Below are 51,653 nucleotides of genomic sequence, written 5' to 3' on the forward strand. Positions count from 1 at the left end.
TGTAACGCGTATTGTTTCCAGTATTTGCTTAGTTATTTGCTATGAAATAGAAACACTATTTTTGAGTTAAAATGAAAAATGGAATGTAAAAGCATTAGGGCGGTGAGCGATCGACGCGTGTTACGTTGTCAGCGTTTCTATTTCCGCAGCGTCTATTTGTCACTCGCGTCTAATTTGTGTTCATGTTGAAGTGTAAGATTTATTGTTACAATTCTATAATAGGTTTGTTTTTTCTCATATTGCAAAATTTGTTTTGTTCCACCTTTATTTATTCATCTTGTTTAAACTATACGTGTGTATTAAACAATGTTTCTATTAACGGATCGATTGTAAAAAAAATACTATTTCGCATTGTTCTAAATATCATACACAAATAACATGCTAATTAGGTGTCTATTTAAATGGTATTTTTGTTAAAGAAAAACCTTTTTGAAAAGTAAAACGTGTCGTCATAAACAATAATTAAGAAAAAACTTTTTAAATATTGATTAATAATGTTATACTAAAAATTTTATAAGATAGCATTAAAAATTATAATAATCAATAAGATAATGAATAATGTGTATTAAAATATAATACGCGAAGATTAACATTTGTATTATAGATTCGTCGAAGAGAGTTTAGCGGCCACACGAATATTCAACGACAGTGAGAAAGAAATTAAAATAACGCGGCGTGGCACTCGGGTCCATATGTGCCATGTCTTGGCCTACCCTTTCTGGGGCCACTATTTTAGTAATGACAGTTCACAGGCGGTAACGCAGGAACGCTTCGCTTCGGGCAGCCAAATTCATGGAAACACCTAATTGTGCCACGCCGCTTCGGAAATCTGAATGGATTGTTATTAATATTGTTATGTTACGCAACACATACGATCTATTTCGGAATCTAGTTTGCGTCGAATTTGTTATTTGCTTTACGTCGGTACAAACTGATGCGCCAATTACGAAATTCATGTACGACTCGCTTTCGGTAGGACGCTAAATGACTATTCTGAACGACCTATAAATGTCTTATCGTAAAATATGCACTGTCCACTTCATGTTCAAAGATACCGTACGATTCAATTTGCTACTAAATGAATATACCTTACAAATTTCGAATACAGTAAAAATACTAAAAAAAAAACAGTGGTTTTTACAATTTGATAATAAAGACAAAATACTCTGAATAAATGTCAACAAAAAAGCAACGAAAAAGATTTTAATTGTAGTTTGGGATATATTATAACATAATAAAGATATTAAATACTAGAAGAAATAAAATAGAAAAACTTTTACAGAACAATTATTTAATGACATTAAATGCTATTAGATAAATCCATAGCATTCCAAATTTATATGTCGCCTTGAGATGTGAGTACGGCTTTCTAAGTTCTCTCGGTTATTTCAGTCCTTACATTTTACGAATAAAAAACACAAATTTTGTACACTTTTTCCTTAAACTATCGCTTATATATATACGCTCTTTAATACCGTAACATATTATTATATACAAATAATTTTTGAGCAATGGTTGAGTTTTTGACATATTCGTTTACACTCAACGCATTCGTCTGCATCTTATGTACAATTGTCCAATTAATTTTTTACGCTATGCAAGACGAGGAAAAGCAAAAATGATAACAGATAATAACCACCAAGTACACTTCGTTAAAATTTTTTGTGAAAGCAATTCAATTATACTTTTCTAAAAATATTAAATTGGCATAAGCAGTAGCTTTGAAATGTTGAAAGATAAAAATCATAAATTTAAAATTAATTATGTTAGGTAAATTTATTTACAAAATGTTACCCTTTTGATTAATTTATTTATCCACTTATTTGCTATATCTATTTCTCTACAAAACAGAATAAGTTTATGTTCTTGCATAATATCATTAGAAAGACTGAATTTTGCTACATATTTCGTTGTCGTTTCAATCCATAGAATCCACTGCAAAACGGTCTCTCCCAAAGATATCTGTGGGGAGATATAGCATAATCGCCACGCTTGGCAGGTGGGTTGGCAATCGCGGTGTGGTGTTATGGTACGCAGAGGATACTGCTTCCTATCCTCTGGAACGTTGAATGTGAGAAGTGGCAATCACATGCATGCATAAAATGTCAACTATATTAGATTGCATCCCGGGAATTGAAATCGCAACCTACGATCGCAAATCTCAGTCGTCCACCGCTGGGTTACCATCAGGTACATATATAGCCATTACATGTCATCTAAAACAAATCAAAATAACAACACGGTGAAAGAATAACTAATTATTTTAATAATAAAAGAAAATTAATTTTTTTGTTTTTTACAATCACGCTATAACTTATAATTAGTAAATATTAACAATAAAAAATATTAATAAAGTTACAAAAAATATATTTTTCTCATTGAAATTAAAAAGCAGTCAAATGTAATATATTAATAATATTTTACAATAATAGTAATTATTTAATAATAGTTGTATTATAATACAATAATCATTATTACAAGATACATGGATCTTGTACTGTTAAACAAAGATGGGTCGCATATTGACAGCTTGGATTTATCATGAACGAGATAAAAGACTTGTAATAATTTAGCTTTGTGTTTATTCATTGTAATATGTACATATATATATATATATATATATATATATATATATATATCTATTTATTTATTCATGCTAGTTTCTTATACTTTATTACATTCGTTCGCATTACTCACTTAGGATCGTTCAAAGTGACCACTTGTGTATGCCGCGAGACAAATGCGAGTAGGGCCCTGTTAACAGAAACTAGGACCAAATTGAACTTCACTATAAGGCATTATTAAATTTTAGGTTAAGAGGGTTCCAAAAGCGGCCAGCTCTAAGAAGAAAAAACGATATCGGACTGTTTTTTTGAGGTTACTTTTACAATATTTTCAATACAGTTATTGATTAACAATACAAAATAATTTCAAACAATTTGCCAGAAATTATATTATATGCAATCATTTCTTAACAATTAAAAACGAATAGGAAAAATGAATACTAAACTAAACGCATAGATTTAATGATAAATACCATACTCACTTATTTATTAAATATGTAAGATCTTAATTATTTTTGTATTTTTATACGTCTGTTTATCTTAATAAAATTTTTGAAACTATTATGAGTGCCTAAAATGAAAATGATAACTACACAAACTGATTTCAATACATCGGGTATTTGGTATGTATATGAATTTCGTCACACAAAAGTCTCACGGTAGCACATACTTTATTAAGTTAAGATTAGTTCTTATGTTTATTTTACAAGGCATCTATTTATTTACATTACAAGTGGTTAGTAATTTAAACGTAAACTAAAACTCATCCATGATGGTTGAGGGACCCACAACTTGACGCCTGCGGCATGGTCGGTTTAGTATCACAATAACAAAAAGATTTTTTTGAAAAAAAAATCGTATACAATTTTTATAGATGCATTGTTTCCTCTGTAGTTGGAATTATTTTTCCTGCTGAATAATTTAATCATAATTTTAAGTGTTATAAAGTATGAATTAATTTATTTTGAATTTTATATAATCTTTATAATTTATATTAACCAAGTTCTTTAGCTATTTGTTTTATTTTAAAAAGGACTTTTTAAAAAAATTTGTATTATACGAATTTATAGAATCATGCATAAAATGCACAATATGCATGTAAATGTTAATTGCGTAAAAATTCTCAAACGTTCATTTTGAGTTCATATTCTGTTTTATTTCCTCACCAAAACTCATCTCAAAGGACGGTATCCAGCGAACGGTGGCCAGTTCCATGCCAAATTAAACTCGATAGTGTAAATATTTACGTAAGTTTCAATATAAACGTAGGAGGTGAGATAGTCGTCAAATTGAATTGCTTTCGACTAGACTGCGGGTGGCTCTGCGTGTTCCGTTTTTCGTTTGTTTCCGACGCTCACTTTGTTAAACATTTAATATTTATTATAATTTTTTTTTGTTTATATGTTGAAATGTTTATCCTCATTTATAACAACTTCGAAATATGTTTATAGATATTTCTTTATATTTATTTTAGCGTTTTTTTGATCTTCATTCCGTTTGCAGTCGAATTACAAAGGTATTTAAAATATATAGTTACGTATGTAATGCCACTTAGGCCCAGTATGAAAAAGTACTTAACCATGCCGACATAGAATCCAAAATGTATTATCGTTAAAATTTGGTTTAGGAATTGACTTATTGCGTTTTTTGAATGTAGTGTGAAAATAAATCGATAAATGAATTAATTAGTTCTCACAAATTGTTTCAAAATCCATGTCTTGATTTTAAATTGATAAACTGCGATTAACGTTTTTAAAATTCGTGCACCTGAAAAGAAAAATCGAAGTAATGAATAGTATTTTTTTATTACATTAATGAAATGCGAAGTGAAAAGAGTCAAATAAAATTGTTATGTAAATTGTCTGTTTTTAATGTAAAATGTAGGTTTGTATCTATGACTTTTTATAACAAATTAAGATGGTTTATCTGGTTTTGTCTGTATTGAGCAACGAAATATTCTATCAGAAATAGCTATATTGTTGTGTTTTAATTATTATTTTATTGTGAAATTATTTATTTAATCGTCAATTATGTGAAATTAAAATGTGTCGATTCATGTAAAATTTTACAAACTTAAATGCTTATTTGCGTTTTTACAGTGTTTTTACTATTTTTTTTGCAAGATTTTCATCGGAGATGTTTAATCTTTTTGAAGTATATTACGAAAGTTTATATAAAATTTCTAATTAAGATTTTATTATAAAAGGTTACATAATTCATAAAAGAACAATACCTTAAAGAAAAACGGTTCGTCAACATTTATTTCGTTTTAATATTTTCAAGTCCATTTTTCCACATTTGCTTATATGATGAAAATCTGCAGTTATTGAGTAGCACTCACTGTTCACCACTTAATACATTTGAGTGACAGTTTGTCACACATTGGGGCGTTTTCGGGAGGGGAACAGAAGTCATAGGGCGTGACGCCATTTTGACTACGACGTGTTGGGGGTCTGTTTTTGACGTCAATCCCTTACACTATTTAAGCAAAAAATATTCAATGTTACAAATATTTCATAATTTTTTAAATTAAGGGAAAAAATCCACGGTACAATCATATAAATCAAAATTCTTTAGCATAAAATTATATTTATTGGTCAAACTAAATAATCATTTAAATTTTATTTTAATTAAAATTCACGATTGTTTAAGGTAACAACAATAAAAAGTAAAATATTTAAGATACCTATAAAATAAATAAACGTTGAACTTGTAAATAAATAAATGAGATGACTGAATAATCTCATTTATGAAAAATAAAAGTCTAAAATAATACAAAATAATTTTTTTAAGCTTTAAATTTTAGAGTGACGTAGATTTTCCACAACATTCATTATTTGTACAAAAGGCTCAACTGGTGACTCAATAACTGGAAATAATCAATTGCGTTTTAAATTGGAAACAATGTTACAACAGTCAAAAAGAATGAAGGAAATAATTGCTGATGAGAAAGTATTGCATAGTAAACAATAATGCACTTGCAGCGGTTCTTGTCATTGCAAATCGCAGGGTGTCAATAATAACTTTCTTTTTCAAATGGTTTTGGTCCTCCTTTTCTTTACAACAGTCCACGTCTCGGGATGAGTAATTGTTAATCTTGCATTAAGAATGTTGAATATTTATATTTTAATATATTTTATCGTCACTCTTTTTAAAAACGAGTATCATGCTTTAGAAAAGTAACGTTATTAGATATAAAATATATAGATAAAATGTAGCCAAAAAGATTATGAAAATAATTATATAAAAACATATAAAACTGATAAATTTGGTATTAAGATATTTAAAAAGTAATAATATTAAAGTTTACTTGTTATTTCAATAATATAGTGTTTTGTTTCGGCTTACATTATTGTAATGTTGTCGGGTAGTCACATTTTATCGATGTTATTAATATTTAACTGGTATGATTTATATCTTTATAGAGACTTTCCTTAAACATTGAGCCGTCGCTGCACCCTTGGTCGTAATTCAGGCAGATGGATTATTTTCTTATACGTATGATACATGACTGCGCTCAGATGCTTACCATTCTGGTGCGTCGAGACTATTAGAGGCATTGGATAAACATTGGATTAAATTATCGCGTTAAGACAGAGATAATCCGTACAGATGAGGTGGTTGTTGACCTTCGTTCCTTTCAAATGATCACCTCTGACTCACATTCGTTATTACCTTTCTTTACAAAATATACAAAGAAAGAATGACAAACTCCTAAATTAATAAACCGCTTTATTATTTAACTTTTTTTTTTACAAAGAAAAGAACAAAATCGTTAATTATTTTAAGTATCATTAAAATATCAATTTCTATATATAAACTATTGAAAATTTATCAATTGATTATGTGATAAATCTTACCCCGAAATTGTATACATAAAAGTACTTTCGTCTTATTTCTAAGACCGACAAATCTCTAGCTATAACACTATTCCAATTTAAACACGTGTTAAGATCTCGAAGCAAGACAATAAATCCGTTCTATAATAGCTATCTGAAGACAAACTGAACAAAAGATAAAAGCAACACAGTTGTAAATTATTTTTATGGTAATATATACTTTACCGATGTTTATATATTTATAAAAAAAGCTAGGTACGTTGCCTGACTCCCGAAATTCCCTTTGAGATAGCAGATGTGTCCACGATGACGCAAGCTCACCTGTTTGTACGAGACTTCCATTTTAAAACAAATACGCTTTGTGCCAATAACAACATGAGTATAGTTGAAAAACAATAAACAGCGGAGGTTCATTGACCGATACAGTGGACTCGTTGCCAAAATAAGCACCCCTTACCTTCCACAATGAAAACTGAAATGTGGGTGTATGTATGTATATCTATATAGCACGAATATTCGCAAATCGTTTTAATGGTAAGGAAATGAGGAATTGAATGTAATTGATAATAAAATGATAAAATTGCTAGTAGAACATTACATAATATTTATGATAAATACTAATACTATAATAAATTTAAATGCTATAAGAAAGTATTCTTAAAAAAATGTGTTTTATACGTACGTACGTGCGCCCATACATGACCATTCTTGTAGAAAATATATTTTTTTATTATTACTCACTTTATTGAAAAATATGATGGTTTTATACAAGATGATTGGTTGTAAATATAAAAGCTTTAAAGTTGGTGAATGTATACCTGATTTGTCTTCAAAAAGCTATAAAGCTTTTACAACTATTTCCAACCAACCAATATAAAGTGATCATTCTGAAATTGGTTACATTAATTCCTGGGTGTACCATACAGTGACATCAAATAAGCTATACGTTTGCCCCTTTAAATCTTTCACATTTCTCACTAATCACCCTGTATTCTTTTTTTAAATATTCATGTTTCTGGATCCCTATCGAAATAACACATCCGGTTTAACTTAATTTTTACGTAAATTCCATTTTCTTTCAATTGAGTTCCTCAAGAGATACTGAATAGATCCGATCTAGGACATTGGTATAACAAGTGGCATCAGCGTAATATGCGAGAAGGTTTAAGTAATATATTTCATCTGAATGCTAAACCAAACACGAGCTTTAGCTTGCCACACGGTAGTAACATTAACTACGTGTCAAATTACAATTAGCTAACCCATGGCACAGCAATGGAGTCATCCTAAAAATTATAACTGACGTAAACCAAAAAAAAAATTATGTTACCTTTAATTTTATGCATGTTTAATGTAAATAATTTAAGATGTTCGATCTTTCTCAAAGATTCATTAGTAAAAAAAAACTATTTATATGTGTACCATACGAAGACATTTTTACTTGTAAATCTTCTTTTCAGCTGATAAATGCCCACTGGCATAGGCCTCCTTCAAAGATTGCTACGATGACCGATCTTGTGCTGCCCGCATCCGTCGACGAAAATAAGTAAATAAAAATAAAATGACTTTTTAAATGTCTTATCGACCTTATTTGTTTTTTTTTTCTGTAAAAATTTTAAAGATCACCTTTTAAAAAAAAAATCAATAGTCTCCTCTAATGTAAGTTGTTTATTTTTTTTAAACTTCTTTTCGAAAGATCGTTTATAAACTATTTGTATTTCACTCCTATGGTAAGCTACTAATTATTTTTCTAACAACAACTAAAGATTTTGTAGGAAAGTCACAAAATATTTAAGCACAGAAATTTAGATAAAAAAATAAAACTTTATCAAAATAGTTAATTTCTTTATTATAAATCTGAAAAGTCAACTATGTGGTAGGTAGTGGTCGTCAAACTGAAGAATCCGCTACAAGTGACAGAGAGACCTCTCGACACGCATGCACGGCGTAAACCCACCACTGAATGTAGAGCCGTACCTTGAGTTCGGCAAACGAAATTCATCAACACAGAGGTTCACATCGAGCTCTTTATGGTTGGTCGACAATCACACATTGTTATGGACGGCATAGGCTCCTTGAATCGGTACTTGAATTTTTGAGTTAGCGACGGAATGCGAGCTCTAAATCAACCGTGGAGAGCCTCCGCTCGATGATAAATATGAATGATTGCGATGACGAATATCTTTTGAAGTGTTGAAACTGAGTTTATTACTTTTCTTGCCATTTAATTTATATTTTCATTTATAAAAAAAACTTTGTTAGTATATCTTGAAATTCGATAAAATGTTCAAGACGACTGGTGCAGGCCGCTTCTAGCCTATGAATTCAAAATCTATGGGAAGGCCTATGTCCATAAGTGGACGTCCAACGGCAAAAATAATAATGATGATATTTAGAAGTTAATAAATTTCGAAAACAGACAAAAAATCCTTGTAAATGAAACCTGAAAATGAGCATTGATTATGATTCTCGTGAAATTCATTATGAACTGTTTCGTAATTTGATCATTTTATCTTTGTATTATTGCTTAAAGCACATTCCATATATACTCTGTATGATAGAGTTGTTGGTTATACGTGTAAATAAGTCTAAAATAATAATAAAGGGGTGAAGTTATACTACATTTGTCAGCAAAAACCTTTGAAGGTTTTACATCTATTTTCATTTACCCTATATAGAGTAATCCCTCTGATGTGAAATGTTACATTATTTTTTGTTTTTTTTTTCTATTGTAAACGTCAGGCCAATAACTTCTGGCAGAACAAAAGGACTGATAGTAAAAATAATTATAACACGCTGCAACTCCGATTTTGAAACCGTTTTTTTCGCACCATGTCATCCTTACGTTTTTATAATTTATTGCACCATTGATTTTTGATCAGGTTGTTCCAATTATTAAATTGACACCAAATTAGCTACCTCTTAAAAGCTTTTACGTCTGTAACCTATCATCCTATATAATACTGTAAAAACTTTACACTGTAACACTGCAAAAAACAAGATATTATGAAGAATATGAAAATACTAATATGTTCTACTTTTGGTAATATTTCTCAATGTATATATTTAGGGCATGTCTATTTTTTGCATTTAGATTCTTTGGGTACAATGTTAAATGAGTTGTATATATGTAAAACTGATAAATTATTCGTGTGGGGAAAATCTTCCTGTTGATCAATTTCGCCTGGTTTTGACCGACGATGATAGGTTAAAATAAACAAAGCTTAATCGAATACCACACCTAGCATCAATTTCTTTATAATCATTTCAGCTGTAGGACCTAGACTACTGAACATAGGCCTTCATCCATGGAATTCAATTGGACTGGTTGGAAGGGGCCTGCGTCTGGCTTCTTCCGTCGTGTGCCCACGTGCAACGCTATTTGATTTAGATTGAAGACCACCTACCGATAAGTGCAGCATAGGACGTCCGTAAGTCGACGAAAAAAAGCACAAATGCTTAAAAAATGATTTATTTATGTTTTCATATTAATATGTCAAGGTACTTGTAAACAAACATGGATCTATACATAAATAGTGATAACTAATTGTTATTTTAATTTAAAATTATTTTAAAAGGTTCGTTATCCGTTAAGCTCTAGCTGCATACATTATAACAACAATTTTGCAAATACCGTGAAACATACCTATGCCGCACGGTATATGACACGAGTTTTTTTATTTAACTCAGGATTTACTAGCATTTCACGGAAATTTTTGTTTTCCGCAGTACCAATGATAAAATATCATTAAAAAGCTTTAAAAACACCGATTACACAAATAAATTTATGTTAGGATTTTTATATGAATAATGAATTTTTACAAAAATGGAAAACTACACAATCTATTTCAATAATGACATAAGAAATTATTAAATAGTTTTACCGCTGTCAATAAATATTCAGAGTGTAATAAAGAATACTATAACAAAATTATTTTTAAAAGGAACAGTACAAAAAAAGGTTTTTTTTAAAAAACAATTAATTTTTTTAATAATTTATTTATTAATATTACAGTTATTAACTACCCATGATTATTTATAATGGATAAGAGATACTTTGCGACATAAAATTGTAAAATTTTGCTTACATGATAAATGATTACGTCTTATTTTTCATATGTACTCGCGAATTTTGAGACTATTATCAGTACATAATCGTATTGAGTAATTGTTCTATTCTAAATGTACACGACATTATCAATAGTTATCTAAATATTTATACTTAAATTTAAACCGTGAGTATTATAATTTACGCAATATTGAGTAACCATTTCACAAAATTGTGTAGAACAACACTTCCTAAATACCTATTGTACATTACCGAATCGAAAGACTAGAACATAGGTTTATTAAATTAATTCGTAGTAATGATGTACTAACTTAAATTAAAATAGGAAATGAAATAACACATATTTACACAACTTTTGATACGTGCAATACGCTAATAAGCTAGTTACGCGGAACATTTCTCTATTTATATATAAATTCGAGTAGCATCGTAATCGTTTCGTCTACACATTGATTATTCACCGAACGATAATCGGACAGATACGTGTACGCCTGCACTCTGCACTATAACCATTATCTACAGTTCTCTAGAGACAAATCGTAGCGAGATTGCAACAATCAACCCACGTTCACATTTTATTGCAAGGTCCTACTATCACATGCATGAAGTATGCGGCTTGCTATTTACTTCTCCCTGCTCTCCACCTCCCGCTGTTATTTCTTCCGTCTTACCTGCGGCAATAAAAGATTAAGTGAGAAATATTAAATCTTATTTATTAACACCATAAATTAAAGCGTGACGATTCTTAAACACATCCCATAATAGTTCGCACCTTTCAAATCACTTAGGATCCGTGTTAAAATTATTCCTCATCATTTCAGCCATAGAACGTCCACGGCTGGAGATGGATCTCCAACATGGCTGGTTGAAAGCGGCTTGCATCCAGCGTTTGCCGACGACTTTAACAGTGGACACTTTAAATTATTAAGGTGTCTAAAAGTGTTGTGCTAAAATTGCTTAAAACGTAATTTTTTCTAAATGCCATTATTTGTAATGCATTTCAAATCTATATTATTATATCATCACGAGAAAGAAATCGTAGAATCTTATGTTTATTATGACAATTAGTCGCAACTCGTTCTCAAAGAGAAAATGAAAAGATTCCTGGATTTTTTTGTAGTAAGCTTAATTGACTTTCCGGTGTGTAAAAACATGAAAGTGTTACGAAAAATATTTTAGTAAAATTAAAACAATGTTATTAATTTATAAGGAAAAAAATTTCAAAATTAAAAGAATAATTATTGTAATATCGTATATAAATGATAATATAGTAAATATCTAATATATAGCTCATTTGTCAATCATCCCAAGTATACGGGTATATCTATTGGAATACGACAGGCCAGTCACTTTTGGCAGTACAATATTTGCATGGGCAGATGGTAAACAAATTATTAATTTTATTATATGGTAATCAGAATATTCAAAATGTTTTTTTCTATGCAATAATTTCTTAAGCTATTTAAGCTATTTTGGAAAGGATGTGATATAGGTTAATTCACAGTAAATGAGCTATTCACTGCTTTAAAGTTTCATATTTTTGTCAATAAAACTTTTAAATATATGTATATTATTACATTACATTGCTTCATAGTTCGGTTTAATATGAGATAGTTTAATGTCATATTCACCAGCGGCAGTTGTTGTAAGGTATTTTAAAATACGATAGTACAACACAAGAGTGTAATAAATTATAAAATAATATGATAGTTGGGCTAGTAAATTTTAGTACTTTCATAAGAAAATTGTTTGTGTTTTACAAGTGTAAACCATCGTGATTTTACGAGATCTTTAATGGACACGTGAGTGTTTGATGCATACAAAATTTAGGTCTACGGCGTGTGTTTAAACTTATGTCAATAAAGGTGCGATATAAACGTCGCGTGCACTTATGCCTATTTTAATTTTAATACCTATTTGTGTTAGTGTGGCCAGTATTTTTGAATGTTAGTTTTAAGTTTAAAATATCGTAGTTAAGATTTTAACTAGGGCATTTCGAATATGGTAATCAAATGCAATTTCTACCTGTAAATGATTAATGATAATCGCGTCGGTTCATTTTACTTTCCGTGTTTGTAAAAATAAATATTTTTCTATTAAATATTAGGGTAATAATTAAAATAATGTAATTATTTACTTGAATATTACGGTATTGTTGGTCGAAACACTAATTTTATTTATACATTTAAATTTGACCAGTTGACTGATAATAAAAATATACGAAATATCTTCTTGTTTAACACGCTTTGTGTATTATTATGAATTAAATAAAAATGAATGATCAATTGTTTTGTTAAGTTTTTTTTTGAAACAATTGACAAATTTGACATTTCTTTGCCTTTCTTCTTTGTTGTGGTTCTTGTAGAGGAAAGATAGCGAAAAAAATTAAATATATCATATAATATCATTTTCCTATACCTGCTGTCAAACATTTGTCTTCAATCAAAACTGAAAAATGTAAGGATGTGTAAACCTATATAAAACTCAGTGTATTTTAGAGCATTACAATGAAAATATTGTTATATCTCTTTTTATAAGTAATCATTGTTTATTTTTAAGACAATAAGTCAATTAATAAAGCGATGACTTCGAAACAAATCTTTTTTATTTTTGTGTTTCTATAGTATTGCGACATGGGCAATATGTTTCACATAACAGTCTTGGAGTAGCTAATTCTGTTAAATAAAATATCATTTAAACAGGCCGCAACGTTAGCCAACTGCGTTTACACTTAACATTCGAACTTGCATTTTACAATGCGAGATTGCAAAAAAATATACAAAAGACTTTTTTTTTCATTACACATTACCAACATTTGGTCACCAGATGGTCATCGCAGTGATTTGACAGATATATGCCAGAAATAAAATCTTAACTGCATAGGTATTTAACACACGCATTGGTGCAATAAAGAATATTGCTTTTGGGATACTTTATGAATAATTACTTTATGATAACGTGCCGGTTATTTTTAAATCTTTACGGTTATCATTTGCTGGAGAAATTTAAATAATTTGCTGTTGTGCTATATTATTAGCATAAAATAATCTCATATGTTTTACACAATTGTATTTAATGATTATGAATCACACTAACAAATCCTGTCGTTTATTTGAAGTCTTCATACTTACTACTAGTACGTTAGTGGCTATTAATTTTCAATTCGAGTAAGTTATCCAAGTAAATATGTATAGACGATCTTTGGATAATTTATCGAACCCGTATTAAAACAATGGTCTTTGCTTCCGTAGTCGGTCGGATTGCGCTAGAGTCGGTCGGCTAACGCACACCACCTCACGCACGCACACCCTGGCAACGGCAGCTCATTGTTACAGTAAGCTGTGAACACATGTTGAGTTTCGACATACCTATAGGTGTGAACGGAGCGGGAGGCGGCAGGGTCGGCCGCCGATCTGTAAACAGTGGTTATCGACGCGCCGGCACTTGCCTCCGCGGCATCTCCGGCTACTGCGCTATATTTATCCGACCTGGAACTGACGCGCGCGGCTAAATCCGTTCGGCGCCGTATGATGCCGGCCTCCTGCAACCACAACCACGTCACGAGGTGCCCCGGCGACCACCCCTCGCCCGGGGTTGAACGCGCGCAGCACGCACAGCTAAATTCGCCAACGCCGACACTAAATTAATTATAAATTTCGCAGTGCGCTAGCATAGAGAAAGTAAATAGACTCACCTGAGGGTAAAGTCTCAGTAGGACTTGTGTGCGGGGGCAGGCGCCGCCGCTACGCATGCCTGGTGATGGTAGTAGGAGGGAGCCGGCGTGCGGTAATGGTGATGGGGTGGCGGGGAGCCGCGGTATACGTCAGCAGTGGGCGAGCCGCCGCGGAAGCCCGCTAGCTGACAGCTCGGCGGCTCGAATAGGTCCCGGAAAGCGGGCGGCAGTTGTTCAGCTGGCGGTTCGGGTGCCGCGTACCAGCCCGATGTGGCGGCGCGGAACTCTTCTGCCGCCAAGGAGTAGGGCTGGGGGGAGCAGTAGACAGCTGAGGGCGGCAGCCGCGGCTCACTAAACTCGTCCATCGCGTCCGACGGTTTGTCGTAGCGCGCGCATTCCGCGCCCGGTTCTCGTTTCGGCCGGCACTCGAAGATGCGAGGTTTAACGTCGGGTTTGACGTCGCGCGGTTGTCCGAGCGTGTCGGCTGCACCGAGCGCCTCCTGTGCTGCAAACGCCTCTTGCGCCTGCTGTAACTGCTGCTGTCGCTTCAGCGCCTCCTCCTTCTCTTTCAAAGCGTCTTTTTTCTTAAAACGGCGCCGGCGCCGCAGATATGAGCCGTTATCGAACATGTTATAGGAGTCTGGATCTAAGGTCCAGTAACTACCTTTTCCAGGTTTTTTATCATCTCGCGCCACCTTCACGAAGCACTCGTTGAGACTTAGGTTATGTCTGATAGAATTTTGCCAGCCCTGTTTGTTCTCCCTGTAGTAAGGAAATCGTTCCATTATGAACTGGTATATACCATTGAGGGTGATGCGGCGGTCGGGAGCATTTTGAATGGCCATAGCTATAAGGGCAATGTAGGAGTAGGGCGGTTTGACCATGTCTTTGGGCGTGCCGACGTGTTGTTGGTGCGGATGAAGGTACGGGGCACCATATCCGTATCTGTACTGTTCATAGGCGTAGGGGGTGACTCCAGCCGAGTAGCCGCCGGCGGCGCCTCCGCGGTACGCATACGGGCTCTGTTCACCAAATAGCGCGTGCATCGTGCCGGGACACGTTCACTGCCGCGACATGATCCAACCGCGTTCGCGGCACCCTCCACGCGATGCTCTCACGGCAACAAAACGACGACTGACTGATTTTGTTTAGATTCACAACAAGGCCCGTTTACATAGCGGACGCTAAACGAGAGGCGAATGAGCGGGGTCGTATGCGACGTCGCCGGATATTCAGTGACGTATCTGCTCCGCCCTCTTACGCAGAGCTTCCATCTCGCTTTTACATTTAGATCGAGTCTATTTCTGTCCTGCTTGTAAAGCTTGAGCGTAGAGCAACGGGACTGGGCACGCCCATTGGTCGCCCACAGGCGGCGCCCAACCGACTCCACATCGCTTTCCGCTATAAACCCTCCCCAAGCCCTTTTACAATACCCTTTGTATCGCTCAACCGTTAATTTTCCATTGTGCCACAAAGAGAAGTACTTGATAAAAAATCCCATTTGATACAAAACATTATTAAAGCTTTCAATAATCTTCTGTAGAAGCAGTTTCATAATAAACTTACTGCAAGGCTATACGGTTAAATTAGGCACTACTATACGTAATAAACATAAAATTTATTTCTTTGAAGACAGTAATTAGTAAGTTTTGAATTTTAAAAGAACTTTAACTATTTTGTACATTTTGTATTTAAAACTAACCACAATAGACAGGAAAATTCTTAAAGAAGTGCTTATATTATTAATAATATAAGTTTAGTGTGAAGTGATATGGTTCCTGACACCGACTCATGTGCACTTATCGCTATGATGTCTGAGATATTTCATCTTATTAGTTTAGTAATATGACACTTAATAAATAATTTAAAACATTGTATACTCTCTTCGCGATAAAATTCAAATCTTATATACAAGGTGATCGGTTATAGATGAGAAGGTGCGAGAGACGGCACCGGCAAGTGTTCGGGCAACTCCTTGCCAATGGTTCACGATGCGAGTAAAGTTATAAAGCGAATATTAAAGCGAATCTAATTAAGAAATTAGGTCAAACATGTGAAAAATGGTTATACACGTAAAAGATTTAAAGGGTGAAAGTATAATTCATTTGCAGTCAGTTACTGTAAGGTATAGAAATTTAGAAAAGAAAAATAGAAATTAGAAATAGTAAATAATGTGTTGATAGTGAGAAAAAGCGTTTTAAAAATTCGAATTCATTTATATTAAAATTAACTATTGCTTACTATTGGTTCCAGCGAACTTTGTACTGCTAGAAGTTTTTGATTTCCAACATTTTTACAGCAACGGATTAGTGACACTGCCTTAAAAGTTGCAATTTAATATTAAAATTAAATTAAGATAAACAATTTCTAAACATATCTTGAATATATCTTTAAAATACTAAAGAATATATTAGTTTTACATTTTAAAAATGTAACAGTCCTACTAAATAACATATTTAATATTATAATTTGAATATTAATGTTAAGAAATTATGTAATCAATTTTATTGTTATTTATCAAAATAAACTTTAAATCAAAACGAAGAATATTAGAATTTCAAATATACTACATTTTACAGTTTAAAAGATATAGATACGCATTTTTGAAACTGATTTCGTACTATTTTGACGAACTCTGTGAAGGGTGTCCACACGTAAAGTGGACAAATGAATTTGTAAAAAACATCAGAAGATGCTAGCCTGCTTCCATTTTGGATCTGGCATTTTGGATGAAAGCGTTTTACCCTAACCCAACTTGCAACTACGTGATGGACGAGACTTTGACATGTGCGGGCCGACCAGGGCCGTTTCTAAGGTTTTAAGCTGGGTGAAGCAATATTTTTAGATAAACTTAATAATTGAATCGAATATATCGAATCGAAATGATCGAATATATTGCCGTGTTATTATAAAAAAAATTGTAAAATACGCAAAAAATCAAAATTCCGAAACAAAGAACAGAGTAATAAAATTTTCGTTTAGAATAATTCAGTAGTTATATACTTGACAAGCGATGCAACATAAGGAATATCTTAACATACGACGAAGGAGCGTGAACTTTGAAAAGTATGGCGCTAATACGCCATTCGTGTGGCGGTCGCCGAAATTTTTCTTTCCGGACAGTCGTCCGGCGTGCCCGCCCTTTTATCCAGCGCTAATGCCCACATCAGTTTAACATGCGCGTTAGTTGACTCCAACAAAGTATGCCAGTAAGGCCAGAAGATGGCATGTACTTGGGGAATTTCTGTACTTGTCACGCTGGCCTCTGGTTGATGGATTCGACATTTTGTGTAATCTAGGTCGTCGCGCTCATTGGTGTCAAGAGGCCTATAAATTATGTTCAAATAAATCCCGGACTATTATTTTTAACTAGAGAGAAGGAGACCCTTACGAGATATGTGCGGAAGTGGTTTGGTATCATATGGTTCAAAGACGATTAAAATTGTTGTATTCAGTCGGCGCAAGTTCGATTCAGTTTACGCCAGCTGTAATGCTAACGAAATCAATGTAGTACCAGGCCTTAGGAAAGCGTGTTGGCCACCGATGAATAAATAATAAGGGCACCGCCGCCAACGCTTCTTGTCGTCCCGCCGAACGCATACAGCGCCTCAATAACAGTGGTTTTGTTAGCACAATAATGGACATAAGGTCACTTCTCCCTTTTCGTTTATATAGAGGTGTTTAAAGTACGATGCATATTCTATATGAGAAATATTTAGAAGATTGAAGTGAAAAAAAATTACGGCTACCTTTTTATGACTGATTTGGATTCATACGAAAAACCTGATACAATCAGCAAACAAATAGTGCTGTAGAGAGAATCTGCGGACAGCGTAAAGGATTGCTCATATTTTTCTTAGTTGGAAAAACTGTTGCGAGAATATACATTGCTAACTTTTAACATTTACTTCGAGGATAGTTAATAACGGAATATACACCGTGGCTTTGCCAGTGCAGACCCTCACACATAAGTATCTGATATATGGTGGTTATTATGGATATACTTTAAAAGCTAATTACGGAGAATCGCTTCTAGAATGTTGCACTATAATTGATTATTAATCAAATGTTATTAATTTTTTTATCGTCAACATCATTTCCGCCATGGGGATGTGCGGAAGGTAAATGACATCTGATGTCCCTTCGTGAAACAATTACTTGAATGCCACCCAAGTTGTTTAAAATTCTAAGCCCATGTTTAGAACACACATACCTCAACGGTCCTGCCGGCGTCAAATTTGCGCGCGGGTAACCGATCCAGGCAGGGTCGCCATGTGAGGACGGTAGATCAGATAAACAAAACGATTGCGATACTAAGTATAAATTGCGCCCTTTACTGTTATTCGAGTGATTAAATACAAAATAACAAAAGTTTCGTAGACTGCATTATGTAGTTGGGGTACCACAGGGAAATGTCCTATAAATTCCAAATAATATATGGTACACCCTAGTCAAAAATAAATGGTTTCAGAAATAATAAATAACGTAATAATATTGTAAGAAAAAACGTTACCAAAATTAAATATATTTCCATAATTAAACATTTAAAAATTAATTATTGATAACTATCTTCGTATTCCATTTCAGACTGTTACGGAGATGATTGGAAATAGGCTTAAAACTTTATAGCTTTTAGCTGACAAATGTACTATACATTCACTTTTCTACAGCTTTTAAATCTAAATGAAAAGTTTAAAAATTCTTTTTAAATTTTAAGGATAAATTAAGTTTTTTTGAACTATTATTAGCCATATTAATAAACTTTTCTATTTGTAGACAGTAGGATAACTTTTATTTGTGTCAACGGAACTAGGCTAATCCTGTAATAAGATAAGATTCGTTCGTGCAGTCCCTGTGTAGTCATTTTTTGTCTGCCGCTTTACATATTTTGCTTCACACGTTGCTTATGTCAACACACCAACGACTTCCGAACTTAAGTAATTAGTTTGATAGACGGCACAATGTCAATAAGGTGGCACATTTAAATAGGTTTGTATAGTTTTTGAACGGAAGTCAAAGTTATATTATTAAAAACTTAAAAAAATATTAAATAAAGCCGTAATCAGATATTTTTATATAGTCAAACTCAAACAATTTTTTTTATAATATGTATTTGTATATTGATTAACATCGTATGTTTAAAGGATGAAATATGTTTATTGTGAAAAAGAGTAATAAAAAGGCATTTGTAATATAAAGGTATTTGCATGCAAAACCTACAACATTCATGTAATTATTTTAATTATAAGATTTTATTACAAAATTGACACGGCAATGCGGCAAAACGTAAATTTTTGGTAAACGTCTGTAACTTTTTTGCCTCTTTAAAATTTTGCTGTTTTTGTCGTATGTTTCAGTAAGCTGCATTATATTATATTTTAGCTGAATTTAATGAACGCTGCTTGAACCCAATGGCGACTGGAATTTTGTAAAATCAAAAATATATGTATAATTCTACGCCTTATGGCTTCTGAGATATCATGATAAGGGTGAACCTGAACGCCGGCTATCCCGCATTCGGAGGACTTCTGTTGGACTCCGAATGCCGGTTGGGTAAAAACATTAGTGAGGACAGCATCGCCTCATTAATTAACAATGATCAGGACAGGCCGTCGTTCCTCAAATGCTGCAGGACAATAGTTGAGGAAATATTTAATAAAAAAACAAAAACGATACACAAAACATGTCAGGTAAGTAAGTAAATAAAAGTAATAAAAACAAGAAATAAATAAAAAAGGAAATAAAATGTGAATCACAAACAATATAGTGAGATATAGATAAAACAGAAGTAATTTTAATTTAATAAAAGGTGATAATCTGTATTAAAAAAGTATAAGAAATAAGAATACAAAATAGTGTAGCATAAAAATAAAAATAAAAGCGACAAAATGTGATAATTACCTAAACCTGTTATATTTGAGGAACTAGGTGAAGTAAGAGAGGCGATGCATGAAATGAAATTTATATGTAGAGGAATGCTAGAGAATCAAAGAATGAAAGAAGAGTAACGATAGATCGTGCAATAATCGACCGCCGTCAGGATTTCTTAGGACGACCACGTTTTCGCTCTCCTTGGGGATGGATTCCAGACTAGGTATATGTTGGGTGTTTCTTCGGAACGTGAGGCATTACCAGTACTATTTCATGTTTAATCTGCTGGTTCATCGGAGTTTCAATAAAGTGACTTTGTCGAGAAATGTACTTGACGCATCATGTTAGATTGGAATATTCTGAGTATAACTCTCCGAGTCAACTTTTGTGATTACCGGAACTGCGCGAAGGTTCTCCAGTTTCCGATATGTCGCTTCCTAGGTACGTAAAGTTGTGTACGTTCTCCACAATCCCTATGCCGATGAGGATTGCCAAATGTTGTGCAGCATGATGCATGATGTTGCCCAGCACATCATCTCTGGGTCATCCGTGTGTTTATTTTCAAAACAGGCTTCGCCTCCTAACTAAAGTCTTCTAGTTTGGCTTGAATATCGAAAGCGTGTGGCTTAGCCAGCATAGGTCAACAGCACAGTCCAAATCCTGCAGGATGTTGAAAAGTCTCCACTCTATTCCGCGGCGCTTATCGCCCATTGTGTTGTGCACGGTACTCATGAAGAAAAAGAGATCAGACATGAGAAGACGCCCCTGTCGCACGCTAACACGTAATCCTAGATCCTCCGAGATAAGGAACTTGTGTTTTACCTTCAAAGACCCCGTCCTTATAAATTGCGCTAATTGCACCAATCTCACGCAGTCTGTCCCAGGTACAAATCCACATCAGCATGTCTAGGGCTTTTCGGAGTCCAGAAAGGTGAAATAAACTTCCCTCTGCCATTGTGAAGTCTGTTCTTCCGCAGAGTGTTGATCTGGTCAGTACGAGGTCGATTGGTTCGAAATGCAGCCTATTCCTCACGAAAAGATGCTCAACGGCTCTCGATAACCTCAATACAAGACGATCTTACAGAGCGTTTTGGATGACCGTAAGCAAAGGAATGTTTTTCCAATTGCTGCTCTCGCTGTGATCCCCCCTATTTTGCCATGGTGATAAGAAGGTTTTTATTCCAGTCATCTGGTAGCTCTTTGGCTATGATCTCCAGAAGTGGCGATAGCGTGCTTACAGGGCCAGAGTGGTCGGCTTCTAATATTTAGGCTACGACAATGTCGGCTCCTGGCACCCTGCCATTTTTGAGACTACAGCGGTAGAAGTCAAATGGTTTTACATTAACAAGGCAATGATACTCTTCCAGTAAATTAAATATCAATAGTGAATAATGTAATATTTTGATATAGTTTAGCGCTTTTACCATCTTCTTACAAAACTCTTTGTAATGTTTGACTCTTTTTAGTGTTTTTATTTGGTTTATTCAAAGTGGAGCGTTATCATGGGCAAAAGCTAATAATGTCTGCTTTAACAAGCTTTTTCCATTTATAATAATGGAAACTGTATATTATAATAAAAACTATTATTTCAGTGTCTACACTGATTACTAAAAACATTTGAACGGTGATTTTTTCACTGTTAAAAATAACGATGAAAAATCAAAAACACATGAAGTCTAATCAGAAATGACTGACAAAATTTAAAAAGGTGTGACAAGCAATTTTAGAACTAATCATAATTAAATTACTGCCATCTCTTGATAAAATTTAATAGATTGAACGAATCAGGTTCAGTTCTTAACTTGATATGTCTCGTAAATGTCTATAGTCTGAATTTTTAATTATTTTGTGTGATTAAGTTAATTGAAAAAGCTCTAAGAGGACTAAATATTTTTTTAATTAGCATTTTATATTTGTGCTAAAATCTATAATATTTTAAATCATAAGTAAGAAAAGAAAAATGATTACTGAGTTGTGTGTTGTGGCTGTATGATTATATTTCTAAGCCTCTATAAACATTTTAAATTAAAAAAAAAACTAACAAAACAATCAGTTAAGTTCATTTTAAAGTTAATTCTTTTTTTTCTTTGAAAATTTAGTTTTTCAAGCCTATTCCGTTAAAATTTCCAAAGCGTGAAGAATTTTTATTTGAAGTACAGTGTATTACTTTACTTTATATATGCTATTTAATTACACAACAATAACTTCCCTGTGAACCGTTTGTTTACATTTTTTGGGAAAGCGGTTGTCAACCACGAAAAATCGAATACGCATCAATTTAAAAGAAAGTAATATTAAAACATTACATCTAATTTGAATGTGAACACTTGGGTTAGCTAAAATTTTCAACAATGAGAACTGTTCCTAAATGGGTAAACAAAATTCACGAAGCTGATAAAATTGAATCATCTAGGTAATTTCTTAATTTCACAATATAAACTTAATTTCAAAATACAATAATTTACTTTAAATAAATAAATATGTATTTTGTATGTACACATACATAACATTTTAGAATTATACAGTTAATGAAAATCTGGGTTTAAATTGTCTGTTTAATGATAAAATTGGTTTGAGATAAAAAATATTTGAGTAAAAATTGTTGAGCAATATGAATTTATATGGTCCTGCTTATAGCTGTGTCATTCCTTCTGAGCTACTTGACTATTTTGTTTATGAAATAATGATTAAAAAGTTAAATAATTATTTCAGTGTTCATGCAATATGCTTTAATCCTGATGGCACACAACTGATTGTTGGAGCAGGAGAAAAGGTTATGGTCTATGATCCTCGGGATGGAGCTTTGGTACAGCTACTTCAAGCTCATAAGGCTGCGGTCCATGCTGTGGCTTACTGCGGTGATGGTAAAAAATTTGCAAGTGGAAGTGCTGACAAAAATGTTATTATTTGGACATCGAAAATGGAAGGAGTTCTTAAATATTCGTAAGCGCTTCTTAATTAAGTTTAACTATGTTATAAAGTAGTAATTTAAGAAAGCTTTTCAAACAGAAAAGGACAAAATATTTACATTGTCCAATTTAATTCAAAGATGAGAATTGGTAGTGTTATATAGTGGTAAGAGATTCATCATATTCAGATCAAAGCCTTACTATTCATGTTTTTGCAATATAAGAGCCTCTTAACTTCTATCATTGTAAGTATCTTGAGAGTTAACATGGTATTTCTTGATAGGGCAATAATTTTATGTGGTACTATGTATAATTCATTCAATAAATATTTTTATGTAACACTATAGATATCATCATACAGTTTTAATAAATTTATAGATAATTATAACTCCAATATACATAACAATACAATATGGATATAAAAAATATGAATTGAGGCTTAAAAAGAATATTTATTTTCTTTTTTTCAGGCATAATGAATCAATACAATGTCTTGCCTACAACCCTGTGTCCTTACATTTAGCTTCATGTGCATTATCAGACTTTGCATTCTGGTCTGCTGATGTAAAGGCTGTTCAAAAGTACCGAGTGTCAGGACGTATCACAAGTTGTGCTTGGTCACCAAATGGACAATTTTTAGCAATTGGCTTGGCAGTTGGGGCTGTATCTCTGCGTAGTAAGGTAAAAGCTGTAGAAGTTTTATATTTAGTCCCTTAGCTGAGCATATGTAAATAAATAAGAATTGACGTTACTTTTTGGGTTTAAAAAAACCCAATACATTCTTTAAATGTTTTGCCATAAATTGTTAAAAACATACAGCAAAGCGAATGTACACATTTTTAAGCGAGTATTTTATATGAATTTATTTGTAGAAGTTTGTGTAAACATTATGTACTTACATTAATAATAGAGTATTTGATACCTCATTTTCAGTTAGGAGATGAAGTACAAATAATACAGCGTGAAGCACCAGTTTGGGCTGTGGCATTCTCAAATAGCACACTTTTAGTCAGTGATTGGAATGACACATTGTCTTTTTACAATGTCCAGGGTCAACAAGTATTAAAGGATAGGAATATAGGTAAATTTTGTCAATATTTTAATATATTTATGTTCTTTAATAACTTTAATGAATGTAAATAAGTATGGATTTTAACAATCAAATAATATAATTGTCCCATAAAATATATGCTGGCAGCTTATTAAAAGAATTAATCGAAATATAGTGGCAACAAGTAACACATAACCTTGAACAAACTATTATGATTTGATTCTTACTTTACTTAAATTTTAAATAATTGGAGTTAATAAGAAATTTATAAGTGAAAGGTTACATACATACACTTACATATAATATTATATACATTTCAGGTTTATCTGCCTTATCTCTAACGACTTTTGATGCATTGGTACTCATTGGTGGAGTAGGAGGTTGGGCTATGCTCACAACGGAGGGAATAGTTATGCTGAACACACCTCAAGAGTGGGTTTGGGCTATTACACCATCACCCGCACAAAACATTTTGGTGAGTTTGGAAAAAAAAGAAATATTTCTAAGCTATAAAAATATATTGCATACTTATATTAGAATGAACAGTATTTATGAAATATTCAATTGTAATCATGCTTGACTTTCATTTAGGTTGAAATTTTGAACACTAAATGTTTATTTACTTGTTATATTTTTAAAATTTTTCAGGCAGTTGCATGCCAAGATGGTACGCTTTGGTGTTATCAGATAGTGTTTAGTACAGTCCATGGGTTATATCGCGAAAGATATGCATATAGAGAACACATAACTGATGTAATTATTCAACACCTCACTACAGGCAATAAGGTGCGGATTAAATGCCATGATAGAGTGCAAAAGATTGCCATATACAAACAACGATTAGCAGTGAGTAGACCTTAATCTCTTCCATCATTCCTTTATCATCATCATTATCATTGTAGCCGTAAAACATTCACTGCTAGACCCATGTCCGCAAGGAGCAGCAAGGCCTTCGTTTCACATAAATATTTTCAAAAGGACTGGTGGAAACTGGCCTGATTCCATCTTGTGATATTGTTAACTAGGTTATTAATCCATCATCATCTCTAACAATTTCCATCTTTAGGGTCATAGCTGCCATCCTTTCTGCGTGGTATGTGGCCTACCCACAGTCTCTTCAAGTTCCCTGGACTATGTTGGTTGCATTCAGTTATGTATGGATCTCCCCTTTCCTTTACAAAATATGATTTTTATAATGTAATACTCTCCTTTTCCTTTTTTATTTCTGGTTGTGCTGCTAGACAGTTTACAAAACCAATTTTGATTTTATTTTAATAATGAAAAAATTTCTAGGTGCAGCTACCAGAAAGAGTAGTGGTGTATGAACAAGGTGATGCTGATGGAATGCTTTACCGAGTGAAGGAGAAGCTTCCACAGAAGTCGGAATGCTCATTACTCATTGCAACTAGTGATGCGTTACTTATATGCCAGGTACAAGCAATATTTCACGATGTTTTTCACAGATCTCTGGTGATAGAAATTTTGAAAATAGCAATTCTAGTCTATGACTATATTATATGATCGTTAGAACTACTTATAAATTATGTTATAGGATAATAAGCTGTCCATGATTGGCAAGCGGGTTCCGAAGTCATGGTGTCTTCCAGCACCAATTCGCTATGTTAAAGTCACAACACTATACTTTATGGAGGTTCTTCTTTTAGGCCTTCTCAATGGTCAAGTAAGTTTAATAAATGTCTTTTATCTATATTTATAAACATGGGAATTCCTTTCTCAATAAGATGTAGTTAAGTTAATATGTCGTGTTGTTAGGCTCAGAACTAGGCAAAGGGGTCGACGATATATTTTAAATGTTTTAAAATCATGAAGGTTTTGAAGATTCAAATATAATATCTGTGTATATGTGTATGTAACTATTTGACGTCAATCAAAACCATCAAGAGGCATGTTAAGATGTAATCATATAAAAAATTTTGTGTACCGCAAAGCATTACATCACTGAAATTAAAATATAATTACAAGTCATGCAGTATGCGAAATAGAAAAGTGTTTTTGTACTGTTGTTATTTTTAAGATATTAAGTCAATAAAGTAATCACTATAACATATTAAGATTTATTCTTTTACTTGACTGTGACATGTCAACTTTGACAGTAGTCTAACAGGGCATTTAGTACTTTTTATACCGCACAATTAGCTTATATATATTATATATGTTTTCAATGAGTTATATTATTATTTTAGATTTGGCAAGTGGAACCCAATGAAGGTACTTCGAAGGTCATCATAACGACGCCTTGTGGTGTGAGATGCCTAGACGTAAGCGCATCACGAAATCGCCTCGCGGTGGTCGACGATTTGTCCGTTTGTCGCGTGTACTGTTTACCCACAGCGGAGCTCCTATATTCCGTAAGTAAGAGTATCTTTAAAAAAAAAACCTATAGATGAAAGATTCATCACCATGCATTATTTGAGCTATAGAACGTCTTCTGCTAAATATATACTCACATATTGGGTATTACACTAACACCAAATCTCAACTTTGGGTCGTTTATCGAGTCCAAAGCCAAAATAGCTGCCAAAAAGCTGGGTATTCTGGGGACAGTTCTTAAGTCTGTTTATAGCGCAAGTCCGGTCATGTGTAGAATGCTGTAGCCATCTGTAAGATAGATTAGCAAAATACCAGCTCAAAGTTTTTGACTCTTTACAGAGACGAGCCAAGAGTCTGATTGGTAATAATTCTTTGCTGAACGCTAAACTTCAAATTTTAGAGCATTGGCGAAAAGTTGACAGTTTATCGGTATTCTGAAGACTGTATTTTGGAGAGTTTGCAGCGGAATTATACCAAATAATTCCACCATCTCCTTTCTTCCTATGAATAACAACACGCACGGATTTACAACATCTTTACACGTTTGACATTCCTTTCGCCCTTTTTGTTAATACTTTTATAGAGCGAACAGCCAAGGACATCAATTTACCACCAACATTGTTTCCAGATAATTATAACTTTGTAGTCAAAACTTCGATAAGAGAGAGTTCAAGATAAGAGTAAATAGGTTTCTTCTAGGCAAGCATGTACCATTGTAAACCTCAACTTCGCTTAAGATCAGGCGAGACAGAGGTCAAATCATTCGTCTATAAAGGATAAAAAAATATCATTTCAGCTCTGCGCTGGACTAGGTGTATTAGGATGTCATAAATGACCTTATGATCATTTAAATTTTTATGCAGAATTTAACATTTAAAACAAAATTCTTAATTATTCTTGACTACTATATTTTTATTCTATTAAGTTAATCCATCAATTAAAAAGAAAACTAACAAAAGGAATGTTTTCAGGAGGAAAATATATCATCGGTGTCTTGGAACTCATTATGCGATGACTTACTATGTCTGTCAGGTGGTGGGTTGCTGTCTATAAAGGCAAGCAATTTCCCGGCAGCTACGCAACCTCTTGCTGGGTCAGTTGTGGGCTTCCAGGTAATATTTTATAATAAATAGTCTAACAATATCTAGATACATTACATTAAGGCACTGGTAGCCTGACGGTAGAATACAAAGAATTGTGATTGTAAGTCGCGAGTTCGATTCCCGGGATATAGGTTTCTATAATTGACATATTGTGCTTCAAATTATGTATAATTGCCATTGCTCATAAGCAAGTTTCCACAGTATGGGCAGCGGCGTCCTAAACGTATAATAATACCGCACTGCGATTGCCAACTCCCCGGCGAAACGTGGCGATTATGGTATGTCATACTCGTATATATGCCCCCATCGCTATCTTTGGGACCTTGTGGGCGCCTTTTGCCAGCTCTGAGATTTTTGATATTTAAATACTCTCTTTGTAATTGGTGCAATGGTGACTTAATTTCTTAATAAAATAGATGTTCTTTACTAGCTAGAGGTTCCAGTCTGGCAAAGCAGGTGTGTAAATGTACAAAAAAGTATAGGTGATAAACATTATATTTATTATCTAATTATTATTAAACACATACAGATTGGAGAAAGTGATATACGTAAATTATATAAATAAACATAACGGTTTGTTGACTCCCTAATTCCTAGGGAAAGGTTATTTCAAAAGAGCAGACACGTGATAGTATTCTCGAAGGATAACAACGAGTAGAATGTATAATTAGCAACTAATTTTTTAAAAAAAAAAACATTCCTTTTTAAAATTTTATTTTGTCAACGTGTTAATTTCAGGGCGGCCGTGTTTTTTGTTTACAATCAAGCGCGATGCAAACTATTAACGTGCCGCTTTCTCACGCCGTGCACCAGTATGTACAGAAGAAAATGTTCAAGTAAGCTTAATGCAACAATTATGTTATGTATACATGTTAAATATAATGAAAACAAGAGAAAACTCAAAATTTGCAATACCTCGTTTATATTTTAATATAATTGATAAAAAATTGGTATCTCTTCTCTGTAAGTAAATCATAGTCATATCAGCCGATAGAATCTCACTGCAAGGCCTCCCCCAAATTTTGCCACGATGACTGGTTTTGCACTGCCTGTTTCCAGATATTTTTAGCGACCTTGACTATGCCTTTGATCTATCTAATAGGGGGCTGCCTTCGCCGCGTCTATTAGCTTGTGAAACCTCCTCGAGAACATTTATGAATGAATAAGATGTGTGATAAGGAAGATAGTAACATTTTTTTTATAGGAACCGTTCATGATGAAATATGTCACATGATATTTAACTTTTTTAAATCCTCGTTGTAATGTGGTATACATTACTCTTTGAAAATTCACTGAAAATAATGTTTAATCATGAAAAAACATTATTATTTTCAATGGCACTTTTAATTAACATTATAGATAAAAAATCAGATGTCCAAAACTTTTCTTATACCCCTGTCCCTCTGGGTCACTCTGACAAACCAACTTTCAGAGCAAAAATGTATTTTGTTAATGTGTATTGGGTCTTCAGTTTCCTTATTTCACATCACAAAGCTGTTGTTATGATATTTACTGTGTTACTACAATCTAAACTTTCTATCAATTTTACCGTGGTACCAATTTTCAGTGATGCGTACGCGGCTGCTTGTTTAGGTGTGACTGCACTGGATTGGGAGAGACTTGGGTTGGCCGCCTTCGATGAGCTCTCCTTTGAGGTTGCACGAAAAGCATTGCAGCGGAGCGAGAATATCACATACCTGACTCTTATCGACCAGTTGCAGGTTTTGTCATTATAAAATTCAATAATATACAGCTAAAATAACATTATTTAGTACGTAATATTTTAACTAGTTCAAAACGATATAGGCATAAAGGCAACATTATCATTACCCTTTTTTTTAATGAAATAAATGTGTTTTTGCAATATTCGTTCCGGTTTTAGTGAGTAACAGATAAACTTAAGTTGGCTTTTGGCAATGATGTTGATGGTATTTATAATTCAAAACAAATAATCATAGTTAAACTTCCCCTTTTCAGTCTCTAATATTAGTTCACGTTTGCTTGAAAATATTAATAATTCTACATTTAACAAACAATAATTATTATTATTATAATAAGATACATACCTCGCTAGAATTCCAGCTAGAAAATATAAAAGATAGTTTACTGTTACGAAACTTAATAAAAACTAGTTTTTAAAAAAATAATTAGACTTTAATAAAACACTTCTAAAATTTAGGTAAAAAGAATGTTTGAATAACCAAAACGCACGCGTGTACTGAACTTACATTCGGGAAAGACTGCTTGCTGTATAATGACGTATTGCAGTGATAGACTAAACATTCCTGATTAAGGTCTTTATGTATAATAATAAATGGCGAAAAGGGTCAAGTAAGCATGTTGCCCAGGGGAGTCGAACTCGCGGCCCGCAATTAATATTTTAGAGGCCTAGTCCATATATCCGTTGCGTCAATTTTGAAATTATTTTCATACAAAAATATTTCCCTCGAAATAAAAAATCTTTTTTTTTCTATTAATTCTATTTTATGTCGCTGGGCTGTTTTTTACCCGTTAACTGAGCGCAGACAGTTGGGAGGGGGTTTTTTTAATTATCTTTCTTTTTACGGAATTTTCTCATAGGTAAATATAGCTAAAATTTATGCATATAAACAATATATTTTAAAACTTTTACTCATTCATACATTACTACAGATTGAAAATGCATGCTTTGATAGGGAATTGGAATATTTTCATGGCTGGAATGTTATTAAAAAAAGTTAGCAGGATCTACATATGGCTCGGATACTAAAGCAATGGAATACTCGACGGCCAGGAAGTAGCGAGTGAATTCCATGAGCGTTCCTTTACAGTGATCTAAATTGCACTAGATTGATTTGATGGAGGTGCGTTTATCAATAATCGATCTTGGAAGACACTCGTCTTTTTACGAAACTGTTGGACAGGATGAGGAAGAGGCATTATGTGCAATGTAGCCAGCGCTCTATGACTGTAGTTCTAACACTTGGGTGCGGTTTTTTTACGCGGGCACTCAGTCTCAGCATGTGTGCAGTCCGAGTCATGCCGACAGCGCTTCGCTCCACCTTAGCATTGAGCCAACTAACAACATAAACACTTTTTGCTTTCAGGAGAGATTTGATGCGGGTGAGAAAAGAGATGTAATTCTAGGCGATGTATTAGCCTACCGCGGGAAGTACACCGAGGCGGCTAACGCCTTCCAGGCGGCCGCTCGCGACGATCGCGCCCTCAACTTGTATTTGGATTTGAGGATGTTTAGCAAAGCACAGGTGATACACTATTTTGACCTTACCACCTTTTGTAAAGTTTCATTTACTTTTATTACAGGCGGGTCAAATGTAGTCTGGGGAAAGGACTTTAATACCAATCCATTTCATCACCATACATGTCGGGCAATTTACAATAGTTCGGCTGATATTTGAAAATTAGTTTTTTTCTTAAACATCTTATACCTTCAGAGAACTTGATTTGTAACTTGTGTTAAATGTCAACGATTGTTAATTTTAATCTCAAACTAGTTAAATATCATTATGTTTGAAATAACATTGTAATGTATATTTATTTACAGTACGTACGTAGTATAGTAGCACGCATGTAATGAATTATAAAATGATTGATAAGTAGTAAATTTCAATCTTTTACAAAAACATTGTGTTGTATACGTGTGAGTTATCGCTTTTACGAGAATTGACAGAAAATTTACTTTACTTTTACTTTTTCACCTTTAAAGTTTTTATGCCTTTTGTCTAGAAGTCTGTATAATCGAGAGCTGTTGTATATGCTGGGCGTTCGGGATTTTGTAGGAATTGGTGAGTGAGGGCGAAGGCCTAGCAGCGTTGGCAAGACGGCGAGCAGAGTGGGCGCGTCATGTGAGTGAGCCCCGTGCCGCCGCCGAGATGTACCTCGCGGTCGGAGATGTTCGGCGAGCCGCGCTACTTATGGCTGAGAATGGTCGCAGGGACATGTGAGCCCAGCCTGTTATTTATTAATTTACTCTTTTGAACTCTTTGAACGGGTTTTCAAAGACGCATTGGTAGTTTAAGAGAAGAGTTTGGTTGGTTAAGGTGAATGCTAATGTATTACAAGGAGGCCTTCTCTAATCTGCTATTTGTGTTGTCAGTTCCGAGACACTTACCCGACCCCGCTCCCTACAATACAGTGGACCGGTCTAAAAATAATTAATAATTTCATAAGGACACAGACTCAAACAGTAGACAAAAGAAGTAGTTGCTCCGGAAAAGACTAACACACGGAGATAAATAATAGAAGAAAGTGCCCAGTCATCTAGTGATGAAAGTTAGAACATTAAATATGTTCCGATCAGGCTAATGGTCCAATATCTTCGGAAATCCAATTTTCTACGTTTAATGTAGTTAACTTTCTCGAGTATACTTGAGAGGTGATGAATATACAAACAGTTAATGTTCGCCCGTAATAAAAGGAACAACGTTTTTGTAGGTTAATAGAGTTGGCTCGGAAGCTGGACAAGGGTTCCAGCGAGTCGTTGCGTCACGTTGCGGAAGCGCTCATCAGTGCGGGCGAGCCTGCCGCCGCAGCTGATGTCTACCAGCGTCTCGGTGACTATAGGTATTTTTTTTTTAATATTCCCTTTTTTCCTTTTTTTTCTAATGTAATTTGTGTCGCCAAAATGATTTTTTTTATAAATATTGAAACTCCAACAATTTCGAACTCACTTGTAGTAAAGGGAATAGGTTTCTTAATAGAATTTCTCGGAACATAAAAGTAAATTGAGGGAAATGGCTCATTATTCAATAAACTAATATTTAAATGTCAAGAATCTTTGCTAATGACGTCTTTGGATTATTTTGCTTTCAATTAAGCTATATTTGACACATATTGTATATATACATAAATCGGTATTGTTAAACTTTTATTAAAGAGGTGTTGTTGTGGAGTTTCTGCCTTTTTCTTACCCACAACTTTAAAACCTTGCGAAGCAGAGTTAAAAATAAAATAGATTAAAAAAAAGTTAGCGGTCAGTATTATCATTTTTTGTCTCACGTTTATTAAGCGCACGCATAATTGGGAGGAAGATCGCCGCCCTCAGATACGGAACCTTCTCCTAGCTGTGAGTCAAACAAAATCAAGTCAAGTCAACAAAATCCTTTTCTGGTGTAGAATAACTTTCTACTGTTTAGTTTGTCTTAAATTGCTTACCTAATTACAAGTAAAAACAAAATTTTAGTAAAAAGTTAGGCTATTTAACTATGACTAAATTTTATACAATATAAAATTCTTATGTTTTAAATAGAGTTACTGCCCATATGCTATAGTCTATTGAATGAGTCAAAATTTAAAAATGTGCCGAGCCAGTTCATCAAAATATTCAGCAATAGGTTCCCTCTTGAGCAGGTCCTGCAAATAAAATGGTATAATTGAGTTTTTGGAAAGAGTGACGTAGTTACGTTTATTCGAATCGGTAACAGTGCCTGAGTAAGTATTAAAAAGACTTGTTTTATTAGGATTCTTTTGCTAGTGGTCATAAGTTATAGTATTAAACAGCTGTATAGCGTATTAGGAAAACGTGGAGAGGTGAGGCCTTAGAATAAAGAGACAAAACGGAAGAAAAGGAAAGAAGACTGATGGCGGAATGAAAGAACGGAGCGGCCGATATTCCCACCGTTTCGCGGTGGATACTCAAGACATGGTATAGTGGTTTGGGTAGCGTTATAGTGTAGGGCTATAGTAACAAGATGACATATTATTAGTAATCTCTAATCTAGCGCTTACTGTTTATAATTAAAAAAAATTATGTACAGTATGTTTTATTTGAAACCTCTAAGCATGGAAACTGAAATAAGCATTCATTTACACTAGCAAGGTCTTAATAATTAAAGTTGAAATTTGTTTTATATTTTATTTTTTTATTACGTTGACACTTATTGTATAACACACAATTGTTACAAAATATTCACATAATATTAAATTTTAAGTAACCAATATTGATTTTGAGTGTAAATTTAAACGATTCAGTTTTTTGTTAATGATGAATTATGTTGTTTACATTTATTCCAGTAAAGTGGCCCAACTTGCAGTTGCGGCTGGCGAATGGTCGCGAGCGTTCGCTTTCGCCCGAGAGCATCCAGAGTGCAAGGGTGACGTTTATCTTCCCTACGCGCATCGCATGGCGCAAGAGAACAAGTTCATTGAAGCTCAGAAAGGTGATGATACTATTAAAAAATTATACGATAGAATATTATGTATAATTTAGGAAAGAGATTTATTAACACCTATTTATTATAAATCATTGCTAAATTTCATTACAAAGCATCTGTTGAGTTTCTGGCCTGCTTTTCTTAACAGGTCAGCTTTCCGAGCCGGTGGTGGCTTATTACTTATAATGTTAACATAATTGACGTGCGTGTAAATACCTACTGTAATAGAGATATTTTGAAATCGAACTAATTTTTATAAAAGTTAAAAGTAAATAGATGGTATCATTTATTTCTAGACATGAGAACATGTTTCGGTGTATAACATCACTTTGTTCTAGTATATTATCACCTCCCATACGAGTATAGGTCTTATATAGCCTAAACTTATTTCATATCTGAGCACCTTTTAGAAAGTTCTATTCGCGATAAAAAACAATGATTATGCCTAATTGTAGTCTGTTTTCTCCTGTCTTTGAGCAGTAGATTTCAAAATACATGTTCATCAATTTTAAATATATTATAAAGTATAACTAGGACTTCTACTATGGAATGATTGGCTATCATACACACTCAAATTTTGATTTTTTAAAGTGTTTTTAATGGTCATCAGATCTTAAAGTTTTTGGTGCTGCTCTGGGGCCCCCATGGGGACCCATGTTGCTTTCTATAGATTCTATGCTCAGCATGCAGCAGAGGGAGAGAGATTAAAATGGTTATCACCAATCCGATTTGGGGAAGGGCCTCACAGTGACGAAAGCGTTATTTACGGTAGGCATTTGGAGGCAATTCGTCGAATTCTTAATCAAAGCTTTTCAGGAAGACGAGTTTTTGGAAGCACCATAGGAAATACTTCAGTTTGTTGACTTTGTTTTTTTTGGTTTTTTTTTTTATATTTTCCTTGCTATCCTATTCCATTTTTATTCTTCCTTTTATGTGAAAAGATATTTCGTTGGTTTCAGCATACCATATGGCGGGTGAAACATCGACAGCTATGCGTGTTTTCAGCGTGCTAGTCAGCAATGTGATTGCAGAGGAGAGGTTCGCCGATGCCGGCTACCTGCATCATTTACTCGCTGTGCAGTGTCTTGAAACTGCCAACGAGGCCACGGGCAAGTTAGTGATGTTTAGTTATTTTATCATACGTTTTATAGATTCTAGTATTCGTGTTAATTATTTAGTAATGTTTTCGTTTATAATACAATGTGTTCTAAGCATTATTTAATCGATTTAAATGATTTAATTGTTTCATAAACTGCAAAGCAAAATAAATAAAATCCAGGATCGGCCATATGTTCCTTCGGGTGGATCCATGAGTCTGGTTATAACATGGAGCATCCACTTAGGCAATCTAAGAAGTTGGCAGCCTACCAATCCGGGAAAATAGTGATATGTAGAGACCCGAGCCGAGCTTCAGTACCTTACAACGGGTCTTAGTCTAGGCGCTCGCTGCGCCTTACCGCCTTTTCGGTAGCATTGAAACTGGTTGCAAAAAAAGGTCGGCCATGAAAAATACACTTTGAGAAGAACCAGGCAAGGAACTCGTTACATTTTTAATGATGAATCTGTAATCTTCACTTTAATTTTTTTTTCTGTTGCAAATCGTCTATTATATATATTTTTTTATTACAGTAATTTCAGGCACGTTAATTTCCTACATAATCTTTATAATCTTGCTTTAATTTGATTTTTTCGTGTATAAATTTAAAATTGTTACAGAGATTTTATTATAGAAGCGTGTATGTATACCTTGTCGTAAAAACAATGAAAAAAAAAACAACGATACCTTGGTGATTAATAAATTAAATGTCATACAATGTATTATTTGTTGTACGTAGAGATCGCGAGTCGGCCCTGTACAGTTACGCGCGCAACTCGCGCTTGTCTCTGATCTATCACGCGTACGAGGCAGCGCACCGCTGCGTGCACGAGCCCTTCTCGCTGACCCAACCCGACGCGCTGCTCAACGCAGCTCGGTTCGCTCTCGCGCACGTCGAATCGCAACCTCCGCCTGGCGTCTCCTTATTGTATCCTTTAATAATGTAAACACTGTTTTTGTACATTTAATTTAATTCAAAAATATCCCGACTGTCTAACGCTTTGGAGTTTTGGAAATTCTGGATTTGCTTTCAACGATAGGATACACAGCACATATATTTGTTATATATATACAAGATTTCTATCTATGTCAGTACATAAGAGGAAATTTCAAAAATCATTATCATTTTAGCCACAGGGCGCCCAATGCATACAGGCCCATAGATTTCAAATAAAATTCCAATCTCTTGTAATAATATTAATTTCACGAATATATTTATAGATCAAAACTTTCATGGTAAAAATAATACAATCTGTTTGAAAAATTTAATTTAATTTATCATACTGTATTGTTCGGCCTTATTTCATTTCAGTTTGTACTAAGCAGTTACTGGAGCACATACACACCTACGCATCCTAAAAAAGACTGTATGAATGTATGTATTATATCCTATTTGATAGATTTGATCTGTTCATGTGCACTTGTTTACCTGTCAAAAGCCTACACACCTGCTAAATTAAATTAAGACACTAGTAAATTATCTATAAACATACAAAACAGTGCGAGAAATCTCCTTGTCTAACATTTTTCATCGATATTATTTCATCTTATATTTAATTTAATTCTTCATACTGTAATATTTTAACGACCAAAATTTCGGCGGGGCTATGTCTTCAGAAATGTTTACGATTCCCCCATATCATCAGCCAGTATTTGGTAAGCATATTGGAGTTGAATCCACTTTAGTAAAACATACAAAACAAATAAAACGATACATTTCAACACATTTACGTGACATCGACTTGGACTCAAGTTCGCCTAATTAATTAAGTAAATATTAAGTGAAACGAATAATTTTATTTCACCGCACTTGTTTTTTTGACCAAGCTGATGGTGCAAGACGGTGTCTTCTTCGGCTTTGGCTTCGTTGCAATTTCGTCTACGGCACCCATAGTCAACACCTGTTTCGGCGCCGGTATAGGCATCGGAAAAGAATTGGTAGTCGGCGCCATCGTCCTCTATGGCGTCGTCATTTGCAACGATTTTGTATTGGCGTCCTGCATAGGTCGTGCCGGACTATTAAGCGGCGTATGTCGCCATCAACGCTGGGGAATGCGTCTGCGTCGGCGTCAGGTATAGCGTCGGCGTCAGCATTCGCATCGGCGTCTGATATTGCGTCGGCATCCAGTTAACGCGTCGGCGTCAGGTATAGCGCTGGAATCAGATCTCGCGTCGGCTTCAGATATCGCGTCGGCGTCAGATGTAGCATCGGCGTCAGGTAAACCGTCGGCGACGGATATAGCGTCGGCGTCAGATATCTCGTGGGCGTTATATATAGCGTTGTCGTCAGATATGGCGTCGGCGTCAGATGTAGCGTCGTTGTCTGAAATAGTGTCGGCGTCAGAAATAGCGTCTGCCTCGTGTTTAGTGTCGGCGCCAGATAGGGCATCGGCGTCAAAAATAGCGTTGGCGTCGTCTACAAAAATAGCCTCGGTGTCAGACATAGCGTCAGGGCTAAACGTATCGTCGACGTCTGGTATTGCGCCGTCGTCAGATATAACGTCGACGTCGGACGAAGCGTCGGCGTCAGACATGGCGTCGGCGTCAGATATCGCGTCGGCGTCAGCGTCTGCAACTACGTACGAATCAACGTCATTGTGTATGTGCGTGAGAGGATGTGAATGTTTTTGTGTTGTGGTGTGTATATGTACAAGCAGATCATGATCAATGGGACGGCGGATGTGCCGCGACGCGCTGGTCTTCCATAGGCTAAAATAAAATCTCTTAAGGAGCATGAACTTCCTGTGTTTTCTTCCAAGCTTAATCTATAGCACGTCAAAATGGTGTTGTATTAAATGACGGATCTCATACAGCCGCCGAAAATCAAGTTTATGACATAATCAATGAATAAACTAAATGTTTTCTTGGATTACATATTATCACAACAATGTTTATCACGTTCACGCCGGGGCCGATTTTATTTTGTTTTGCTATGAGGCGGCGCTTAAAAAAAATTAAATTAATATCGCGCTTCATCTGACGTCGCGGCTACAAACATGCAGTATAGATATATATGTATGTGCGTGCACGTAACTATACTGCATGTTTGTAATATTCCATATATACAAAGCTGTTATAGAAGCATACACATATCTACACCATACGCATCAGAATCCGCTCAAATATATGTTTTGAATAATAGTTTTCCTTAAATCTAGTTGCACAGTTGTTTGTACCTTTGCATCGCAAAACAAGCGAAAACACTAAACGCTAATGTACTTGCGAGACAAATGTTGGACAAGATTCTCAACCTTCAAATACCTCAAAAATTTCAGGTTAGTTTTTTGAAACAGTTTAATTTATTGATTACTTAATATATTAAAACATATGTAGCAAAAGGTTCATTTATCAAAATTTCCATAACTTTAGCTAACACAACCATTATTCTTGGTATTACAATATCATTTGTCTTTTACGAAAATTGCAGTTATTTTTTGTTAATCTGTATCCTAAATTTGTTCTTGAGGTATATAGTAAACTGCCTGCCTAAAAAGAAATAAAACATTACTTGTCAATAAGTAAACCGGCTTTACCACCGGGCTTAATTTCAATATATTATGCAAAAGACATCAGATACCAGTACCCCCAGTTTTAAATCCCATCAATTTTAGTATAAGATAAATATCTATATATATTGTAGATATAATGTTGGTAGGATATTTGACATGCGTTACAGTTAACCTACCGTTTGTGTTAGAACGCAGTAAATAATCTTCGCTTGAATCGTGACATGGGGCATCATTAAGCCGACAGAGATTGATAATTCATCATATTCCTTATAATTTCAGCCGTAGCACATCTATTGCTTGACATAGGCATCCACCATAGAACGATCGATCTAGAAATTTTTACTTGTTAATTTGTTGGGTTGTGCTACTTTGGTTTCCGGATCCTATCGTTGATTCAATCTCGTAATGATGTCCCGGGCATAGCCCCCTCCATGGATCTTTGAGTGCCTCACCGTGGATCTTGCTTGCCAGTGAGATCCGAAGTGACAGATACATTATTAACACGAATGTACTGTATGTTGGTTTACGCTTACAGGAAAGTGTTGATTTATTAATACTAAAGAGTCGTGCTGTCGCCTCAAGTAGTGATAACCAGGACGAGGAAATAGCTCCGCTGTGCTGGCGTTGTAGAAGACACACTCCACTACTGTGTGCCACACACTGTCCACACTGCGGTCATCGGCTTATGCACTCCCTGATTACACACGGTAGGTGATAATATGTTTAAAGTCAGGGAGGAGACAATACCCTCCCTGATCAGTGGCGAAAATAAAAAGACATTTTTATCCCTATGTCGAGAAATCGCAAAAAAAGCCATCGACAGAAACAAAACAAACATTGTGTAAAAAATATAAAACAAAATAAAAAGCTAGAAGAACAAAAATGTAAAATAATAGTATAAGATCAATGTTAAACAATGTTAAATAAAATTTAAATTATAAATGTATTAAGGAGAAAAAAGGGAAGAATGTCAGACGAATAGAGCGAATGAGAAAGAAAGACGAAATGTAACATGAAAGATAGACAAGACTGAAAGATTATGTGAAGAACGATAGAAGAGAAAGACAATAAAAATTCTGTGAAAAAATTATATTAAAAGATTAAGTCCCTGTCCCACTCAAGATAGGGGTACGAGAGGCCCCCAATAGCGGGGGTCATAAAAAAAAAATATGTTTAAAGTTCAGTGAAACTGCTTTGCCAAGGGCGTGTCGTGACTTACCACGAGGTAAATGACCATTGATTCTGTAGACGCTTGTTTAGAGCTTATAAAAAAGAAAACGAAGAGCAAAAAAACTTTTCTATTGGAGTAAAACACATTACTCCAAAACACGATAACAATCAAAATCATTTTAATACACGTGTAAACGCGTTTGGTGAGATTTATGAAGACTTTTAATTATTCATTTTTTTCAGACCCCTAAAACGCTGCAGTTGACAAGAAAATTTTCCATAATGCTTATTCATTTAAACTGCCATTTTTAAAATTAACGATGTAGACGTAAAGCACAGAAGTATTACCTTGTATTGATGTTTTCCTTGACTGCAAGAATGGCTTAAGCAACTAACACTTCGATGATACTCATGTATGGTGCATGTCAGGCAAAGAAGTCGCTCTTTTTGTTTAAAAAAATACTTATTGCCTTTGTGATTTTATTTTTGTTCTAAGAAAACATAATTCAATTTGGTCTTCTAGTAAACAACACAAAAGGCTCAATTTTTTGATTACAATTATGTATATAATTAACCAAAAAACCTATAAAATATAGGAAAAATTTTATAGGTTTTTTGGTTAGTCAAAGCCAAAATACGTTTTCTTATGTCAGTAATCTCCATCAATATTCTATTATTTTTGAATACATAGATTGGTAACTTTCAAATCACATTTGATTTTATTTATTACTAATTTCCTTTAATGTGAATATAATAACCGGTTCCTTTTTTTAAAATATAATGAAATGTTTGCTATACCCGAACAGAAGTCCTCCCGTTAGTGCAGTTTGAGCCAGCAGAAGGTATTACTTTGGAAGAAGCATTGGATTTGATAGAACGTACCACTCTACCAGCTGCTAAAGAAGAAACGATGGATGCTGAAATTCTGCGAATAGATCATGATATAGATTCTTCAGATCCCTTTCTTGACAAAGTTGAGGAGGTAAGTCTTTTGTTGAAGCTGTCTCTTACATTATATACTTTTTACCAATTAACAATAAATATTTGAATGTTTATTATTCTTTACAATAATATGGGGTGATTAGTTATAACTGTAATAGCTTTAAAGCATACACCCCTTATATATAGCTTATTTGTCAGCAAAAAATTAAAGGTTTTACACCTGTTTCCAATCACCCTGTGCAAAGTAATCAATCTGATTTTTTTTTCTATTGCAATCCAACAAGCCAGTAATTTCTGGCAGTACATAGTCTGAAGAGACAGTAAATTAATCTTGTGCTTGTGTGGGCATAGACTTAAGAACCTTATCGTCCCAGCGGCTATGTGCTGCGCTGTGTCGGTTATTTTCTTTCGTTTACGATATCCTATCCTCAATTTTGCTTCGATCTCTTAGAGAAATCCTGTGAGTCGCTTTCAATTAATCTAACTGTAAGTAAATTATAAGCGTATTTAATTGTTAATAGGACGATGAGACGGGCGTGGTGGTTTGCAGTCGCAACGCACTGCTACGTCTGAACCCTGCGTGTGTAGTGACGGTGTTGAGGCCCCCGCTGTCGCCGAGGTTCTACCGAAACATGCTTTCAGAACTGCCGATTGCCACCTGTCCGCACTGCCAAAATGTAAACTACGCCTTTATGTTATTGTAATTTATTTATTTTCATCGACTACATTTACTATATGATAGGTATTTAATGAGACAAAAATTTCTGTTGTAATTTTATTAATTGTAATACCTATGGAAATGAGCGAGGTATTACTACTAATTTTGTTAACTTAATATACCATAAGAATAACATATTTTTATAAATTTTGTTATAAAAATATTGTTTCTCTCAATTATATTAATAAAGTAAAATATAGAGGTCCAAGCGGACTCGCGGTCTCTCGAGCTTTGCTATTAAAAACGTAGTTTAGTTTAAGCGCCATCTGTATCCTGCTTCTTAAAACACGCGGAACATGTTAATGCCAATAGAGAAACAATGCTTATCAGTCGCAAAAATGTTTCTAATTCGCTAACTTGACACAAGATAGCGTTTGCTTATTATTATCGCACTTGAAAAAAAATCACTTTTATGAATCAATTGTTACAGCTATTTTATATGGAAGACTACGAAATACAGCTCGTTACTAAGAGACATTGTCCATTCTGTCGGCATCCAGTAGAAGAATCCACCGATGAAGACGGTGCGGAAGACTCGTTGCTTAACGGATCGAGTACTTCAACGCCCAACAGTCCCACCAGTGAACACGTCTCATGGCGATAGTTGTCGTTTCCTGAAATATATTATTTTATTAAATACCAATTTGACACATGCTCATCGAATAATCTTTATCCCGTAAGTATTTATTTATGTGGAAATAGTTATTTGTCTAACTAGATATAAAACAGAATTTAGTTTAGTAGAGAGACTAAGATAGTTTGAATTTATTTGAAAAAAAAATGTAAACGAAATGTTAAAGAAAACAAAAGGCAACTTTTATTTAACACAAAAACTTAATTACTAATGAAGTACAATTGAAGTTATTCTTTGAAAGCTCATTTGGCCGTATGGTGAAAGTTACATGGGAATAGTGATTTTTGCATTACATCATCACCATTATGTCACCTGATAGACGGCGTCTGCAAGGCATAGGCTTCTCTCAAAGACAGCCGAACCATACTACATCAACACCTTACATATATGTGACAATAAAGGTTGTTGTGCACATTATAGTAAAATTAGATAAGGCCTTCTTAATTAGGTAAATACTTGTTATAGTACATGTATCCATCGTTGGAATACTACCCTGCCGGCTCCTTGTTTACACTTCTGATTAATAATGAATAAATCATGTTACTCGTTGTTGCATTAAAATAAGGATATTGATAAAAATCGCACGTCCTTACACTGCGATATAGACCAAATTAAGTGCCTGCAGTAACGAACAAACAGCAGTTTTCAATGATAAAATAAATTCCCAAATTTATTTATTTGTTTCGATAAAACCGAGAAAATATTTGTAATAGTTTTTAAGCGAGGTAAGGTTAGGGCTGAGCATAGGGATGGGCATGTTTTTACATGAGCGCCGCCTCTAGCGTAGACGGTTGACCACCTGTACTCGCCAAGGCTATTTATAATATATTATAAGAAAGCGTTTCATTTATTTATACTTTACATACGTGTATGTAGGGCAAAAGTTTTACATTAAAGAAATATTAAAAAATTTTAATCTGTAGGACACCTAATAAATTACTTTATTTAGTCGTGTAGTTCCTTACTAAACTTGAATTACAAAAGTATATTGAAAATTCGAAACATTTCAGTATTTTGTGTTTCTTATTATATTAATTGGTGCTGATTTACTAAAATTTAAATATTTAAAAATAAAGGATTTTACGTTTTTTGCCTCACATCATAACAGGACAGGTGTTTCTTTTATAAAACCGATTTTAAGATGATCGTCGTTTTGTAACGAAAATCCTTGATTTACTGACTTATGTTTGTATATGTATATATATATATATATATATATATATATATGCGTTTACGCGTTTGCCCCGAGGTATTGATTTAAATCAATACCTCGGGGCAAACACGTAAACATAATTGTTCTAAAAGTAGGGCAATTATAAAATTGTCAATATTTAAAATTATCATGGTACGAGTCGCGGTTTCTTATTTTGGGCTTTATTGACAAGCCCACGGTCGCTCAACGAACAATGATACAGAAATTCAACAAATAATTATACAGAACTCAACAAATAATTATACAGAACCAGATATTAGAGATCGATTTAGAAATGAGGGGATCCGTACACGAACGAAAGTTACCGATATAGCCCAATGAATTGGTAAGTTAAGGAGGCAGTGGACAGGCCACACGCTGCGCAGTACAGGTGTCCATTGGAGCCTTAAGGTTTTGGAGCGGATATCATGGACCAGCGAGCGCAAAGTTGGATTTCTAGGTCGTTTGTCCACTTCCAGACCGTGCCGATAGGAAATTAATGGGGACGCCTATACCCTGCAGTGAACGTCGTACGAGTTATTTGATGATAGTGTTAATGAAGAATTTGTTCTTTATTAGTGGGTGCCATTAAAATCATTGGCATTATTAAAACGTGTTTCTGGTTTTATATGTAAGAAAAATGGCCTATGAAAACGCCCGTCCTACCGATTATTAGTAAACATTTTCAAAGAATACTACTAACAATACAAAAACAATGCAAATGTTTAAAACTTAAAACTTGTTGCCACATTACGTACGAAAATATGAAATGTTGGCCTCTAAACATTTCAAAAATTAAAATATCTGATAAAACCGGTCATAGTTGTTTCAAGTAAAATGAAATCCCTTTTATGGTAAAAGTAACGTCATTGAGCTGTGCTGAGCTTTGAGTAAGTACAGTCCTATGTTCCCAACAATGAGTACGTACATGTTTACACAGCTCTATTTTTTGATTTTCGTCGGCACCTATACCTCATGTAATTATAATGCCTTGTTCTGTTAAAACTGTAACATTTTTTTAATTGTATTGGAATATATAGGACATTTTGTACAACCATGAATATAACGTAAGTAATGTAATTGATAATTATTTTCACAGTTGTCCAATGTTAATGTTATGTTTATTAGATATGGCATTAAGTGTATAAGTTTGACGTAATATAAGTATTGTCACATAGAACATGATTTTTTGCAATGTATATACCCAAACTGTATTGTGATAAAAGCCACCGTCCATTGTAATAAAAATATATTATAAGTGCAATTACGTGTATTATTATAATTCCTCGAGACAGCCGCAAATATGGCGATTTCACCTGGTACATTTTATTACTGATGACTATTACCTGTCATTTCTTGATGAGCAGAGGCAATTTACAGCGATGTTATCTTAAACGTGTTTGTTTGATAAATACTTTCTTTCGCGATGACTTATAAATGGCGTGGAAATTAAAGTCCTCGATATGTACGGAATGTGATGCCATATGTTAATATCACAACATACAGCGCCTTCGTGATTTAGCCGCAGTTAATTATATGGCCTCAATGCCCTGCCAGATGCGACTAGAGGCATGTTTGCTACGGACAGGTGGTGTTTGTGGTCGTTTTCACGCCAACCTTAATGTACAAGTATTATATGTACATCTGTATTTGCAATTAATTTCACCTTTGACTGTAATAATGCTATTACATCATTATTATATCTAGTTTAACAACAATAATACGTGCAATTTACACATGTTCTCACTACAATTTAATACGTTATATTTTTTTTAAAGTTTAAATTCTTTTGATATAATATTACAATGAAGTTAGGCCTAATGAAATTTTGCGTTGTGCCTTGTGAATACATGTTGAATACATCAATCAATGAATTACAAGCAAAGTTCAGTGATTTAATTTATGTACGTAGTGAGTAAATCCGAGCTTTGCAGGGAATGTTCTAACAGTAGCCTCGGAGAATGGTTATTGATTAAGCAACCTGCAAAGCTCTCTTAATGCTCAGGACGTGCCGACACAAATGCATTGTGCATCCTGTGTAAATGTTGTAATTTGAATTAAAGACATAGGGTAATAGGTTGCGAAAGCTTTAAAGGCGTGAACGCATTTATCAGCAAGAAACTCTATTTTTATTCAATCCGTACATAGTGATCACTTTGAAACATTAAAATGCGGCAGATAGTAAAAAATAAGCGTTTTAATATAAACGCTTTTTTGGACTTTATATCGTTACGTTATTTATTATTTATTGCTGCAAAAATAAGCTCAGTGATCAATCGAAATGGCAGTGGTTGCTGAGCCTTACTTTTTTATTCCTTGCTAAAATTAGGTTCGGGACACTGAGACTGTTTCGTAGCCATCACACCAAGAGTCAATAATAATAAAGCTTCTAGACTCATTGCCAGAAGTAGAGGTTATGTATCGAATTTAAATAGGCGACAGGTTATTATAGGAATGGGCTTCTCTCTTAACAGATGTCTCTCTGAATTTGAAGTCTTCCTGACTGAGGTCAGTTTTACTTGTGGGAGACTTCAACGCTAAATCAATTCTACAGACTAAGTTGGAGAGTGCGCGTCGGAATTACGATAAATAATTCCTTCATCTCCTTTCTTCCAGCGGACAACAAGATGTACAGATTCACGATATCGTACCGTCGTCTCTCTCAGACGTCCTCAAAGGGTGATGGCTATCGGTGTGATAAGGAACTACCACACCATCTCTTATGAAGCAGAATATCCTCTAGTGAGATCCTCTCCATAGAATTTTGAGGATTGACTAAAAGCCTGGACTCAGAAGCTACGGACTGCGACTCCGCCAAGGAAACCAGAATTGCAGAAGTCTTTTACTCGACTTTTGCTGTTAGAATGGCGGAAAGAACGACTAAACAATCCAAGAGTAGTGAGCAGCACTTTCGAAACTGTTCATTCGGTCCTCGAGTACTGGATGAACATGCGGCATGGTACTCTAACCTTAAGGCTGGTGCAGCTGCTTTCAGGGCATCGATGCTTTGGTAAGCGCTCGTACTGCATAGGAAGGGAACCGTCAACCATGTGCCAACATCGTGGCCGTGAAGAGGATACGGTTCAGCATACGCTCTGCGGGGGTGCGAGCTGAATCTCACGTGTTTATGATATCGGGTGGGAAACTTCAGCTCTATCTTAGTCGAGTTGAGGCATTAGGCCACCGCCGTTAAAGCTACGGTAGTATGCGAAGGCGTTTCCATACTTTAAACAAAAGGCGTCGAAGAAAACCATAGGGTTTTTAGCAGGTAGGAGTCCGGCGTAACCCGCAGCGGAGGAGTATCTAATGCAAGATTTTCCTACGGGATAAAAATAGGTTTACTTAAGCTAACTAATTTAAAGTTATCCTAATGAGATTTTAACTAATAACGATGTAACTTATCACATTGAATACTTTCTGAAAATAGAGCAAGTAAGTAAAAAAAATAGAGTATTTTCATATAAGCCACTTGGCTCACCGGTGAGCCATCTCTCACTGAACCATTTAAACCATAAGAGTTACTCGTGAGTCGCATACATATCGTAGTAAACGGCCCCCGCAAGGACACATATTGCAACTATTAAACAAAGTGCATCTAAAAGTGAACCGTGGCCATGTTAATCTAACTGACGGCTTGGTTTTTAAATGTAATAAAAAGTTGTATAAAAACCGAAAAAGCTTAAACTACATCGTAAAATCTCTACATTTTACGTATTTGGAATGTAAACCTCATTTAATTGAAATAATTGATTTCACGATTTTGGCTTGACGGTCGTAAAGCTTACGTTAAGGTTAGATTATCTCGTTGTTCGCACCTTTATATACTCCGCGATAAGCAGAAGTAAACGTCTTGTTGCATACAAAGTGTTACAGTGACAAGTAAAGATGCCATGTATTTAAAATATTTTTACTGTCGCTACACTTAAATAGCGGATATTAAGCCTACAATATGATAATAACGTTTGTGGCACAAAAATTATGCATTAATCTAAAATATTAATTTATTTTCAACGCAGTATTAAGAAAACTTGTAATTTTGCCGTTTAGACACGCCTGAATGAAACCGCAAGCGAGAGAGTTTTACGAAGTTTTTAAGTAGTTTTGGTTTTTCTTTGCCTGCCCTGAGAAATTAACGAATAGAATTTATATTTATAAGCATTTAAATTTATAATACTTATAAACCGCAAATTCTAAGAAAAACTTTGAAATAACTTTAAGGCGGTCTTTTCGTTGTTTTGATGTTAATGTCTACACAAGTTAGGTCAAACTCGGGTGGGCGGCGTTCGGGAAGCTCCGAAACTTCTTTTTGTCCAAAATACCGCAAGGCCTAAAAAAGAAGCTTTTTAATCTGTGTGTATTACCGGTGATGACCTACAGGTCTAAGGTGTGATCGCTTACGGTGAGCTTTATAAGAAGGCTTACGGTCATCTAGAGAGCAACGGAGGGAGCTATGCTCAGAGCTTCACTTCGAGGTCGAAGCAGAAGTGAGAAGATCCGCAGAAGAACCAAGGTCACTGATGTAGCTTCAAGAATTACTAAAAATTGTACAAAACTATTCTCGATTTTTTAACATTTTTTTTCTGTAGAAGAATAGATTAGTGAATTTTATTAAATTATGGAGCAGGTCGTTTTCAACCGATCCTATTGTAAAGTCCAGCAGTGAAAACCTTAGCCGAAATGATGATGATGAGAATTAAAATTAAAAGCGCCAGTAAAAGTCAAATACGATATTTTGTTGTTTTTGTCCTCAATAAATACAAGTAGTGTAAAGTTTACATGACCTTTTACCTTTTACTAGACATGTTAGTGAGTATATTCCTTATGGTTTACTCGAGGAATACGTTACTATTTCACGTTAATTACATTTTTAGTTCTATAATGGTGTGCAGTGCAGGCTGCATTGATTCCTGTTAAAATGTGCTAGACATGCATGCACATGTGATTGGGACTTCCCGCTGGCTAATCCAAACAACGAATCCTAAGCTCTAGGGTATACGCTTCCACGTTGCTGAAGCAGGGTGCGCGACCGTTGTCGTCCATAAAAATCCATGAATTTTCATCATAGCGCTAAATGCTGGTTATACGTGTGCAAATAGAGCTTTCGTCATGAATCGATGTCGAGACTGCTATATAGTGTGCCGTTTTTGGAGAAGATTATGTACGATCCAATAAATTTACATGTACTCAAAAATTACTGAGCCCCTATCATAAGCTATGCTGTCTTCAAAACGAGTCTGCAAAGCGTTCACCATGTTGAGTCTATGAAACACAAATTCGAGCGAAACTAAGCCAGGCAATTCAGTGCTCATGATTTAATTGACTGCTGAGGGCGATGATTGCATATGCTGACTATAATTAGCCTGCATCTGACCGTCTATGGATTTATTTAGACATTATTTCTTCGACATTGATCTTACATCCTAAATTTTGCGATATCCCTAATTTAAAATTCATAAATTGTTTATTCAATGTGGGATAAATTACATATTTTATTGACATCAAGACAAATCTATCACCTATTCGAATGCATAATGCTTCAGATCAAGGATGAATTGGCGAAAGAAGCTTAGGGGGATACGTATTTTTATAATAAAATGAAATTATATAAATAAATATAAAATGAATGTTTGTCCTTTATAGAAACGTAAACTATGCATTTGTTTATGTCTTTAGCATTTTCAATTTTTATTAAAACTGTTTTACCTTCAAATTTATTTTAGTTGGTGGCGTAGCACCACGCGCAGAGTACAGCTATTATTTAATAATCGTTGAATTTATCCGAAGACGAACAGATCATCCCTAAATTTCAAATTGTAGTTGTCCTTAGCTCACAAACGTTTTTTGACATTTATAAAAAATCTAGCAGAAAGATATTTTTGAACATTATCTGGGAAAAGTTTGAGTCTTAATTTTTTTTTTAAATATTTGCAAATGGTCGGATATAAAAAAAAAGTATCTTCCATGTTGTAGACCACTAAATAACAATAACAATACTTTAAAAGGTTAAAAAAAATCAGTAAAATTGTGTAATTATTTATTCGTTAATATTCCTTCGGGATTTCGTGTAAGAAAATATAGTAAAATGAATTTCCTCTGAAAACTTACCGCAAAATAAAAATAATTCAAGAGGGCCTTTTTTTTATAAACCGTGGCATTTTTGTAACGGGCCAGTTCACATGTTTAAAACTTTTTCCTATTGTATTTTCTGGCAGGTAAGAAATCAAAATCGCCCATATAAAAAAGAGTTTGTCTTTATTGTTTAAACGGAGTATATTTAGTTTTGACTTTTAAATTACTTTTACAATTATTTTAATAAGACATATTTAGAAAGATTCATTATGGAACATGTTTATTTCGAGGTAAGTTTCAAACGGCAGCTGCTGCTTTTTTGGTAATTATTTAAATGAATTTTACGTTACGGTTACACCTGTCTGGAGTTTGAAACATTTAATGATCGAGTTATAAGTTTAGGACTTTTTTCTGTTATTTACACTTGTATCCTTCATGTGTGGAAGTTACATAAATTCATATAAAAGAAAAGATTGGGAAATAAAAATCTGAAATTATCGGGATATAAAACTCATTTATTAATTATTAGAACTAGCGTGTTGAATATTTTGCCGCCATACGGATAAATTTTAAGGATAATTAATATCTATTATGTCTATTTTTCTGGCAATGAATTCTCGTCAACCTGTTTTTATTATAAAACCGAGTTATGTTATAAATATAACGTACTTATTTGAGAGCCACGATTATCTAGAATTAGTTATTTGATATATCAATACTAGTTGCCAAAATATAAATCTATTGCACGTATATTTCTTGTTGCTTTCTTGTGCTTGTTAAAATTGGATTTTTTTTATATTACATGTACAAAGTAACCCTTGTCGAGAGAGATATAATACACTAAAATTATTATAATTTCGTTGCAACTGAAAAGATTCCGATCTGTCGGTCACAAATTTGTTTCTTATTTCACTTAACTAAAATTTTATATCTTTAAGATAAAACTAATTTTTAGGATGGTATCATGTAATATTCACACGAAATGATCATAATAGCCTGTTTTAAATTAGTTTTAATATGATTTATTATATTCTACGGCTTCAAAGGAAGTTAGATTTGAATAAATGAATTAAAATGGTTATTCAAACTTAACATTTTGCTAAATATTTCATTCTAAACCATAATAAAATTTAGTAGAGATCATAAATTTATATCTGCAGCAACGGTAAGTAGTTCGTTATTATTGTAACGCATATTACTATATGTATCATATATAACATACATCATTTGTAGATTATGATTAAAAAAATCTTAAGAGTATATCATGTCTTTATTATTAGATATCAGTTCACTTCATATTTTATATATAATTTTTCTATGTTTATTTTTAAATTACTAAAACAAATTTGAAGCAAACGTACAAATAAAAGGCTACACACCTTCGAAGCGATTTAATCAAGTCAAAAAACATGACAATATGAGGCATTTATTAAATGCGGCAATAATTATATTGAATATTTGTAAAATTGAAAATAATTTTAGTCAAATTTTCATAATTTTATACAGTTTCAAGTTTAATCTTTATTATCTGGACATTATGACTTTTTTTAATAAAATAAAACATGTTTATGAATATGTGTCCAATAGAGTTCATATCATTTATGTGCGTGCGTATTAATAGCGAAGTAATTTTTATAAAAGATGGATGGCTTTAGAGTTTGACTAAAGAAATGATTTTCTTCACATTATGATTGCTCAATTAAATAAGTCGTTATAAGTAGATAGGAGATATTGGTGGCGGGGTATCGGTGGCCGGCAGGTGTTCGAGGCGACTGCTTGTTTTTGGCGAATCAGAGGCGAGCAGGTGCGGTGCGCAGGTGTCGCTGCGATCTCGGACGTTCGGCGTATACAGGCTGCTGGACCTTTTACATTGCTTTAATTTTATATCCACGTTAAATTCACTATCGCAGTAAAACTTACTAATTGCGTTCAAATAATATTATCGCATGAAATAGAATAATTTATTTCTTTTCCAATTCGTAACTTCTTTTAATATTTTGCATGACCAAAAATCTGTTACAGCTTAATTGCGATGTATAATGCAGCAAGTAAAAGACAGCTGGAATTATTTTGGCATATGTACGACACCGAAAGATACTGACATGTGAAATTAATTATTTTTGTATGAAGTAATAAATACTTACCGTTATTATCATTTCAACAGTACGTCATTGCTAGACATAGGACTCACCCTAAATTTTTTATAAGACCGGATGGAAGTAGTCTCAGTGCAGGCTACTAACTGCCGATTCAACTTGGCAATCTGCTGAGCTATGTCGGTTATTTTCATTCACCTGTGGACCTATTCTTCGTGTAAAACTTCTCTTCCAATGGCTCGTTAAGCGACTGTGAGCTTACCAATGAGGCCTGAAGTAAGATCTTTGGGGGTGGCCTATGCTATGCACTGGGTGCCTATGGCCTGCTACGTCTAAAATTATAAAAGAATCAGTTCAATATTCGTTAAACCTATCATTATTATGACAAGAAATAAATATCGCTTTTATCTAGTCACTTAAAGTCTAATGCTATTCATTAAAACTCGTAAATATCAATTTAAACCCACTTTTCAATTCGGTATAATAGTCCAGTGTATCTGTAACATTACTTTAATATTAAGTACACATGTATTGCATAGGTTTGTTACATTTTTTCTGATAGCACAAATGTCTGTCCCTCATTCATTCCTAACAAACACCCTTTGCGGGGGCAAGGCTCGTGCGCTACTTAGTGTGCCTGCTGCACGACATGCACGGACAGATGC

The 51,653-nt window shown here is 34.2% G+C and overlaps 2 protein-coding genes across 3 annotated transcripts; one reads left to right on the forward strand and one right to left on the reverse strand.

Annotated features, from left to right (window-relative positions):
- Positions 1–10,460: 10,460 nt before the first annotated feature.
- On the reverse strand, positions 10,461–15,517 carry LOC137919088 (fork head domain-containing protein crocodile-like). Of its 2 annotated transcripts, XR_011106717.1 has the most exons (3): positions 14,167–15,517; positions 13,841–14,013; positions 10,461–11,143 (listed from the first exon to the last, which is right to left on the reverse strand). XR_011106717.1 is itself a non-coding variant. In XM_068762049.1 (2 exons), the coding sequence occupies exon 1, from the start codon at positions 15,189–15,191 to the stop codon at positions 14,181–14,183; it is 1,011 nt and encodes a 336-aa protein (XP_068618150.1). In that variant the 5' UTR covers positions 15,192–15,517; the 3' UTR covers positions 10,461–11,143; positions 14,167–14,180. The 2 variants fall into 2 exon arrangements, 1 of the variants encoding a protein (XP_068618150.1); XM_068762049.1 differs by lacking the exon at positions 13,841–14,013.
- A 6,694-nt stretch (positions 15,518–22,211) lies between these two features.
- Positions 22,212–42,664, forward strand: Oseg1 (intraflagellar transport protein Oseg1). The gene is made up of 23 exons (XM_068776591.1): positions 22,212–22,429; positions 22,729–22,959; positions 23,396–23,606; positions 23,859–24,006; positions 24,297–24,451; positions 24,625–24,822; positions 25,270–25,407; positions 25,529–25,657; positions 26,181–26,345; positions 27,279–27,419; positions 28,149–28,246; positions 28,978–29,131; positions 30,497–30,655; positions 31,190–31,350; positions 31,845–31,973; positions 33,423–33,568; positions 34,522–34,675; positions 35,398–35,586; positions 37,825–37,933; positions 38,703–38,874; positions 40,144–40,319; positions 40,801–40,956; positions 41,428–42,664. The coding sequence occupies exons 1-23, from the start codon at positions 22,368–22,370 to the stop codon at positions 41,599–41,601; spliced, it is 3,555 nt and encodes a 1,184-aa protein (XP_068632692.1). The 5' UTR covers positions 22,212–22,367; the 3' UTR covers positions 41,602–42,664.
- Positions 42,665–51,653: the final 8,989 nt, after the last annotated feature.

Source organism: Battus philenor, unplaced genomic scaffold, assembly GCF_028537555.1.
Source record: "Battus philenor isolate CCGP_79_NKW_IND1 unplaced genomic scaffold, ilBatPhil1.0.hap1 SCAF_1, whole genome shotgun sequence".
Taxonomy (NCBI): Eukaryota; Metazoa; Arthropoda; class Insecta; order Lepidoptera; family Papilionidae; genus Battus; species Battus philenor.

Coding starts and splice junctions, on each gene's coding strand:
- LOC137919088 (XM_068762049.1), bottom strand. CDS start 15,191: ATGCACGCGCTATTTGGTGAACAGAGCCCGTATGCGTACCGCGGAGGC.
- Oseg1 (XM_068776591.1), top strand. CDS start 22,368: ATGAGAACTGTTCCTAAATGGGTAAACAAAATTCACGAAGCTGATAAA. Junction 23,607..23,858: donor CTGTATCTCTGCGTAGTAAG/GTAAAAGCTGTA, acceptor CCTCATTTTCAG/TTAGGAGATGAAGTACAAAT. Junction 33,569..34,521: donor GTTCATTGAAGCTCAGAAAG/GTGATGATACTA, acceptor CGTTGGTTTCAG/CATACCATATGGCGGGTGAA.